Here is a 52,056-nt window from a genome sequence, read left to right as displayed (position 1 = left end):
CCTCCATTTTGATCATGCCTAAGAAACATGAATTTACATTAAAAAAAATTTAAAACCGTCAATTTTTTTCGTGTGTCCTTCATTTTTAAAAAATGTGCCGTACATTTGAAAATTTTGTGTCGCGGCGGAGAGAGACGCAGAGACAGGAATGGGGGTGCAAAGCTTAGCTGGCCAGGTCTTGGCCAGCCCCTTTTATTGACATCAAGGATACATTAGGTTTCACATTATCTCACTGTACATCAGAAGGCAATTAAAGGAATCAGGGACCAATGTGTACTTAAGAGAGTTCTAATTAGCAAGGGGGAGCAAGATGTGTACACTGTCTCAGCCGAATCAACATGGGCTTATCCAATCACGGATAAAGCATTGTCTACCAGAAGGCAAGTCATAAGCCTATGGTCTGCCAGTAGGGTTATCACATTTCAATCTTGGTAAACATTGCTATCCTGGGAGGGGTCACATCCTCTGGGCTTCCCAGGGAATGCCACAGAGAGGGAGGTTTGCCATGGCTTCCCTCTGAGGCTGAGAGTGTGACTTGCCCATGGTCACCCAGGGAGTTTGCATGGCTGAGCGGAGATTTAAACCCTGGTCTCCAGACTAGTTGCAACACTTAACACGCTAATTTTACCAACACATTAAAAATACGACTACTCACCTGATTTTTTAAAAAATTAAAAGTCTTCCTAATACAGTAAAATTTACAAATTATGACTACTCACCTGATTGAAGAAATATTACCCGATTAATTGATGAAATCTCAGCATGTGGGAAAAGAGTATGAAAAAAACCCTTGCAGTTTCTTGCGGTGGGGTGAGAGTCATGTCTCTTGCCAAAGGTTGTTGAACTAAAACTACTTCCAGCCCTACCAGCCAGGGACCCAGAACAGTTATTAATTTTGGAGGGCTCAGTATTGGCAGGCAAGGCATTCTTAACTTTGCCTACTTCCATGGGTGAGCAAATTACTTTCCCCATTTATTGTCTTTCAAACATCCTTAAATATGAAGACTTAAAAACACAATGGGAACTTAGAAATCACTTCCACACTGGCTGAATAAAACAGCTTCAAATCATTTTTGAAGCCTAGATGTTTAGACGACACACAAGGAGAAATCAGGAGTGAAATGTGGCCCCATACAGACAGGCCAAAATAAAGCTGCTTCGGGTCACTTTGGAGGTATGTTGTTTAAATGATGCATGCATCCTAAGAGGCCAGAAGCCACGCTAAAGCCATGCTCCAGTTCTAAGGACTCGAGCACAGCTTTGGCACAGCTTCCAGACTCTTAGGACACATGCATCATTTAAATAGCATACCTCCAAAGTCATCCGAAGCAGCTTTATTTTGGCCTGTCTGTATGGGGCCACTTTCTGGGGCTAAAAACCAGAGCAAAAAGAAGCTCTAATGTGGAAAATGCTCCACATTTAAAGAAACTTTTAAAGAGAGGTGGCAATGTTATCCTCTTGCACCCTGATCCCCAGTTGAATGGACCATCGTTTCTCAAAGCAGCTGCTGTCTTCTGAAATAGGTTGGAGGAGAGGAGTTGGGCCAGGAGATACTACTTAGTTACACATATGTAATATAGACTTGCAGCCTGTGTCCATGACCCAGCAATTTGGATGTTCTATGCTGTGATTATAGCAGTGGTCAGCCCAAATATGTGGATCTTCTTCTAATCTACATTTTGGACATTGTTCATCACCAAGTAGCACCTTTAACATGAAAGGCAGGCATGTGTTTGCTGATATTCTGAAATGTAAACATGACACCCAAGGCATCTAAGAAATTATGTCTTAATTACATGCCAGAATAATGCAAATGTGCATTGATTTCTTAGATCCTTTGCCAAGCAGATGTTTTATGTTGTACAGTGGTAGAATATTGAACGTTCAGACAGTTATTGGAAGAATCAAAGATCTAAAGTAATTGTATGCATTATTTATAATGATTTAGAGCTCTGCTGCCACTATAATCATAAAATTGACATTTGAGTGGCAGAGGCAGGACTGCTGACAGAGGCAGGATGCTGCTAGCCATTGGAAAGGTTGCAATGTTTTGTTTTCCTTTCAGTTGTACCAAATGGTTTTTGTCAGACAGAGAAACATTTCAAATACATCAGTGAGTTTAATCTCCAATAAAATGTCCATTAACACAAAGCAAGCAGTCACAGACTGGGCTAAAATCAAATGGAGAGACAGCATGGCATAGTGATTTGAGTACTGCACTATGATTCTGGAGACTAGGGTTCAATTCCCAGCTCAACCATGAAACCCAGTGAGTGATCTTGGGCAAATCACATGCTCTCAGCCTCAGATAAAGTCAATGGCAGACCTCCACTAAACAAATCTTGCCAGGAAAACCCTATGATAGCCTTGCCTCAGGGTTGCCATAAGTCAAAAATGACTTGAGGCACAGAACAAGAGCAAATTATAACATATACAATGTGAAAATAAGTATTTGCCATATGAGCCAGTGTGATGTGCTTTGAGTATTGGACTAGAACTCTGGAAGATCAGAGTTCATATTCCTACTCAGCCATGGAAACCCACTGGGTGACCTTGAGCAAGTCACAGTCTCTCAGCCTCAGAAGATGGCAATGGCAAACATCCTCAGAATAATCTTGCTAAGAAAACTCAGTGTCACCATATGGCAATATGAAGGCACATAACAATAATTTTGCCATCTTTTGGATGGGGTAAGAAAGGACAAAAAAGTTACAATGAGAAGTTCTATAGCATACAGACAATCAAGATCAAGCAGGATTCCCTACTTATTTTTTTCTTATGGCAGAATAGTGTCGGAACACCAGCATCTGAAGGAATGGAATCTCAAGGGAAAAGTGAAAAGGATTCAGTGAATCAAACTGCTTTCATATCTAATGTGCTATATCTCAGGCTGCTGTTTAGAGACACTATGGAGATTACCGCATTGACTAATAATCCGACTGCTCCCCAAAGGGATACAGTCAGGTTGTGGGTTGCTGTCAGGTATTATTGCTCAAAATTTGCCACCACTGCCGCTGGGCGGTTACAACCTACAGAGACCATTTTTCCGAGATGGAAGCTTGTCATTTTGGAAAATTGGCTTCCGAAGCGTGCCTGGGACCCAGGATGCAGCTGGGTTACAATTGCCCAACAGCGGTAATACCCACCAGCAGCCTGCAACCCAACTGTATCCCACTGGGGAGCTTTCCGATTATTAGTCAATGCAATAATCTCCTATATCAACATGAAGAGGTCATTGAAAGAAAGGAACAGACATATTATTCTTTCGCTGGCTCAGTCTCAGCAATGAATGCCAGTTTCTTTAAAATTACATCTGAGAAAGCAATGCTAAGTTTATAGGTATCAGAATGAGTGTGTTCAAGGTCCCCTTTTCCAACAGTTCTATGCTCTTTGCTAGGTTCAATAAAAACATTATGTAGATGGTGTCATTCTATGATTTTAGCACTAGATGGCCTTGGATTTACATCCACATGGTCTTAGTAATTTCCTCTCGTTATTTTGTTCTCAGTGGACAGAGGTAATAATATTTTTATTAGCTTTCTGGTCAGTATGTCCTGTGAAATAGGAAGACGGATCTATTTGGTTATTTGCAATAAATTATTAGAATTCCTGAAATATAGAAACTTGGATGTGGATTTATGTACGTAGTCAACATCTTAGTGAGGCTCATGGGCTTTGCTGAAGACTTTCCAAGACAACGGATTCCATCCCCTATGCCACCCATTTGCACCTGGCTATAGTTGGGGGACCCTGCGATGATTGTTCAAAAGCAAAACACAAATGCATCCTACAGGTTGTCTTCCTTTGTGAAAGGCTTTCCAAGACAAATGTCTACTTGCTATTCATAAACTCTTTTGTTTTCATAGGGCAGGAAATGTGCCCTCAGAAATAATCTTCTGCCTACTCTTCAGAAATAATAAAAAAAGAAACAGATAAGAAGCAAAGGACCTATCTATGCAAACTAGTTCATGATTTAGTCATCTAGTGTGCCAGCTGGACCCATACTTGGAGGTGTCAGATATGACCATGGCAACACACATCTGAATTATATCCCAGTTGGATTACCATCATACCTAGGGTTGCCTTTGAAAACTGTTCAGAAACCTCAGCAGGTAAAAATGGTGCATCAAGGCTGTTAACCAGAGTTGGTTATAGGGAGCACATAACTCACTTGTTGAACAGCTTCTAGGAACAATTCAAAGTGATAGTTATTGCCTATACAGCATAGATCCAGACTATGGGCCTTATCACATGGGAGGGAATCCTTGCAAAAATGAGATTTAAAGTTTTAAAAAACCCTGCAAAAGTGCATTTATTATCAGATGACATCTGGGTTACCCAACATTAACCTGGACAGAAAGTAGAAAAGATACGCAAATAGCAATTGATTTTCAGACGACATCGCTGTTAAGGTGCATTAACGTGACAAAACGCGATTCTTTTTACTTCTGGAAAAGAATAACATTTTGTCGACTTTGTAGCCAGTTTAGTCTTGCATTAACTTCAATGTGTCTGAAAATCAATTGTGCTTTTGCATGTCATCTTAGTTTTTTTTGGGGGGGGGGAGTTAAATCTCGTTTCTGCACAGGATGCCTCCTGTGTGATGAACTCCTATGTGAAAGCCTGTATCTCCATCTACAAACCTATCAGCTCTATGATCTCTGAGAAGAGCTTTTTCATCATCTCGCCCCTTCACAGGCTTGATTGGTGAGGACACATGTCAGAGCCTTCTATATTACTGCTCCTAGGCTATGGAACTCCCTCTCAATTAGCCCCCTCTTTGAGAGGCTAGTTTGTTTTTTACTGTGTACAGTAATATGTAAAATTACTATGTAATGATGTGTTTTAATTGTTTTAAATTAATGTTTTAATAGGATTGATTGTTGAATGTATTGTACTGTTTTAACTGTGAACCAGCATGGTGTAGTGGTTTGAAAATTGGACTATGACTCTGAAAACAGGATTCAAATCCCTGCTCGGCCATGAAAACCATTGGATGACCCTGGGCAAGTCACACACTCTCAGCTTCAGAGAATGGCATTGGCAAAGCCCCTCTGAAGAAACTTGCCAAAAAAGCCCCCCCAAACCCTGTGATAAGTTTGCCTTAAGAGTTGCCATAAGTCAGGAACAACCTGAAGGCATACAACAACAGCAAGAAGAAGAACAACAACAACTGTTTTAGTGCCAATATTTTGTCTTACCATATACTGAAAACCGCTTTGGTGCCCATGGTATGGGGAAAGGCAGGATATAAATAAATAAATAAATAATCTACTGTATTCTCTCACACAAGTGTTCACTATCAACATAATTTCTGGAAAAAATATTGTTGCTTTTTTCTTCTTCTCCTTGTCTTTTCCTTTCTTTTAAATTGGTTAGACTATTTTTACAGACATATTGTTATTTTGTTGATAATGAAGCTGCATTTATCTTGACTAACACTGATAAAGTATCATCAGAATTCATATTTTGTTAAAATCCATTGGGATGAACAGAAAAAAGTACTTTTGGTTGCACATCCACTAGTAATCCTGCTGGGATGGTTACTGGAGAAACTGGGTTGTGTTTTGTGCCATCCTCATGGGATGCTGGTGTGTCAAATTGTGGGATTTTCCACTATGCTTCCACTATGGTACCAAATGTGAGGTTTTCCATTAATCCTGTCAGAATCCACCTTCAGTTAAGTGTTCAGGGTGTCCTCTGCCAGATAGATAGATGGATAGATAGATGGTAAATAGATGGATAGATAGATGGATAGTCGCCAGGCAGATAGATGGCCAGATAGAGAGTTACAGGGATAGATAAATGAAGAGATAGATAGATAGAGGGATAGATAGATCGACAGTCAGACAGATAGATAGATAGATAGATAGATAGATAGATAGATAGATAGATAGAGGGATAACTAGATAGATGGATAGATAGATAGATGGACAGACAGCTAGAGGAATAAATAGATAGATAGAGAGATGAATAGATAAACCGGCAGACAGTCAGACAAGCAGACAGACAGATAGAGGGATAGAAGAATAGACAGATGAATAGATAGATAGATAGATAGATAGATAGATAGATAGATAGATACATAACCAAACAGGCAGCAACTTTGGAACGAATGGGGAAGGGTTCCATGGGGAACGAGCCGGATGGTCACGTAGGACATGGCAGCAGGTAAATTATGAGGGGCAATTGGGAATCTGAGCCCAATCCGGTATACAGCCTTAGATCTCTGCGCCACAGGAAAAGCTAGGAACCAAATGGTCAAAACCCCCCTCCTTCCTTTTACAAATCAAAGAAAGGGTTCCTACATCAAAGGGAAAGGTGCTGGGAAATAACTCAATGGGAGGGGTTGGAGGGAATCTTAAGGGTCTGATTTCATTCTGGGTCTTCAGTTTTGGCAAAGACGTGGCAAGGATACTTTGTTCCAGTGCTATCAATAAATTTTCTGCTTCATCTGAAGTTTGTTGTGGATTTTTGGCCAGAGTATTCCCAAAGTCTCACAAATCCCACCACCACCACTATGTGAGGGCTTCACTAATCCAACCTCTGCCTCCAAATGGCAGAATCTCCTCCTGTGTCACCGCTGTGGCCACCAACTGTGGAGACCTCCTAGGTATTCTCATGGTTCCTTTGTGAACCTTTATGCCTCTTAAATCCCCAACCAATACTACAACACTTGATTAACTACTACAAGCACTGACATCATGCGTCTGAACTTAAGCTTTCCAATATACCTTCTGTAGTGTTCTCTAAAGCAAAAGCATATAATAAAAAATATATTAAGCAGAAATTGAACAGAAAATACGTCATGGATTACTTAATTGGTACTTATAAATCACATGTCTCACTCATCTCCTAGCTAACTTTAACCCTGACTAACTGATCTCTGGAGTTTATCACACAAGGGAAATTGGAAGTATAATCCAATGGCAATCCAAACGCAGGCATGGGGTTTAGCATTTTCTTGTTCACATTGTTTGACAAATTGAGAATGTGAGAATAAAAATGAGTAAAATGTTGCCCCTGATGCACATTTAAATATAATGCAAGCATTCATTATTTATAACCTATTATAGAGAATCCCAGATTTTTTCTTTCCTTTTTTTTTATTTTTTTTTTGATAAATTAAGTTTCTAGCTTCTCAGAATGGCAGAAGCAAATATGAAATTGTGAAGATCAAGAAAAAATGCTTTAAAATCTGAAACGAGGTGAGATGAAGTGGACAGGAATTATCATTTCTAAGTCTGCCTTACTATACTGCCTCCTCTCCCTTTATTTTTTCAAAAGAAATTATTAGTCACATCATTCAAAGTTTAATTTCCAGGGGGTGGGGGTGGAATTGTTGAGGCACAGGGATGACATATCCAACACATACACTACAGCATCCTGCTGTGCTAATTTAATGCTACTGAGATGCAAAGCATGCTACTACATTAACGTTATTGAAATGCATCTGCAGATGGAACTTTGCAATGGCCATGCAGCTAGTGGTTCATAGATGATATGATTCTTCTGAATTTGTGTACTTTTGAATGTTTGGTTTAAGTTACCCTTCAGTACAGTAAGAAGAATCCTTTGATTCCCACTGAAACCAGTGAGACTTAAATTGTGATTTTGTCCCACTGATTATGCAGAAATCTAAGTTCCAGAAACTTTATCTAGATAAGATCTTGGGAAAGTTGGCATTTTAGATTGCAGATAGTTCCCAGAATCTCCAGACAACACAACCATTAGTCATACTGGCTGAGGGTTCCTGGGAGTTATAATCCAAAACATAATTCTTCCAAGCTGTAGTCAGGATTCATCTTCTAATATTTAGTTATCCAAACCAGGTTTTCAATAAAATAATTTAATTTATTTTCCTTCCAGTTTCAGAAATGACCCAGAAAGAGTGTCCATGTGAAAACAAAACTGAACAGGACGTACTGTTGTAGCAGGGACTGTCATTTATTGGTTCATATTTTCCTTGTATCCTGTTGTTCTAAATATTAACTAGCATTTGCCATTTCTTCCACTCATGAACAGTCATAAATAGATCTCCAGGCATGAAGCCCTCTCCAACTGGTAAATTTATAGATAAGGGAAGATATCATTTGAAGCAGCTCACTGCAACACCAGGCTTTTCAGAAATCAAGTATAATGTCTAAGCTTTAGATCCTAAGGGAAAATGAATTATTTTACCATAACCAGGAATAAAAACTGAAACTGCATTCTCTATTCTATCATCTTCTCTATTCTACCATCTTCCACAGCATCCATCATCCACAGCTGGTTATTTGCCATGTTAGCCAAAGAAAGGTGGAGACGACTGGGGGGGTCCCCACAAACCATGTCAGCTTCTCTTTAAATGCTTGGTGAATTTGGCTATAAGAAGCTAGGTAACTTTAGGATCATTTGCCAGAATTCACTAAGGAGGGCTACACATTTGGGTGAATTAAGAAAGTTTTTATTCAAAAGTATGCAAGAGTGCAATCAAATACATGATAGCAATTCAGATGGAGCTAACTGAAATGGAGCTGTGAAAATTGGATAGCGGAGTTTGAGAGGTGCAAAGGGGGCGATATTTACCTGAAGTGTGGATCACAGAAGCAGAAAGTGGATCTGAGAGCAATGCAGTTCATACATGGAGCACAGAGGGCCAAGTCTATGTGTACTGTGTGTGCAAGGAGGCTAGATTATGGGAACAATGTTTATATCTGCAATCCTAGTCTCCAGGGCTAACAAAGACTGATGGTCTTCCCAGGAATTGACTTTAGAGTATTAAAAACAGAGATTAGATTAGGACAAACCCAGAGTGGAAGGATAGGGAAGTTGGCTGGGAACATGCCAAAGGGTAGGTAGGAAGCAAGCACTGGTTTACTGCCTTCGGTGCAATGAGAGTTCCTTTGTCTCTTGGTGCAAGAGGATATACAGAAGGCCTTGAGCAGGAAGGAGTAATCAGCACACTCATTTTTAATTTCAATTGCAGCATTGCCTAGGTCTCACCCATGTCCTTGGGTCTGTGCTACTTTCTTATGGAAAATCCACTTGCTGTTCCAAAGGTCATTGTGAGCTCTTAAGAACATGTCGGCTCCAGATATGAAAATATGTAGACTCCAATTATTATTATTATTATTATTATTATTATTATTATTATTATTATTTGTATACCGCCCTCTGGCAAACCAATCCGGGCAGTTAACAACAGTAAAATATAAAATATGACAATTAAAAACAGGGGCATGCAGAGTGTACTAACAGCCATGCTGGCTGGGGGCAAAGGGCAACATAGTTCAGGGAGGGCAGCTAGATGGCAGTTGAACTGGTATTGTTATGAAGAAGACTGTTTTCAGATTATCATGAAAATATAGGGTAAATGTGCCCTTAGAACTAATGGCATACCTACCAATTCCTCATTTAATTTTGAAATAATCCCCCAAACTGCAGATTAAAAGGAGCTTTCACAGCATCAAATATTATTGATGAGGCCAGTTTTACTACTAATGAATCTCCTCCCAACCCTGCCATGGTAATGTGACATTTGAAAGTGTGTTTTCCTTCTTGCATGATCACATTAATTTTTCAAGAAGGTCCTGAATCTTTGAGACAGTTTGTAGATGACAGGTTACAAAATGGCACAGAGATAAATCAGGAGTTTAGAATGACTGAATTACATTAAAGTTATTCAAACATCTAACTAAATCAAGAATCTGAACATTCACATGCTTTCTGAGAAGTTGTGCTGCCGATTCCCTCCTATCAGTAAAGCTTGGAAAAGTTAGCAGTTAGGCTATCTAGGGAATACAGCCAACCCTCCATATTTACAGATTTTTTTTTATCCACAGATTTAACCTTCCACAATTTGAAAATGTTTAAAAATTATATAGATTCCAAAAAGCAGACCTTGATTTTGCATTTTATATAAGGGACACCATTTTACTATGCCACTGTATTTAATAGGATGAGCCTTCACGTATTTTGGTATCCACGGGGATCCTGAAAAATAATCCCAGGAGATACCAAGAGCCCTTACATTTTCTTTTTCTATTTTAAAAGCAATTAGTTTATTCATAACACTGGAATTCTATCTTTCTCCTGAGCTGAAAGCTGCTTAAACAGCTCTTCTTCTCCTAGTCCTTGCAACTGTATCCATGCAATACGTGCTGGGATTTCCCCAAATGTGCTGCTAAACCCTTTCCTGTGCATAGACTGTACCATTCTGGATTATGTAACAGTCCACTTGTCAAAAGTGAGCTCACTGTTGATCTATAGGATATTAGAGGAGGAATGCTGAGTTCCAAGTGGCAGGGCTAAACACAATTAATTGAGAGTAAAACCTTTTAACATCAACAATAACTTCTCCCAATGCATCATGGATCAGATTGGGCTATAGAATCCTAAAACACTAGGGGTGCATCTACACTGTAGAAATAATGCAGTTTGACACCACTTTAAATGCTGTAATCTCACCTCCCTGCAGGCACCATTTTAACTATGAGTAAACCAGCAACTGGCCAGGAAGGGAGCTGCTTTGGGCACCCTTCCTCCCCACCAGGCACCATTTTAATCATTTGTAAACCAGAGCCTAGCAGGGAGAGGGAGAGCTTTGGGCACCCCCCCCCCCCATTTGCTGGGTGCCATTCTACTCTGCCCTCCCTTGCCAGTTGCCGGTTTACTTATGAGTAAGCTGGCACTCAGCAGCAAGGGGAGGGGACATGCCCTTTTGGCTTTGCCCTCTAGAAGCCCCACCACTCTGCACCAGGTGACACCCTGGTCAATAACACCACTGCATTACTTTGTAATTGCAAAATTACAAATCTGTGTTCTCATTTACATCAGTGAAATGTAATTGCAGTCCAGCAATCTCTTGAGACTGAATAGTCCTCCCCCCCTTTCACCTGTCTATGAGACTGCTTGAGGTCTAAGAAGTTTTGATTTCTCCACCATGAACTTCCCAAACTCCTAGCCTCTACATTGTCCTGTGAGATTTTTTACTGGGAAACTCACATTTGCAGAGATTCAGAGCAGTCTTGTACAGTCCATTAAACTGAAAAGGACTTCAGTATGTATAGGGAGTTTATCACACGGGGGGGGGGGGGATGTGGAGTTTAAACAGTGATTAACCTGTGAAAATCGCGCAATTGACATTACGTAAAACATTAATTAAATCCCATGAATGATTTTGCTGTTGTTTCTTGCCTGGTTATTCACTGGATAATGGCACTTTAATCACGTTTCATCTCGACGTTGTGTGAAAACCATTAGCACAATTGCAGGATTATCACAGGTTAATCACTGTTTATACTTCCAACTGTCTCCCATGTGATAAATTCCTAGGAGAACAGCTACTTGAGCAATCGTAGAGGGAATTTCATCAAGGGCAGTGGGTTTTTGTCCCCACCTCTGCAGAACAAGTTACACCCAAAAAAATTTGTTCAAAAATCACTTTTATGCAGTTTGAAAGCCTAGTGTTTTCTTGCATGTGGTTATCCTAAAAAAGAGACTTTGAGATTCAAACATTCCCAAATGGCTATTGTTTTAAGGCACAGAGAAATGTATGATCACTTTCCCTTTCATTTATTATCATTGTTACCAAACAAATCATGCTGGAAATGCTACCCATGACTCCAAAGGACTTTCACTCTGTCATGCATCTGTTCGAAGGCCAAATTTAGGACTTTATAAATAGCTCAAGATCACCCTGCTTGACACACTAGAATACTTGGCTGATTTCTCTGTATGTAAATCGAATCTACGCTAGGACATTTCCAGTTAAACGTATAAGAGGTATGGGCCTTACATTTAATCTTTAAAGCTGTAGTTCTGTAATTCCTGGCTGTTAGCAAACACACATTTTGTACATCATAAATGATACTAACAGTTTGTTTTGGGGAGGGGTATTACTCCTGTGAAATATCAGTGGCATTTTAAAAGTGCTATCATTGTACTAGAAATTATTTTTTTCAAAATATTAACCTGAGACAATTTAAGAATTATTATACTTTAGTCCATAATTTTATGTATGTATAATACATAGAGAATGTCACATTTCTAATAAAAATCTCTTAATTTACTAGACTTATTAAAACTAAATCAGATAATTCTTCTACATTTTGGAACATCTATGAACTGTTTGCTAGTAAGCAGAGTTGCTATATGGCATAATTGTTGTCTTAAATATTTTTGATGAATGAAAGTATTTGACTGAAGCAAATTAATCTGACTATAGAAATATTGTGGGATATTATTATTATTATAACTTCATGTGAACTAATGATCATGTCTAAAAGGCTTTCTTGCTTATTTGTTTATGTAGCCTCCCTTTTTTGTGATGCGTTTAAATTTTAGACCAGCATTTTATAGCCTTTAGATAGTCTTGAACCATAGAGGGGTCTACAATCTGCTCCCTCTCCATTAATCTTCCTATAGCATAGTGGTTGGCCTACAACTTTGGTGACCAGGGTTCAATTCCCAGCTCAGCCATTAAACCCACTGGATGATCCTGGGCAAAGTCACATGCTCTCAGCCTCAGGGGAAGGCAATGGTAAACCTCGTCTGAAGAAATCTTGCCAAGAAAGCCCCATGATAGGAGCTCCATATGTCCAAAACAACTTAAAGGCACACAACATAAAGAACAACAAACAGGCCTGGGCAACTGACCTCACTTGACCCCACTTGCCTTGTAGAAGAGGTTTTTAACTAAGGATGTGCAGCCTTGTTCTTTTGCTGTTCTTTTAAATTCTGTCCTAAAATGCTCTTGCTCCCCCAAGTATTTGTACTATTTTATGACAAGATGGCTTGTGTCCCATTAGTGAGAGAAAAACAGCATATAAATAAAATGAAAAGATGGATCAAATAATAGCAGATGCACGTCAGCTGGTACCATAGCCACAGGAATACTGCACTGTGTATACTTTGTTTATTCAGCAAGATGTTTCATGTTCTTCAGGGCATTTCAGTTAGCACACTAATTATTTATTAATTCTTCATTCTGTCCAGTGGTTTCACAGTGGCTTTCAGAAATTCATCAGTACCTGCCAATATTCCCAAAGGACTCAGAATCTAAATACACAGTATTACAAGTTTGGGCAGGCTTGCTTAGATTTTTGGTGGGAGTTGTAATCCCAAAGATTTGGGAGGAAACAGTTTGGGTAAAGCTAAATTACAATGTATGTTTATGTGCCTTCAAAACGGCTGTCAATTTATGCTTATCCCCTGAACTTCATAGGGGTTTCCTCAGCAAGGAATAGTCAGAGTTGGTTTTACTAGTTCTTTCCTCTGAAATATATTTGTTGGCAGTACCCTCTCTATCAATCTGACCTTGTTATGCTTGCAAGGAAAGACAGGATCTGGTGTCTTTATTTAGGCATTTTAATTACAATATTGAATTCTAAGTTGACATCTATACATATTAATCATCATCTTATTTATTTATTTATTTATTGGGAAATTTGTTTCCTTTTCTGACTTTTTGGGGTGGTGTATTTCCTCTTTTTTTATCAATGTTTAACTGGCAACACTCGTAATGACTAGGCCTACAATAGTATGGAGATTATCAGACGAAGGACATCTTGTCCCTGTCCTGTCATGTTCCCGTCATGTTCCCATCCTTCCTATGTAATTGCAGGAAGGACTTTCAGATGGGATTTGCGCTCATCCCATTTGGGAAACATGGATGGTGGCGATCACACAACAGGCTTTCAGATGAAGTTGCACAGATCCCATCATTATCCCACAATTAACCTGTCATTAATGCAACATTGGCCAGCATTTTGCATTAATGGAAGTTCGTGTTAATGCAATGCCGCTTTAATGGCAGGTTAATGGCTGGATCAGCGCTACGATTTGAAAGCCTTTTGTGCCATTGTGGTTATGGATAGGTTAAGGACGGGATAAGGGCAGGGGAGTGATCCTGTCCCTACCCCAACCCAACCCCATGGGAAGATCTCCTATGAGTTTTTGTCTAGAACAGGGTGACCAGACCAGACATCCTCCTTTTTGAGGACATGTCCTACATTTCAACCTTTGTCCAAGGGGAATTTCAAAATGTCCTCCATTTTGAGCATGACTAAGAAACATGAATTTAAATTTATACGAGTATTTTTACTTTTATATTGTAATGTCATACATTTTTCTTGAATGTCCTACATTTTGTGATATCTTGTCCTCCTTTGCAGTTAGGACATCTGGTCACCTGGTCCAGACACAGAAGTCAGAGCTACCATCACATATGTGTGTATAAGAAAAGCCTTTCTGCAGCTGCACCAAGAGACTGCAAAAACAATTTCTGTTTGTTCAAGGACATGTCACTATAGACAAGTCATCTGATATGTACTTACAGGCTAAATTTGGGCAAAACATACACTGAGGCTACAAATGTCAGTTTGTATTAATTGGATTATATGTATATTAAGATATCTTATATTTTTAATTATCTTATTTTTAGACATGTGTGCTCCATTTTTGAGTCTTTGAAAAACATGTGCTGCCTACAGCCATACAACCCAGGGAGTAAGATATAAGGAGCACAAAATGAGAGCTTTGACTTGGCAAATAAGAATTTTGCCTCCCCCATGAAATCTTCCTTCAGTTCCCAAATTTATAGCACTGGAGAGAGTGAAACACTGAAAATAATTCACAGTTAGAACTCTTACATTTGCTGTGTTGTCATTCTGTCGGTAACTTTGCTATCTCTTTTCTTTAGCTATCTAACTGTGCATCTAAAAGCTCAACTGAAGTTTTAAATTTCTGCAGTGCTAAAAATCTGAGGACCAAAGGAAAAGTTCACTGGGATGCCAGAACCCTTTCTCGGGGTAGTGCCCTTATTTTCTCCCACCCATCCATAGCTACACCTCTGACTCAGGTTATCATTTCTATGTCTACTATCCAAGTGTATGCATGTTTACTCAGAAGTAAAATTTTAGAGTTCACTGAGAGTTATTCCTAAGTAAACAGGTAAAGAAATTGCAGGCTCAATGTGTATCTGTGGAACTAATTTGCACATTTTTTGTATTACTCTCAAATGGTCGGTTCAAATGGCACAATGAGATCAATTTTGACTTGGCAATATGTGTTACAATGTTTGCATTTCCCCACATCAATAAGAGACTGAATTCCATCGCAGTCTGAAACTTCCATGTTTGTTTAGGGTTTGGTGTTTTTTTTTTTTTTTTGCTTTTTTATATATTTTTGCTAAAGAGTAAAAAAAGAGTATTAAAAGTACAGAAAAATTAAATGGACAAGTAACAGCCCAGGTTACAAAGAACAAATAAGGAATTAAAGAGTCCACTGGCAGGAAGTGGAAAATGACTAATAGAAGGGCTAACCAAGAATAGGCATACCTAGTTAAGAAATCTCTGACAAAAGAGCTTGTTTATTTATTTATTTATTTAGGTATTTATATCCCGCCCTTCAGTCCTAATGGCTCTCAGGGCGGCTTACAATTATTATTATTTTTAATCAGACAATTCCCTGCCCTCAGGCTTACAATCTAAAAGACATGAAACAAAAGGAGAAGGGAATGATGGAGGGAAAGGGGATGAGGTCCAGTGGTTCTTCACTCCCTCTGAGGCCTGGACCAAGGCAGATGGATTGGAGGGAGGGTTCTTGTTGTTGTTGTTGTGTACCTTCCAAGTCATTTCTGATTCATGGTAACCCTATCATGGGATTTTCTGAAACTGTGACTTGCCCAAGTCAATCAACTGGGTTTCCATGATCAAGTGGGAAATCAAATCCTGATCTCCAGAGCCATAGTCTAATGCTCAAACCATTGCACCACACTGGCTCAACTCCTTTTTACAAAGTTTTGTTATGCCTGCCCAATACGCATTTTCTTTCTTGTCCTCTGTCTAGCTAGAATTTGGATCTAGCAAGAAAATGAAGCCCTGGTGGCACAGTGGTTAAATACCTGTACTGCAGCCACTCACTCACACAAACCCAAGGAAGACTGAAGAAACACATACTTTTGATGTAGCAATGTATCTGTAGGAAGCAATTTAATCAGGTTCTAGCCAATTCGACTGCAGCTCTGTGTGCTGGCCTGTAACAGGCAAGGTATACAGCAGCTGCCTTCAAAATCTCTTCCTAAGCATGTGTAAACAGCAAGAGAAAAGGAGATAATCGTGACTCACCAACCACCCCCAGCATATTTTAGGAATGCATAGATATATATGTTTGACCATCAAAAATGCAAATCACATGAAAAGCAGAGGTTGGTGAAAAATCATCCCTGGATGAATTTTGGGAAAAGTATTCAGGCCACATAGCCCGAAAACCCCACAAAAAAACTATCTGTAGAAAACTCAAAATGTTTTTATTTACTTATGAAGGGCTTACCTGGCCCAGTTGTTTCACTTTACATGGAGATATTGTGAGTTCTGAATAAAAAAAGTTGCAGAAATAGGTTGAATTGCTGTTTTTTTTCTTTTTCCTTTCTTTTTTTGTGGTGTAGGAAACCATCATTATTCTTTCAGTGTTATTTCTGCCTATGGTACCAAATTTCCTGTTAAAGAAGTAACACCCAGGAACACATCTATTTTATTAACTGAGATATACCTATAATACCATGGATGGAAGTAGGTGCCAACTAATTAAAGAACAGATACTTGGGAGAAATAAGAGTCACTTCTGAATACAGGGAAGAAATGAAGAAATGTGTCTAGCCAATATTGATAGTTCTTTGTTCATATTCATTGGGTAGGACGACTCTATATTTAAAGTCACAAAAATTGCCACCTGCCCAGTCTTTAAAAAGAGGGAAGTGGACAAGGAGGTATTCAGAAGCGTGGCACCAACATCAGTTAGATTCTCAATGAAGCAGAATAAATTAACTATTTTAATTGTGAAGAAAATTGCTGTTATAGATGTCAAACTAGATTTCTAACTTCAAAAGACAAATATTGAAAATGTTAACATTTCATAGCTGTTAAGTAATCTGCTTCTCTTCTTCTCAGAATGTCAAACTTTGAGCAATTCGATATAGATTTTTACCAGTCAAACTACACCACAGATAACCAACAACAAGGTTATCCTGAATCTGGAGACACAGGACAAGTCTATGGAAGCAAAAAGTAAGTGTTCAAAATGGAAGAATGTTTTGATTTAGTTCCATCCATGTGTTTCTTTCATGCTGATATAACAGGAAAGACAGAGAAAAGCGGCAACTTCTTACTTTGGGGAAGTCCGAAAGTAAAAAGCTGCTGGTTTTCTTTGCTTTGTGTTTGGTTTAACTTCACATTATATTCAGTGATAAACTTCCTGCATTGGGTTTTTTTTTAAAAAATTCAAATCTAGTTTAAATCCCGTTTTCCAGGGGGATCTCCCTAGTGTGATAAACTTCATCATCACATCTGCTGCACAAGATCATGGGTCACTGAAAAACAGCATCGTACATTTTTGTCCAAGTACATTACATTGGCTGGGACAAAAAATGTACCCCAGCGGTAAAAAGGAGCCCTGGTGGTTCAGTGGTTAAATGCTGGTACTACACCCAAAATATGAGTTCATTCCTGCAGGGCTCAGCCTTCCATTCTTTTTTAGGTTGAGTACCTGGCTTGTTGGGGGAAATTAGATAACACATTGTAAGCCACTTAGGGAGTGCTCAGCATTATAAAGTAGTATTGAAATGTATGCAATTGCTATTGCTATTGCTAAAAAGTGACAGATCTGTTGGGACAATTTTTGTCCCAGAGATTTTTTTCTCTTAAAAAATAAAACAAAAGAAAGAAGAATTAATTGATGAATGGTTGAAAAATAGGGAGACTGTTTATAACTCTTTACACAAGTGTGTCCAATGTTGCAGAATGACTATATGTTAGATTTTGTATGAATTTTTCAAAAAAGAAAAAGAAGTAACTAAAATTTTAGTCCTGGTGCAGGAATATTGATAACCTTAATTTTGGAAAGACTGAACAAAACTTGCAGAGACTGACATAATTGCATATGTAAAATCTAATAAAACCTCACATATACACTGCAATTTCCAAGAATGTATAATTTAATTCCAGGGCAGTACTTTTTGTTCTGTTTTAATGTATTCTTGATTGTAGAGGTTGGACAGGTGCCTTGCCACAATCTGATGCCTTGGCTGCCCCAGAAATGCTTTCATCTCAACAGTACTCAGGGCAGATCTTTCAACCAGCATATGCTCCTGAGTTTTCATCTAATATTGCTTATTCTGATAACTTTGATGAAGAACCTCCTTTGCTAGAAGGTATGGAATAAAAACATTCAATTGAATTTTTGCATGTTCTGTCAGCAGGAAAATCTGTATTTTTATGTCTATTTGTATGTATCAAAACTTAGTAAAGAAGTCCTTTTTATTTTTTGAAGGGGGAGGAATGAACAGTTTTCATAGAGTTCTACATTATCAATTTAGCTATTTATCACCCCACCTCATCCTATAGATAACCTTCAGTTATAACGGGCATATTCCTATTATGTTCCATTGGAGGGGTACACCCTACCAGCATCATCACAACAGATTGCTTGGTGTGTACCTCCTGCCAAAGGCTACTTTTTCTATAGTCACCTATTTTTTTCAATGCCTGGGTTTCTGGAGTCCTTAGAGCCAAAACACTTAGAGCCTAGGCACTATACTTACTGGCAAGGGAGATATCATGATCATGAACGTGGTTTTTCCAGAGTTAGGCTCATCCATTGCAATCCAGATGTGCTGACTCCTGTGATTTCCCCAAACGCGGGAAACTCAACTGCATAATTTGTGGTGCATGTGTATTGCCTTTTAACTTCCATTATATTTTTAATGTAATTTTTTATATATTTTAAGATGATTTTAACTGTTTAAAATTTTATTGTAATGCTTTTTAAATCTGTGAGCCACCTTGGATCCCTTCGGGGAGAAAGGCAGTATAGAAATGAAATTAAGTAAATAAATAAAATATGGGAAGCATAGCTTGCGAATTCACCTCTAAGAGCCAGGTCCTGAAAAAACAGAGTACTCTACACATAGAGATGGTCTCTGGTGGAGTTGTTTCCCTTCCCCTCCATTTGTTTCTGGCCATTCATTACTGCCATCACAACAGCAGCATTCCGTTTGTGCCATTCATTCTGCATGAGTGGCAAAACTAACCAAGTGCTCATGGAATAGTCCACTCCGCAAGCAGTTTGGCACTATAAGAGCTTGGCCACAATGGGGTTTTTAATTCATCTAGCACCTCATAAAATGCATCTTATCCAGACAGGATTCTCTTCTTTTTCACTCTTTACCTTGAGACGCCAAACAATCTACATAGAATGTGCCCCTTTGTGAGAAGATGTCATTTTTCTATGCAAGATCTCACAATGTTCTTCCACAATTGCAGTGTTCTTCATAGGTCCCATTCTATGGGTTTTTACATCAGGGTTTTGGTCCATCGATATAAGTCAGTGAGGCAGATTCCTTTCTGTAAAAACTTAGTGGCAGATGATTACCAATTACAAAATATTTTTATGCATTAATATTAAAACTTGCTTTCTCATAAATGAACAAATATAAGGCAAACTAAAGGCCAGTTGAGCTTATATTCAGCTCAACGCCAATTTAAAATCCCTTATGCCAGAGTTTTAAATAGGTTGATGACTGCACAGACAAAATTCTAGATAAATCATTTTTTAAAAAGAAGGAATAGTCAATCCTAGATTGTCAAATCAAAAAGAAGGGTGGGAAACTAGTTAATTTGTTGTGTTGCATTTGTAATACAGACACATGTTTATATCTGAAAGGGCAGCAACACAATTTGCATGGAAAATAAAGGCAATAACTCATTTTTATGGTAGATACATCATATACTTTACTACCTCTAGATGACAGCATCACAATAAATTTTGTATTCAGACTTCATAGCATTGCCTTGTCCTACATATTCATACTGTATAATCAAATATAATGTTAAGGTACCTATAATTAATAAACTCTTGTTATAATCTTGCTTACATATCTTGTAATAAATTTCCTTTTTAAAAAATTAATTTGTTTTATTTTGAGGTGAACAAAAACACAAGTAGGTCCTATGAACCACCTTGGATCTACATTTCTATAACATAGTTGTATTATTTATTTTTTAAAGGAAGCTTACAAACCAACATGTGAAATCTCTAGTTGAGACAGAGGGCAATCGTATACCCACTTAGCAGGATCATTGAATTCAGTGGGACTAATTTCTAAGGGGCAGAACAGATGGGCAGGAAAAACCAACTCAATGCTGCTTTTTTCCAAACGCATGTCAAACTGCCACTGCCCGCTCCCAAGGTGGGCTGAAGCATGGGCCAACTGCACAATGTGGCATCAACCTGCACCACTGGGTAATTTTTTTGTTGCGTCCCCACCATGCATGCGCACCATCGCACAAACACACCACCTGTGACCTCCAAGCAGCAGTGTCACTAGGGGGCTGTAGGGTGTGTGGACCACACCAAGTGACACTCTAAGCAGGGAGTGACACCATTGCTTCTCAAGCATCTGCTTTTGGGCAGAAATGGGCAGTGGCATTTGCCTGTGTCCTATTAAAACACTGAAGAGATGGTGTTAGTGGGGTGAGTCTCAGCAGAAGAAGAAAGTAGAGTGTCAGTGTTTTTTTAAAATTTAATTTTTAAAAAAGTAAGAATTTTTAATTTTTTTAAAAAAAAAATCTTTAAAAACAACACCTTTACCAAATTTTTCACTTCGACCACATGAAACTATGTATATGTAAATACAGTCGGCCCTTGCCTTACGTGGGGGATCTGTTCCGGACCCCCCTCCCCACATATGGCGAATTCCGCTTATGCTCAAGCCCCATTAGAAACAATGGGGATCGTGCGTGGTGGTGTGGTGGCACGTGGGGCGCCACAGACGCGCGCACCCATTCATTTGAATGGGACGCGCCGCCCCTTGCGCCCCGCACGCTCCCTGCGGCTTGAGCACGTATGTTCAAGAACACGTAAAGCGCATCCACGTATAATGCGGGCGCACTGTACACTGAGGCCATACATATGTTATTGCAATTTAAAGGTAAATTTTTAATTTTGCTAATTGTTTATGTCACAACTATTCCCATGACATTCAGTGATATATGGGAATTATGATTAATTAGCAGAAAAAAACATGACTAAAGATTCTGTCTGATGTGGGATGGGAGGAGGTCAACAGAGAGGGTGTTACTATGACTTACCACCTAATGACACCACTGCCTCCAAACTCCTCCCATGTCCACCTGGATGCCATTACATTGCATGGCTGCTCCTTTGATTGGCCACACAATTGTATGTGTGATGCTCTGCTAGTACAGGGCATTGGTGTAACAGTGTGTGAGTGATACATTAGCAAAGCATAATCATATAGGCCCTGTATACATGCCCCTTTCACCCCATGCCCCTGTTAGACTCTCTGGGTTGTGAATATTATAATTACATCCATTTGAGTTGTCACATTTTCATTTCTTTGCTTTGCTGCATTCACATCGAGGCTTTTATATGCAGGCGCAAAGGTGTACATTTTCTGCTTTGAGCTGGACTATCCCGACTTCTTTTTGGTCCAATTTTTAGCCCTGGAGCATGGATTTGGTCCGGTATCCAGTCGCTTTTGAGGTGTGCACTGTCTAAGCACCCCACCTTCAAAGTGGCTGAAACCACTTTATTTTGCTCCTTTGTTTCACCCCTAAGTAAACATGAGGAAGATTGTACTACAGTCCCCCCTTCGCTTGCACAGGAGATCTGTCCCCCCCCCCCCCCCACATAAGCCAAATTCCACGCATGCTCAAGTCCCATTCAAGTGAATGGGGCTCGTGCATGCAATGGCATGGCGGCACACGCACACCACGAGCGCATGCCCCATTCGTCCAAAAGGGACACGCCGCCCCTTGCACCCCACATGCTCCCACACGGCTTTCAACATATGCTGAAAGCCGCGTATAGGCGGGCACACTGTATTTTAATTTAGTTTCGTTACATTATCTACACATCTTCACATTGAAGTCTGATCTTTCTACCTGACCTCAATCAAATGAGCACTGATGATAACATTTCTGCCCTAAGCAATCTGCAATCTGTGATAATTTCACTTTAGAGTTACTTAGGAAATGACCTGAAGTCACACACACAAAAAATGGCAATTTAACTTTTTTCCCCTTCTAAGACAAATGCAATTAAATTAAGAGTTTAAAATCTATTAACAATTAACTAAATATATTATCCCTGTCCAACTAACTTTTTCATCTCTGACCCTGAGATTGGATTTACCATGCTCAGTCAATAAGGTTGTTGAGGCAGAGTGTTGGAGAGAGTTGCTCTCAGTTTAGTGATCTCACTTCCAACAAAGCAGAAGATTAAAAGAATTTAACCTACCACCAACAGAAAGTCAGGTTGCCATCATCTTTGGCAAGTTGCCATCAGAAAACACATTTTCAAAGTCAAACCTCTTTAAATATAAGAGAGTTTTCTTGGATGAGGCAGAGCTGCCCACCTACACAGAAATGTGACTTAGTTAAAACTTGTTGGTGCATTATAGACCACCCAAAACTGGTGGTCTCGCACCGCTGCCAGTTGCTGCATCTGGGAACCTCAGCAGCCAAACCGCGCGGTTCCCAGGCGCAGCAAGAAAGAAGCACCAAAATGGTGCTTCTTCCTGCACCCCGGAAGAGGCGGCACAAGGTATGAGGCGTGCACTCGCGGCACCACTTCCGGTGGGCAATATCCGGATGCTGCGCGTTTGCGACGTCAAAATGGTGGCGCCCATCTGTATGCGGCACGCCATTTTGAAGTACTCGTTACACGCGAGGGACAAGGTGCGTCAGGAAGCGCTGCCCCTTGCGAGTAATGACGACGCCCCATAGGGCCCGTCCGGAATGCACTGTTAAGTCCAGATTGATGCTGAACCAGTAAGGAATTGGCAAGCTATCTATGGGTAATACTTGCCTAAGAAAACCCTATGAAATTCATGGGATCACTGGCAATTTGAAGGCCCACTGGATCTACATACACTGAGTGTGAAGCCAGGAGGTCTTTTTCTGCACAGCCATTTTATTGTATTTCAGTATTAGAGATCGGCTTATAAAGACAAAGCTGGATATTATGCAGTGGGATGCTAAAGCCTTCATCAGATAAAGACAACTTCTGTTCCATTAGCAGATGTGCACATAAAAAGCATGTTGATCAACATCTTCAGCAGAATAAGTGTTATGTCATCCACATTTTAGTACTAGGTTAAAAAAGAAACAAAGCATGCAGCTTTGATATCATCAGTGTTTTAAACATATTTCCCTAATTATTCAAAGTTTGTTTTAAAAATATGGAGGAGGAGGAGTTTCATTTACTTAGCCCATTGAGCAGATGACGCTTATAGAAAGCAGTAGAACAGAATTTACAATATACCATCTTGTCATAACACAGTAATAACATCAATATGGATCAGATCAATACAATTAATAGTTTATTAACTTTCTTCTTTTAGTCTGAAAATATATATATTTAACATCCCAACCCTCTGGGTGACTTCAGTATATTCAGTATATAATATTTCCAGTCTCTATGTATGATTGTGAAAGTGGGACAGTGAAGTAAGCTTACAGGGACAAAAAAAACCAACTCATTTTAATGTGGTGCTGAAGGGAGTTCTGACTTTGGAAGTCCTGATCTTGTGAGTTTTCAGGACCTGAGCAGGCCCCCCCCCCTTCCATTAGAAAAATGAATGGTGTGTGCTGCTGCGCCACCGCACCCAAGCCCCATTATAATGGTGGCACTTAGTCTGGATCCCTCCCCCCCCATCCTAAAATCCTAGCTACGTCCCTGCTGGGAAAGGCCAGGCTTGCAACTTGGGAGTAGTCTTCAATCCTGCATGCTTCTGGAAAGCCATATGGCTGCTGTGGCTAGGAGTGTCTCTGGCTAGCTTTGATTGTGTGCCAGCTGTGCTCCTTCCTAGGAAAAGTGGGTCTGGTTTCTACCTTAACTATATCCTAATTAGACTACTACAACAGAATCAGCATGGGTCTACCTTTAAAAAGAGTTCAGAATCTGGCACTCAGACTTTCATTTGGGGTGTGTGTTAGGGAACACATATTACTAATGTTCAGGGTTTTCAGTTGGAATAAGGGATAGTGCTGTTATCCCTTTAATGCTTGTCTAAAGGTAGGGATTTCAACAAGTACTGTTTGTGTGATAAGAAGCACCTGCTGAAATTTCCATTCTACACAACAATTAAAGGGACTAGGAGATCTTAAAGACTGTTTCTTCTCAAATGATCCCAGAATCTGAGATCCACAGCAGAAGCCTTGTTGCACATTCTACCCTCACTACCCTGCTAAAGAGGCAAATACACAAGCCAGGACTTTCTTAGTAATGGCTCCTTGTTTGTGGAACTCCCTCCCAAATGAAGTCCAGTTGAATTAGAGTTGCCAGACAGGAAACTGAGGAATATTCCTGCACCTTTAATAGTTGTGTAGAAGAATTAATTTCAGCGGGTATTGCTTGTCACCCGCCAGGTAATAAGCAACACCTGCTGAAATTCCTTCTTCTACACAACCATTAAAAGTGCAGAAACCATGTCCAGTCCTTACTTTATTAGCCATCCCTACAGTGTTTATACAGCGAGTATCCCAAACTGTGTTGTTTTGTATGACCTTCACTCCTTCAAACAAAGGTTGGTTTTTGGAACAATTTTAATTGTGCATCTGTCTCAAACTGGCTTTAAAAATGCTTTGATTTGTTTTAAATAATATTTTAACTCTTTCTATCTGTTATGCATCACCTTGGGCCCTGGTGCATTAAGAGGTAATAAGCCAATATTTTAACAGACAAATAAAATAAATAAATCTTCTATTTCATAACTGCTAAATCAATAATTCCCAATTTGGAGGGCAAATTAAGCCTCAGCTGAAATGTGTCTGTCATTTGAATAAGTTGTCTACAGCCAACTGGCTGCTTTATTACATGGGGACTGAAGATAGCAGATGAAGTGTTATGCCAAAGTTTTCTCTTAGGATAATAAACCATTTTGAAACTGTTTTCTGTTGCAGAGTTAGGGATCAACTTTGATCACATTTGGCAAAAAACATTAACTGTCCTAAACCCAATGAAGCCAGCAGATGGCAGCATTATGAATGAGACGGATTTAACAGGACCTATGGTTTTCTGCTTGGCCCTAGGAGGAACACTGCTACTGGTAAGGATCAGTAGAAATTGTAGGTGTTCTAATAATTATTATATTTGTCAGCCAGTGATTGTTGGGCTGGAAATAACATAGGCATCTTTTCTGAAGTTCATATGAACAATGATGAGTCTGACTGCAAAATGTCTTTGTAAGCTTTATGAGGGAATTCTTTTCTTCTTTGTCCATGTCTTTTATAGCTGAAATGATCTTTGAATCCTAACACCAATGTTCTTATCAGTAACAGCTAGCTTTCAGAGGGGAATTATTCAGATTTAAATGAAACTAGATGCAACAGATTGTGGATCAGAGTTGAGAATAGAATTAATGGAGATTTTCCTTGTAACAATCTGCTTTATCACACTAGTGAGCAAAGAGGATATAAACAAGAGTTAAACTAGAGAAAACGTTTCCTGGTTTTCTCTAGTTTAACTCTCGTTTAAATCCCATTTGCCCACTGGTGTGATAAAGCAGGGTGTCTACAAAAATGCTCTGGAGCCCCCAGTCATGTGCCAGTGTGGTATAGTGGTTTGAGTGTTAGATGCAGCCAGGTATGAAAATCGTCTATCACACTGCCATTTTCTGTCCTTCCCTCCCAACCCAGGTGTGGGCTTAAACTTCTTAAGCATGGATTTTATCACACATCTGTGTCCAGGCTGGAGGCATCATGTACCCGATCTGGACTTCTCTCATTCTTTGCAAAGAACAAGAGATTCCTGTTCTTTCAAAATGTGCCGGAGAAGTCCAGATTAGATACGGGTGCCACGACCAGGTACAGGATGCCTCCAGCCTGGGCATGGAGGCATGTGATAAAATCCATGTTTAAAAGGTTTCATCCCATTGTCCCATACCTGTGGTTGCTTATTCATCCCACAATGCCTCATTTTAATGAGGGTTAATTTTAGATTTATTTTAGTAATTTGATTGTATTTTATAATGTTTGTAGTTTTTAATTGGGGGTTAGGGATTATGTTAATTATTGTACTGTATTGTGATATTTTATGGTTGTTACCTGCTTCGATCCTTCGGGAAGAGGAGGGCTATAAATGCATTATTATTATTATTATTATTATTATTATTACTTCATTCTTTCCCCCCTAACTATGCCCAATCCCTTCTTTATTGCACCAGACCTTTCAGCTCTACCAGGCAGTATTTCAAAAAGAGTTTTCATTTAGCCTCTGTCTTACCTCCTTCTTCCCCAACAGCAATTTATTAATCGGAGATAAAGCTGCTAAGTGTGGCCATGTCAATTAATCAAATACCCTGGAACAAACAAGTTAAAATATTAGATGATTACTGATGGCATTGTGTTTATGTACGACATCTGTAGAAAATATTGAGGATCAAACCTCCCTGCCCAAATTGAAAATGCTAAACCTATTGAAAACCTTTAATGACTGTAGAAGTAGTTGATAGTAATTTGTTACACTAATGACATTATGCACCAGCAATATGTCAGCAGCAATTTTGGGAGTGCTGAAAATATGAGTGTTGATAAAGGCAGTTGCCCATTCATTTTATTTCAGACATAACCTCTAGCCTCATCATTTCATGGCAGGCTTGTTCTGGGGCCTGTTACAATGGACTTGAAACATTATTAACTCCACAATCCTAGCCATTGTCAGTATAAGCCAGTGTGGTCTAGTGGGTGGAGGAGTGTTGGGAGATCTAAATTCCAGACTTTACTGAGCTCAAGGATAACTTTGGACAAGTCATGCTTTCTCAGTCTGAAAAATCTTCCTTGTTGTTAAAATAGAGTGATTATGAGGAGAGCTTTATATGCTGTCTTGAGATCACCAGAGGAAAGAATAGATATACAAGCTAAGACTTGCTTATTTGGAATTCCAAAATACTTCAATATCCAGAATTATCCATGTGGGTGGCTGAGATAGTGACACTTTTGCTTTCTGATAGTTCAGTATATATTAATTTTATTTCAAGGACAAAATTATAACATTATTATATCAATGATTTTCATGTTTAGACATGGGTCCCATAGCCAAGATATCTCATTATCATAGTATCATAGAATCACAGCGGAGATTATTGCACTCCCAGTTCCTGCCAGGATAGACACAGGTTGTAACCATAACAGACGAATCTTATCAGACAGCCCTGTGGCTGTCCAGTAGGCAGCCTGTATCAAATCTAGGCTTCTCCCACAGTTTTTCAAGAATGGGAAAATCCCATTCTTGAAAAGCTGTGGGAGAAGCCTGAATTTGATACCAGCTGTGGGGCTTTCTAATAAGATCAATCTGTTACAGTTAAAGCCCATGTCTATCCCAGTGGGAATTGGCAATGTGATATTCTCCATTATTGGATGAGGTCACAAGGGCTTTCCAGTCTAATATTCCAAATTCTGAAGGAAAAAAACCTGAAATCCCAAATACTTTTGGTCTCAAACATTTTGGATAAGGGAAACTCAACCTGTAATTATAGCTAATAGATAAATAAATAAACGCTAATTGTCCCCTACTTGGCAGTAAGCCTCAGTGAGTTTAAAGGGATTTTTAGGCAAGCATCTACAGAACTGCAGACTAAAAACCCATACAAATAAATAGCAAATTGGTAAAGTCAAATATTTACAAGTGGCAATAATAATGTTAATTAAAAGGGTTCAGAATGTAAATTGGCCATGAAGCATTAATGTGTGGAGCAACCTATAAAAATACAGATATTTTTCTATCCCGAGTTGACAACTACTTGATGCAGTCTGTTGATCTCAGCCATGTTCCAAAGTTTATGACCAGAATCCTGCATGGGCACTATGCTTGCATAAAAATAGTTTATTATATGCATATACCATGTTAGCCAGTGGTTGGGTAGCTGGGTGGGTGTTTTGTTTTTGCTTGTTTTAGAAACAAACATATCAGATATCAATCAAAGGGAAGTTCTTTGTTTCATTATCTTTCAATCTTGTCAAGTACAAGTTCAATTTCCCTTATTCAAAATGCTTGGGACAAGATGTGAATTTTTTTTGGATTTTGGACCTGTGTTTGCATACAGTATATGCACATAATGAGATATTTTGTAGATGGGATCCAAGTCTTAACATAAATTTCATGTATGTTGCATATACACATAGTTTAAAGATAATTTTATATAATATTTTAATTTTTTTATTTTTAAACATTTTGTGCATGAAACAACGTCTGTATACACTAAACCATCAGAAAATAGAGGGTTCAGTAACCCATGAAAATAGTTTGGTTGTTTGAGTATTTTGGAATTCCAGGTAAAGGAGACTCAACCTGTTTATTATATCTTTCTAATTAACTGTCTTTCCTTTTTAGTTTTAAATACGACGTCTGAGTATGAAGCAACATTTCTATACATTCAGTATAAACTCAAAAATAATGTTAATAGTGTAGATAACATTTGAGCATACTATATTAAATGAGCTGTGCATTTACTTCCATCAATTCCTACTGTGTTCACACTTCTTTTGGCAATAATTTGCATTCTGTACAATCATACTGGCGTCATGATCACAGAGTAGTCTGACAACGCTGGATCTTTGGCTTAGTAATGGAGATAAGCACCATCCCCTATGGTCAGACATGACTTGACAACTTTGTGAACGGGGAATACCTTTACTTTTATGGTTCTGTCTAATGGGAAAAAACTCAATTTCTTTGCCAGCTCTTCCACCATGAATACAGTGACATTGTCATATCTTTGTTTATCTCCACAGGCAGGAAAAGTTCACTTCGGCTACGTTTATGGCATGAGTGCCATTGGGTGCATAGCAATCCATACTTTGCTGAACCTAATGAGCATAGCAAGTGTTTCCTATGGGTGTGTAGCAAGTGTACTAGGTTATTGCCTGCTACCCATGGTGATCCTATCCAGCTATGCAGTCTTTTTCTCTCTACAGTAAGTACCGTCACCTGGAAAGCTAACTGATAAGAAAGGCGGTATTAATGTGAGATGTGTTCAGACAGATAAGGGCAGAAATAACAGGGAAACTGAAACTGGAGAGCTAAACATACAAAACTGAACATACAAAAACTGAAGATCTGTTTACTTCTATATTTTGTTTCCCACACAGATACGAAGATTTTGGTAAATAACCACATGCTGATGATGGTTGTCCCTTGTTAAATCCTTGTCCCCAGTACATAATTGCTTAGAGATAGACTGTCACTGTAAAGGAAGGCTCTATTTAATTTAACATTGATAAGAATGGGGACTGCAGCCAAGAAATCAAGAAGAAGATTAAGAATGGGGAGGGCAGCTATGAAAGAACTAGAAAAAGTGCTAAAATCAAAAATATGCAACCGAACACAAAAATTAGAATCATACAAGCCGTTGTATTCCCTATTGCCATGTATGGATATGAGAGCTGGACAGTCAAGAAAGTGGATAGGAGGAAAATCAATTTATTTGAGATGTGGTGCAAGAGAAGAGTGCTGATGATACTGTGGATAACCAAAGAGATGAACAAATAGGTACTAGAGCAGATCAAGCCAGAAATCTCCCTGGAAGCCAAAATTACAAAACTGAGGCTGCTGTACTTTGGTCACATCATGAGAAGTCACAGCTCATTGGAAAAAACAATGCTAGGAAAGGTGGAGGGAAGTAGAAAGAGAGGAAGCCTGCATGTTAGATGGATGGGCTCTATTAAGGAAGTCATGAGTATGAGTTGCAAGAACTAAGCAAAGCAGTGGAGGCCAGGGAGTCTTGGAGATGTATCATCCATATTTGATAAAAATGCCTTCCCTTTGGGTGATTGTTTGCCTTCATACCTATGGGTTTTTCTGGGTCTGGTAGCCCTTCTGATGTCAGAGCTGGAGTAACCATTAGCCAGTAGAGCCCAGTCTAGATGCTTTAATCCATCTTCCAGGAAGTGGGGTTCACAGATCCTTTTTGCTTGGTCTACCATTTTTTTATTGTGCTTCTTTTTTGTCCTGGGTGATGGTTGGAGTTCTTGTGTAGGCATCCAACTGTGTGTGTAGGTTTTCTATATACTGTCTGGCCCAAAAGTTGGTTTGGTTTGTGGATGACCAGGACATCCAAGAATGGCAATATTCCTTCCTTTTTCTTTTTCCATGCTGAATTGGATATCCGGGTGGATGTTGTTCAGATGCCAGCCACCGATGCTGGCAGAAAGTCGGGAATAAACTTTTCCAGAACACAGACAAATAACCCCAAACCCCCACAAAAAATATAAATAGTGCTTTGCATCCTTGGTCCTAGCTCGCATGTGAGAAGGAGCAGAAGAAAAGCAAGAAGACAAGTTGGCATCCTTACTGTGTCTATCTCTTGAAGTGGTGGGAGTGAGATGGTCCTTCAAACTAAAATTTTATAACCTAATATGGCTTTTTGACAAAAGTATGCTTAGTCTTCTGTGTGTGTGTGTGTGGTGTGGGGACTGTCTGGGAACGTATTTGAAAGATGAGTTTAAAACATGCATAGCCCCTTTAAAGTTCAGCCTAAAACCTAGAGCACATTTATCATTCATCTGACATTGAACTCACAAGTCACCAGTTTGTAGCTGGGGGCCTGACAGTCAGGAAATACTAAGAGGGAATTCATGGCCAACCCAGACTCACATGGCTTTACTATAAGTACAAATACGGTTTGGATGAAGCCGCATCAGTCAAACTGTAATAAAACCAACATCAATGTTTTTGGTAGGCAAGACATGCCATAATTCTAGTTTGTCTCGTGCAAATATTGCATCATGAATAAATTTGCTTTTATCTGCTGTAGGCTTCTGCTTCACTGTGGAATGAGAACGCTAAAGTTGTTTGTCATACAGTTCTAACAAATGAGATAGCAGCTTGCTAATTTACTACTTGCTTCTTAATCTTTTAAAGCTGCAAATTACGAAGCTGTTTTTCATCCCAAATGAAAAATGTTCTTCCAGCTCCTGTCCTCCTTTCTTTGTTTGGCTTGATCTTGTGGCATATTTGGTGCTAGCCCTTAGCTATCTGTGATTAGTAAGAATCTTGAGATGTTTTCGTTCTACTTGGATTAATCAGTGACTTTTGCTGTTGATGATGTTCTTGCAGGGGAACTCTAGGAACATTGCTAGCCCTGATCATTATTGGATGGTGCAGCCTCTCGGCCTCCAAAATATTCACTTCTGCTTTGGCAATGGAAGGTCAGCAGTTTCTGGTAGCCTACCCTTGTGCTTTACTGTATGGCCTTTTTGCTCTTATGGCTGTTTTCTGAGCATTAGCATTCAGCCTTTCTATGAAGCCTGCCAGCCTGTACAGTATATTTAACTGCAGAGTCAAAGCAATCATCAGATCTTTCAAGAGATGTTCCCACAGTTTGTGATTACTTGGCTTGGAATTCATACTTGTTTGGTATGTAATTATAAATGTGTTGTAGATTTATTGGAAATTTTATGAAATGCATTTTAATTTTAAATGCTTTCTGTATTGTAAATGAAGCATCATTTTTCTCCAGAGGTTTGTAACCAGCTCAGAAGGTACTCTGCACATGGGCAATCAGTCACATGTCCAATTTAGATGACTCAACAAGTAAGAAAAGCAAGCGAACCCTGGCAAGTTCTGCAGCAAAACAAACCATTAAGCTTTTCACTTTGGTTTGTTTTTCTTGTCATCCCAAAGTGAAACACTTTGCCCATCTCTGATTATTTTAATGGATTGCTTTAATTGTAATGTTTTTAATTAATGTTTACAAGGGAGGGAGGGAATAATTGCGATATTGGATATTGTATAGATTCTTTTTAAATTGTAAGCTGCCTCAACGGTCTTTCTCACAGAGAGGTGGGGTAAAAATAAAGCTTTTCTTTTTATTTTATTTAAACAAGCATTCAAGAAAAATAAACCAAAAATGAGCCTAGATTCTTTTTCTGGATTGTTGGAAGAGAAATAAACTAGGGAAGAAAAAGTGGTCCTGTTCAGATGACATGAGAAGCAAATCAGAGAACAATGGTCAATTCTGTATTTAACTATTTCATTCATATAATGGTACAGTATTAAGTATAGAAAGCAGAAATGATATCAGTATCATCATCATCATCTTTATTAATACACATCCTTTCCCTCAGATAGAGACTATTCAAGGCAGATTACAAATTAATACAGGTACAAAATAGAAAGATAAAAATGGGATTAAACAATTAAAAAATCCATAAAACCAATTTAAAATGCTAAAAAGCAGTTTAAAGACAGTGCAATTAAAAACAGTACATATGATTAAAAGATCTTTTAAAAAAATTCAGTTCAACAGTTGGTTGCAATAAAAATGTCTTTGCCTGCCAAAGGAGGACAACAAGGACAGGGCCTCTCTACAAAAGGAGTTCTAGAGCCTAAAGGCTTCCCAGCTTGCTCATTGCAGGGACGTAGCCAAGGGGGGGTTCGTGGGCTCTGGACCCCCCCCCCTTCCATTAGAAAAACGAATTGCACTCGCTGCTGCACCACCGCACCCAAACCTCATTATAATGGTGGTACTTCATCTGGACCCCCCCTTCCTAAAATCCTGGCTACGTCCTTCTCACTGGGTGACCTTGGGCAAGTCATGCTCTCTCAGCCTCAGGTAAAGGCATTGGCACACCTCCGAACAAATCTTGACAAGAAAACCCCATGATAGGTTCACCCTGGGGTTGCCATAAATTGGAAATGACTTGAAGGCATACAACAACAACAAAGCCTAAGGGCACCTACTGAGGATAATAATGATTGTGCCTGTTTCCCCCACAAAATAAGGTATTGTATTGTTTATTAGAAAAGTGAGGGCGATTTTGTTCCCTGAAACCTCTGTGGCAAGTGATTCCACTTGATTTAAGTGATCCTTGCCTAGCCATTGGCTCAGCTGCTGGGATGTTATAGAATGTTTGTGAGCTTTCCAAATGCTCAGAAACCATTTAAAGCAAGGGACAGATGGAGTTGTGCCATTAGCAGAAGGTGTTGCAGCAGTAAAGGGAACAGAAAGATAGATCAATTTATTGAAATAGTCTACTGACCATTTCAAACAGTAAAGGGAGTAGGAATATTCACATCTACAGTTACATTACGTTCATATATACACAACTTTTACACATATTACATGATTGGAGTGCACTGCAAGCAGTATTTGTAGGGAGAATGAACATGGACAAGGTACTTGATGAACAAAAATAAAAAAAAGATATGGAATAATTTTTGCAGCTCATTTGTTCTCTCCACATCTTAATGTTTTCTCCTCTCCCTCTCGGTCCCTATATGCATTCAACCCCATGAAGAAAATTAGATTATATGATTTACATTTTATTTGTTTAATGGATGAACATGAAATAAAACTAGGAAGGGAATGTAAATAATTGCACAGCAAAAGCATTAAGCTGTAAATGTTTGCTTTTAAATGCATTTTGCTGAAATGATTGCTTAAAAAGAAAAAATCCACCTAGAGAGGGGAAAAAACCAGGGATAAAACTAGATGGGTTTTTAAAACATACTTTGTTAATTGGACAGCATTTATTTGGAAATACACAGCTGTATAATTCTAGGGGCCAGTTTATGTATCATGTAGCTTACCAAGCAAATGTCTTTTAAAGATATAGAAATAGCTGTACCATGAGGTAGGATGAACTGACCTGCTTCATATGGCTCCATGGTACACGCAAACACTATCTGGAATAGATGAAGACAGAAATGTATGTCTGAATGGTGCAGCAAGTCTTTTATAGACATTGGCCTGACTGGTTGTTGTGGGGCATTAAGTTTTCCTGTCACAGGCAGCAAAATCTCTGGAGCCTGTATTGGGCATCTTACATGGCCAGTGAGAGGTTTGTTGCCAAGTCATGCTCATGTGAAACTGTCCTCCGCGCATGTGCTATGTATTGTGATTTCTGTGTTGCTGGTCACTCCAAGAAGTACAATTGCCATTGCAGAAATTTGTGTCCACATATTTGTCACCATGTAGAAGCCACATCTTAGAACAACTGAGGGAAAACAACTCCTGGAACTCTGCAATTCCTCAGATGTAAATTTTACAAGCAATGACAGAAGCATGAGTTTATTCAACTGTCTTCATTCAGGAGCCTAGTGTAGCACTGCACATTCTCTAGAGGACTGTGATGGCTGAAGAAACCCTATGCAGGTAAGGAAAACAGAAGGCATTTTACCTGCCACATGATCTGTTGTCTATAGGTCAGTTTTAAAAATGGTTAAACAGCATGTATCCCTAAAACACATTCCCTTGGGATTATAACACTTTGATATCACGGGGCAGCAGCCTACAGAATAGGGATTTGTAGTGTGGTGGTTTACTTAGAATTTTCTGCTAGAAAGCTGTAATCTGCTCCCTTGAGTTACACTAAGAGCTCCCTTGGAGATCAAGCTAAGTACTTCCCCAAACTACAAATCCCAGGAATCCCATAAAATGGTGCCATGACAGTCAAAGTGGTATCAATCTGCTCTAACTGTATACTGTGAAAGAGACTGCTGATGGAAGTGGCAAAAAGATAAAGTCTGAGAGGGGAAGGAGGGTGGGAGGGAAGGCGGTTGCAACAGGTCCATTACACTAGCACTTCTGAATCCCTTCTCCATAATTAAAAGTATTCCACCAGCCATTCATGACAACAAACCAACAACTCAGCAAACCACCTAGTTTTGCTGCTGTCTTTCTAGGACTTCAAAAAGAGGCAGAGAGTCACATGAATAAGGTACATACTTATATTGATGAATACTCTGCAAGAAGCAATTTGACAGAACTGATAGATTACATACATCACACAATTTATTTGCTTGTTTATTCACAGATACTGACCAACTCAGTGGTCATCAGGAACAGAAATTAGGCTTACACTGGTTATATATATACGTAACTTTCTTCTATAAGGGAAGCCCTTGCAATCTTACAATATTCTGGAGTAAAACCAATGTTTTGCTAGTGCAACTGACTTCCTTACCCCTACCCCAAATCTCAGTGCCACCTGCAAACTGATTTGGGAAGGTTTCCTACCCCTGCTGAGCTGGTTTTGTGGATGCAAGGGGGCTGCAATGGAAAATGGAGAGCGCACACATACTGGATTCACTAATGCCACCATACCACCAGCAGAAGCCCAGCACTGGAACCTGTGGATTTGCAACATAATCATCTACAAACCTGCTGATTAGTGAGGAGAAAAAGTGTAAAAAGAAAGCATGCTAGAAGGAGATAGGGAGGTTGTTGTTACTGAATCATAGAACTATAAGGTTGGAAGGGATTGCAGTAGTCATCATGGCCTGTTACAGACTGCCAAAATAAAACTGCTTCGGGTCTCTTTGGAGGTATGCTGTTTAAATGATGCATGGGTCCTAAGAGTCCGGAGGTCGCGCCAAAGCCACACTCCATTCCTAAGCACTGGAGGGCAGCTTTGGTGCAGCTTCCGGATTCTTACCTCCAAAGAGACCCAAAGCAGCTTTATTTTGGCAGTCTGTAACAGACCCTAGTCTAACCTCTTGCCAGTACAGGAATCCACAGCTAAAAACAGCCCAGAGAGGTTACCATCCAATCTCTGTTTAAAAGCCTCAAATGAAAGAGTTTACCTGCCACCTTCCAAAAGACTACACACTGTATAATTTGAATCTCATTTCTGCCATTTCAGTACATTGGTTCAAGTCCTACCTTTAGAAAACAAGTTCACACACTTTCACATAATAGCCCTTCCAGTATTTAAAGACTGTTGTTGCACCTCGCAGTCTGATGTTTTCCAGGCTTAACTTACCCATGTTGTTGTTCTTTTTGTTATTATTACTACCATAAACTCGACTACCACCACTATTAGCATATGTGTCATTTTACCAGAATAGCATAAGCTTAAAAAGGTAATTCCCTGCCCCAGGGAGTTTACAGTCTAAATTGTACAAGAACATAGACCATGGAAAAGTAAACAAAACCAAACAGCTATGGAATGGAAAAGCAAAACTAACTGGGGGTGCATGGGAACGAAGTTCCCACATTTATTGAATGTCACATATTGATTAGAATTGATTCACCCAGTCTTCCTCTGCAGTCAACTGGTATTCAGTAATTCAAGCATAAGTTTGGCTTGGCACTTCACAAGAACAGTTTATTCAAGTATGAAAAATGAAATTACTCTAACGCTGAAGAATTATTGTAATGTGACAGGGCAGCAAGAATGTATTATTACAGTGCAACACGAGCAACCTATGAATTTCAACCCATCGGGTTGCTATTTCTTTCTTTAAACAAAAATGGTTTGGTGAAGCTCCATTGTACTGTACATAATGTACAGCAATGTTTGATTCTAAAATTGCCACTAAACTACTGCCTGCTGTCACAGCAGAAACAGCCTTTACAGAGCCAAGGTAATTCCTAAATATGTCTCCTGCAAGCCAGAATTGAATCCGAGCGTGTAATGTACAAAGCTCAGCCACTCGGTGGGGAGGGATCTGACAATATATTCAAAGAAACAATGCAAACAATGCATTCATGGGGGGAAAAACTTGCAAAATATAAAATATAATATTGGGAAACCAGCATAGCAAAAGGTCAAAGAATGTAGAGTGGATTTAACATTATGGAATTGGAGCTATCAATCTTTGTCACAGTGCCCTTCTCCATCCATTCAGGAAAATCACCAGTGCTAAATACCCGAAAGGTACCAGATCCTGTCTGGTGTTGAAAGCTAAGCAGGGTCAGCCCAGAGTAATACTTGGATGGGAGACTGCTAAAGTGCTGCTACCTATATTTCAGAGGAAAGAACTGGCAAAACCACCTCTGAGCATTCTTTGGCTAAGAAAATCTATGAAAACCATGGGGTTGCCTCAATTAACAGGCAATGTGTTATAAATAGGTGAATTAATTTATTGTTGAGCAAGATTGACATTAATTTGTTTTGTTATCATGAATTGATGTGCTAATTAATTTGTAAAGTAGCCATGAGATTTGCATAGAATTGCATGTTGGGCATCACCATTGCCCTTCAGCTGGCAGCTTCAATAATGGGGTTGTGGGATGTGTGTGTGTTTGACATGGGGTGTCTTTTTTTTTTAGCTTGCTTTTCCTGATATAGCACTTTCCAGAAGCATTAATCAGCCTATATGATTTGTAGTGTAATGTAAGGGGATTTATATTTTTAAACAGCCAGGATGGGGAAAACTATCTAAAGCTATAGGATCTAACAATCTAATCAATGAAGTTCCTGTAGGTGAACTGCATTGTTCTTATTTCCACCCCATTAACATATATGCTATTCACTTACCCTTTAGACACTGTGAATTGTTTCTCTGGAGTGGAAAATGTGAATAAGGAAAGTTATGTTCATTCCATTTAGAGAGGACACCGATCCAGTGCAATCGTGAAGGACAGAAATAAGTGGCTGTAAGGATATATTTCAAACATATGCAAAAGGTTTTTCTGGTTTCACACTACAGAGTTGTACTGTTTTATTCCACTTTAATTGCCATGGTAACATCCAGTGGAATCATTGGGTATGCACTTTGGTGACGGATTAGAGCTTCCTGGTTGAGAAGTCTAAATATTCATCCTTGAACTCCAGACTGAACCATGGCAAGTTACAGTAGAATTATAGTGCTATAATTGCATGGTGTGAATGAGCCCCTGAACTGTTGAACATCTACGTCCTTTAGTACCTCTCTTAGAAACAAGAAACATTATCTGGAAAGATCCGAGTTAAGAGTGCATGTTCTTCATGCAGCACTGGAGATCCTAAATTACATCCCAGCTGTATACGTTATGTATTGTGGTGTGTGTGTGTGGTAGCTTAGTGGTTCAGACACCAATTCTGATGATTGGAAGGTTGGCAGTTCCAGGTCCGAATGCTGCATGATGGGGTGAACTCCCATCATTAATCCCAGATTCTGCTAACCTACCAGTTCAAAAGCATGCAAATACAAGTAGATAAATAGGTAGCACTTCTCAATGGGAAGGTAACAGCATTTAGTGCAGTGCACTCGTGCTGGCCACATGACTACTGGAATAGTCTTCGAACAACGCTGGCTCTTCGGCTTAGTAACGGAGATGAGCGCCGTCCCTACAGTTATTTCCGACTAGACATTCATGTCAAAAGAAAATCTTTATTTTTACTATATATTGTGAAGGCTCTATGGATATTTCCTGGATGAAATGTGTTGGGCTAATTCTAGAATAAAGCCTTAAAATGGCAGCATGCTGAAAGGCAGTGGTAATTGTAGTTCTCCATAAGTCTTCAGAGTCACAGAACTCACTGATAATTCTGCCTCCCCTATTTTATTTCCCCTTTTCCTAGTGTTCCCCTGTGGCAGTTAATGTCTTCTCCATCAGTGAGTGGTTCAGTGAAGATACTCTGGCCTTTAGTATATATATTTCAAAGGAGCTATCTATGGTACTGAAAATAAAGTCGGCACCTTGTGTAGCTCCTTTAAAATTAAAACAAAAAAGTAAAATGGGTTTACTCTGCCATGGAAGTTACTAGCTATGACTGTTCCCCGCGCCATTTTTTTTTTGTACAGTACTTTCATAGCATGTTAAAAGAATAACTAAACTCCAAACTAATCTGTGCTGATTTTTCTGAACTATGAGAAGAGTTGTCCTTGAGAGATATGAAACAGCAACAGTACTGGCCCGAAAAATCCCCTTCTCCCACAAAGGCACATGGAATTATTAGCTGCTTCATAGGCAGCGACTAGAGTTGAGAACATCCAAAACACCCAGATGGCTATAATGTATCAGGGCAGCAAGCCAGATGCTCCAAATGCTTCCATGGACGCTTTGAGCACACTAGATGGGAAGGCCATTCTTCCAAAAAAACTGGTATTGGTGATCAAGATTTATTCATTTATCTATGGGCAGTTTGTCACCTCAACACAGTATCAACAATTTTAGTGCTATGATTCTACTCTTAACTGCCATGGCTGCATCCTATGGAATACTGGGGATTTGTAGTCAGAGGCAAATAGCCTCCCTAAATTGCAAATCCCAGGATTCCATAGGAAGTTGCCATGGTAGCTAAGGTGAAATCATAGCACCACAGTTATGTAGTGTGGAAGGACCCCAGGAGAAGTACAGTAATTCCCAGAGATTTCAGTTGGCTCCCTGAAATCTGACAACCCCACTTTCTGAGAATAACCCCTCTCTCAAAGATTTATATTTACCCCCTATTTTGATGGCCTTATTTTTTTTCAGAGTGGGAGGAACTCCAAAGAGTCCTCCAGGTGAGAAGAAAGAAGAGGAGAGAAGGGAAGGTGATGCCAGACTCAGATGAAGAAGGAGAGTGCCAAGGATTCACAAATGTATAATCCGAAGCAACCTACCAACTACTGTTATAAACAACCATAAAAATCACCATGAGAAAAACAATAGGTTGAACATGTGACCATTTACATTGTCCTAGTTGGTGAATGGCTCCATCTTAAATTCTATACATTTGCTTTGGCGATTTTTAGGCAATGAACAGTAGAAATATCAGGACTCATTTTGCTGTCCATGAAAGCTCTTCCTGGTGCTAGGGTGACCCAATACATATTGCTGACTGAGATAATGTGATATTCCATAGTTTGTATACAGAAAGTCCCTGGAGAACTGACTACTGAATCTCACTTCAATGCTAGCAGAGGGATAGTATGTTCCCCCACACCTGATGTAACAGAGTAGTTCAGAAAAGGTAGTATGACATCTACAGCTGTCCTCCAACAAGGGAAAGAGTTGAAGAGTTGACTAGGGACTGGCAGGAGCCTTTCCACTTTCTTCTGCATGTTGCTTCACTCTTTCTATGATTCTAGGATTGCCAGGGCCTGATATTTCAGGGTCAAACCTGAGTCCTAAGATTGATATCCTCCTGAGATGTCACAGGAGACAGACCTTGGTCATGTTACAAAGGGAAGCCCTTGGTGATCTCATAGTACCTTAAGCATCAGTTGCACAGAGTGTGCCATTCATATTAAAAAAACAAACCACCAAGTCTAATGAATGAGGAAAATATATATTCATATACCTTTCAAGGAAGTCTGTAACCCTCACATTCTTTTTGCTTGCCCTAAGGATTGGAAATGAGGGACCAGACCCTGTGATCTAACAATCCGACACTTAATGGAAAGGCCAGCCTTAATGTCTGCTTAACTGACTATAAATGGCTCTTTGATGCCTAAGCTTATCAGACTTTTGGGCTGGCCTCTCTGTCCCTGAAAATTATATTTAAAATCCAGGTTAGCCTCTGGATGCTTAGCTGAAAAATGTGGAACAGGAAAGTATGTGCTTAATTTTGATCTCCCTTTGGCCATTTGGCCATCATGCCACTCTACTGGAGATAAGATATGGATGCCTATATATATTTTTTTTACCCACAAGTGGAGAAGTCATGGGAGGGAGGAATTAACTCAGGGGAAAAGCCACTTCTTCCCACCTTCCCTCTACAGTTTCCTAATCTTTTTTTAAAAAGGAAAATATATGCACCAACACGCCACATCAAGTTTTAGGAACAAAATCTGCATCTTGCTTCTTGCTCCCACAGTCTGCTGACTGTTAACCTATTCTTCAGACTGGTTCCTCCTCAGATCTTTCTCTGCATCCAGAGGGCTTTTTCTTGTATTCCTGAGGGGAACTTCCAGGTGTATAGAACACAAATGTATGAATTTGCAGATCTACTCAGTGTGCCACTGGAGATTGCTCCTCTCCAGTACTTTGCCAATTTGCTTGCACTCTTTGTAATAGATTTGAAAGGCAAATAAATTTATGCAGCCCCATACTTGTATGTAGTTATTAGTCCCAGTTAGGATCGCCTTGTTATGGAAATCTGAGGCCAGAAGTGTGATGATGGAGTAGAGACCTGATTGCTAAAAATAGCTGAGAAAGGAAAATTAAAATGCTTTTCATTTCCATGGTCATGGTTACTTGTTAGTTTCCAATGAGTTTCAGCATCTTTTTTAAAAAATGTGTTGAATACATAGGCAGTTCCAACAGATTGCTGCTTTGTATGAGATGACAAGAGGATTGTCACAATAGTATATCTGCCAGTGACAAAAACTAAAGAAAGTTAGACCAAGAGGTTGCCAGTTCATTAAATTAAAAGAAAAATATTAAAGAAGGAAAAGTGAATGGCATTTGTTTCTTCACACAAGGGAGTTTATCATACGTGAGGAATTTCTCTTAATTTTGAATGAAAAGAAAGTGGGGCCAGAACGCATTCACGTGAATTCACTAGTTTAGCGAAATTACATGAATGCTCATTGCATTCGAACTGGCTCCCCATTGCCCAACTTATTGACAATAGTGGTGGCCTGGCTGTGGAATGCTCCCTTCAGAGACATTTATTGGTGGTTATGTCATTGTTCTTTTGGTGGCAAATGCATTTTTGAAAACCATTTTTCAAAATTATTTTAGGAAACCATTGCAATTCTAGCATTTTACCCTGTCTTTATGACACAGTGTTGTGGCATTGTCTTCTATATGTTTTGTATGTACATACATTTATATATGTTTTGGATATATGCACTGGAAATATGGCTGTCAATCCAAGAAAATGTATTCCTTTATTACAGGGAAGAAAAATGTACAAAGACAAGTTATCCAATGTGGTTATCTAGTATTTTGCCCAAAACACAAAAACATCACCCTCAGTATCTAGATAAGGTCGGTCTCTTGTCTTCTGACCACATGGTGATAACTTCTCCCTCTTTTCTACAGTGGCAGTTTGGTGGTTGTTGCTGAAGATACAGAGTTAGAAATCAATTTGTGAGAGCTATTCCGAATCTTTCCCTTCCAAAAAGACTATTGATCAGACAAGCAGTTGTCTTTCAAAAGTACAAGTCAGCAAAGGGAAAAAAAAAAAACCCAATGGCACATTAAAAAGCAATGTCCACTGCAATGAGAGTACTTAATATATTTTCTAAAATAAATGTTAGGTAAGGGCAAGGACTTAAATGTGTTTCAAAGCCACATACTTGACTTAGCATTATTCATTTATTTTTTAAAAAATATTGTCACAATCCAGTGTATACCTTAGGGCCAGATTAATCATGCCACTCTCATAAGTTACTAGGTTGTCCTGATGCTTAAGAAGCACGCTCTTCTGACCCTTCTTATTGGGAGTACAAGTCCCTTTGATGAACTTAGTTTTTCTAAGAGGAAGGCAGTGACTAACATCCTCTGAATAATGTATTAATATATGATGTATGCATCCCTTGTTTGTCTTGACTGTCCCTCTCATGGCTCCTTTTGCCACCCATTCACCCTAATTCAAATCTAGATAGCAAGCTTCTTGAGACAACATTTACTTTGTTCAGTTCTGAGGCTATGCAGGTCTCCCACAATCTTCTGGAGTGAAGCAGATGGTCATCCAGGAGCAGTCAGAAACTTGTGATTGTCTCGGCCCGATCACCCTGGTGATGCTGCAAACACATGCCATAGCCACAAGGGTACCTCCTAGCAAATGGACCGTGGAAAACACATGGGAAAGATCAGCTCCTTATGGGGCCTTTTTGGGCTGCCTTAGATGGCCCCAGCATGACCTAGGACAGATTCTAGGCATTCTGGGGGCCTGCATCATCTAAATGGCATGTCCCTTGAGCAGTCAGAAGCCACTCCTATCTGCCTGTCTGCTTTGGGCCTGGATGAACCACATGTGGGCTTGTGATTTGTCTAGTATTGTGTGAATTGTAAGAACAAGTGCTTCCATTTCAAGGCATAGAAAGGAAGCCACCACAATGGCAGTTTTTTAGTATAAGAATCTTAGAAGGAATAGTACAAGGGCTTCATAGTTCCCAATTAAGTCAGTTGCCCTTAATTCCTACCAGAATCAACGAGAAATCACTTTAGCCAGACCTAAGGTCAACAAAGAAATGAAGCAATCATATTTGATGGCAGTGGAAGTTGTATGTGGCAATCACTTCCTAAGCCCTGTCACCTTGCTGTGTTCAGGCACAGGGAGATGGGGGCAGCTTTCCCCCAGTCCTTCAAATAATCATTTTTAAAATCTTTTCCCATTTACAACTACTATAGGGAAATTAATTATGCCAGCTTCAGTCCTGCATCATTAAGTGCCTGATTCAGAAACATTTCAGGGGACTCAGGGAGACAAAGATTCTCTGGACTAAAGCCCTCTTCCCTCCCCATGTCTCTGGATTACACTGTTGAAGCCCCTTATGCTGACAGTGGTGGCTGCAGGTTTGTATGTCACTGGAGCAGGGCAGTCCATTCTGGGTCCAACTTTAAGTTATCCACAGTGCTGGGCATTTAATAAGTTGTTCAAAATGCTAAATTCAGATAGTTTCTTTCAAGTACAAATGAAAACCTGGAGCAGATCCACTGTCCCATCATGGACAGCAGGTAGTGTTCCAATACCTGCAGAGCTTTCCATAGGCCTCCTGGCATCCTCCATGTGCTGCCTCAATAAGTGGGGCAACAAGTGTCCCATCCTAATCTCCAACAGGATTTAGGATCGCATTGTCAGTCTGGGTCCAGTAATAGGCATAGGTAATGTAGTTCAAAAGTATTTGCAAATACAGTCTGCCTACCCCAACCATGGGTTTGCCATCCCTGGATCTGTGCATCCGTGCATGGCCTTGCCCCACTTACCCCAATGGCGATGTACAGCACTCTCTCATTACAACCAACAGGACTTGAGGTCCTGTGGTTTTTGGTATCCATGCAAGGGGAGGAGAACCCCCATGGTTATGAAGGGCTGACTGTAATGCAAATCACACAGCTGTCCTTGTATTTATTTTGTGCAGCCAGTCATTGGAAGAGTCAGAAGAAAGGTCACAGAGCTAAGTGGAATGCAGGAGATTGCACTAGAGATGTTTAAGTGCCTCATGAAACTACAAATACCATAATTCTACAGGATAGAACCATGGCATTTAAAGCCATATCAAATTGCATATCAAAATCCAAAGGTTATGCCCCAGGTTACAAAGGGGAGAAAAGTCACCTGAACACAACTGAGTAGTAACAAACTGGGAGAGCATAAAAGATACAGTGATCCCTTGATATCTGCTGGGTTTGGTTGCAGGACAACCCCCCCCCCATGGATACCAAAATCAACAAGGTCAACAAGCCAAAAACATTTTGGCAGAGCTTAATTACTAGTATATTAATGATAATAAATATTTCAAATTGCTTGAATGACCAAATCATTTGTGGTTCACAGCTGAGAAAGAGAAGAACATATTACAGTGGGCCCTTGGTATTCACTGGGGTTTGATTCCAGGACCTCCCTGTGGATAGCAAAATCCATGAATGCTCAAGTCCATTAAATACAATGGCATAGTAAAATGGTATCCCTTACATAAAATGGCACAATAAAGGTTTGTTTTTTGGAGTGTGTGTGTGTAAAAACATGGGTGGCTGAATCCATAGACAAAGAATCCATGGGTGTAAATAATAATAATAATAATAATAATAATAAAATTTTTATTTATATGCCGCCCTTCCTACGATCAGGGCGGCTTACATCAGATTAAAACATAGTATACAGACAGATTAAAATACACAACAATAAAATCAAAACCAAAACAAACAAGCAAAAATGCCCCATAGCCCAGCCTCTTGGCCACGGAAGAGGAGGGAGGCCCACAGGATTTTTATTCGGGGAATGCCTGTTGGAATAGGAAGGTTTTAAGGTCCTTCCTAAATTGGGCCAGGGTAGTAGACGAGCGGAGCTCTATGGGCAGCGCGTTCCAAAGGGCTGGGGCAGCTATGGAGAATGTCCTCCGAGAAGTGGAGACTAATCTAGCCCCAGGCACCTTCAGTAGCTGCTGCCCAGACGTTCTGAGGGTGCGAGGCGGAATGTACGGGGAGAGGCGGTCCATTAGGTATCCTGGGCCCAAGCCATTTAGGGCTTTATAGGTAATTACCAACGCCTTATATTGAGCTCGGAAGCGGATGGGCAGCCAATGGAGATCTTTTAAAACCGGTGTTATATGGCTGGCCCTGGGAGCACCAGTGACCAGCCGGGCTGCCATATTCTGCACCATTTGCAGCTTCCGAGTTTGGTATAAGGGTTGCCCCATGTAGAGTACATTGCAGAAATCCAGTCTCGAAGTTACCAGAGCATGTACAACAGTTTCTAGGTCCCTCTGGGCCAGGTATGGGCGCAGCTGGCGAATCAGCCGAAGCTGACTGTATATAGTTGGGCCACTTGACTGATTGTACAAGTTTACACTCAGTAGCTCTGAGAAATATCTAGGACTGCCAGGTGGTTTGTGGCCTGGCTGTGAGTGTGTGAATTATTTCAAATATCTGAATTGTTTAAAATGGTATTTCATTACATAGTTATCAGCCTGTCCCTCATCATGCATGCCTGGGTCAAGGGGCTTTTTCACACTGAAATTCATCCATTATCTATTGCATAGCTTTAAAAGCTGTTGCATTAGAGCCTTTTCAATGTGACCCAGAAATCATTACCATATTTTTTCCATTTTAATATTGCTTCCATAACTAATCAGAGAATGTCTATACGAATGGCATATATTACTCTGCGCATGAATGCATTTGCTTGATAAAGTTTCCCCATGGATTTTTCCTTGTGGCTTCCTATAGACCATATTTCATGGTGCACCTTTATTGTTCCTTTCATACATGGTCAGCAAGAATTTGATACAAACATTCATCTACAATTTCTACTCAGATTCATTTTATCACTGGCTATTCATAAGCAGCTCTCTCGTTATTCCTCATCTGCCCTTCCCTTTTGGGCTGGTGAATGTGGAAATCAGCAGCTTTCATAATCTCTTGCCAAGCACTTGGAACCTTATTACAACAAGGGTGGAACCACATCACACCTAGAAGTGAGGCTAAATCACAAGCCAGGCAACTTCTTTGGCCAATTAATTTATTCTTGTTTAGTCCATCCTAGCTGTAATAATGGCATCCTGCCCCTATCTTGGACAACATAGCTGAAGGATGTGGATTCAGTAGACAAATGGTTAAGGCATTAGGGTTAGGTTACAAATATTGGTGTCAGCATTACATAGGATCTGCAAATAGACAATTATCCAGTTAGGATGACTTTCTTATGAAAAGCATGAAAACTTTCAGGTGCTTTGAAGATTAGAGGTTATAAAACACAACACCACAAGGCACAGGAGAGTCTTTGGGGACTAAGGGAGGGGTGGATGAGTTTCTGCCTACCTCACTTTCCATAAGTAAGGCTGGATGCAGGCTGGACAAAGAAGTCCAGCTTCCCCATGAGTACCTGAAGATCCAGAATATCAAATACATTTTCAGTAGAAAAGGATTGTGCAGTTAGTGTTTATCTCCTCTCTCCTGCAGATATTTTTTAGCCAGGTATCTTGCCAGAGGCTTGAGCCAAAGCACTCTTGCCTTGTGACTTTTAGCCTGGGGTTTTAGCCTGGCATGTTTTAGACACCTGCTTCACTTACTAAACCCAGATGAAGTGGACAGCAGAACAAAACAAGCTATTGTACATTGACCATAGGAAGCTTTTGCTAGAACTGAGATTAGTGTTGGTTAAGTATAGTAGGAGTTCTTTAAGTAGGACTGACTTTCTATGGTGGTGGTGATGTGTGTTGATCAGCTAAATATGTGTTCAGAAAACACATGGCATGCTGCTATTTCAGTTATAACAGTCAGTTGTATGGCAACAGGGGTAGAATAGGACAATAAAGGAGAAGAAAAGACATCTTGTGGCTGTTCTTCCTGGTTTACCATCCAATGAACATATTTCTGGCTGCTCTAGTGGAACACCATCAGGTCCAAAAGTGCGGCTAATCTGTGCCTGATTAGTGACTGGGGAGAACTGTATGATCCAAGACTGTATGATCATGCATAAGGAAGCTAACCTTGCATGTTTAATTGAAACCTGGTTGACTGATGTCAAGAGTCTTGGCTTGACCCACTTGTGTTTTCCAAGCTTTAGGTACAGCAGCAGTCAAGATCTAATAGGGGGACTGGATGAATTGAAGTGGTCTATCATATATCCACTCTGCCATAAACGTACACTGACAATCTCCTAGGCTTGAGTGTGTACACATAGTAATGGCAATGACTGGGAATCTATTGGTGATCCATCCACTCTGCTGCCCAACTTTATCCCTGCCCCAGTGGAGAGTAGATGGAGGAGGCATGGAGGAGCGCAGTGACAAGAACAGAGCTTGGCACTTCCTTCCTCTCACCCTCCTCTAGGGAGGCAATAGCTTCAGGTGAAAGTTTAGGTTTGGAAGGTATGTGAATGAAGCTTTGAATGAAGCTTTAAAGTATCTTATCCTGCTTCACAATGTGTTAAGAATTAAAGTTACAGGAGCCCCATCCCATATCGAACCTTAGCAACTTTAGTGTGTAGGGCTTCCATGTCCCATGAGAGAAAAGGGAAAGCCTCTGCAAAGCCAGAGTTAAAATCCAGGTATTGAGATACATCAACCAGTCCTAGACGGGGGTCACACTCCCCTTAAAGGACTGTGTCCGCAATCTGGGAGTGCTCCTGGACTCATTGCTCCAGATGTCAAATCAAGTAAATACTCCAGCTGTATTCTTTCCTGGAATCGGGGGACTTGGAAACTGTGGTACATGCACTGGTAACCTCTTGACTCGACTTCTGCAAGGCACTCTACATGGGTCTACCCTTGTGCCTAGTCCAAAAACTTCAGTTAGTTCAAAATATGGCAGCCAGGTTGATCACTGGAAAACCCAGAAATGACCACATAACACCTATCTTAAAATCGCTCCACTGGCTGCCTATTAGTTTCCGGGCGCAGTACAAGGTGTTGGTAATGACCTTTAAAGCCATACATGGCTTGGGTCCAACCTATCTATGGGATCACCTCCTTCCATATAATCCAATCAGGTCTTCTGGGAAGAAGCTACTGCAACCTATAAAGACCAGGTTGACTGCAACTACCCAGAAGACCTTTTCTTCAACCGCTCCCAGATTATGGAATGGCCTACTGGAGGAGATCCATCATATTACCAGCTTGGACAGCTTTAAAACGGCTGTCAAGACGTATGTCTTCTGGCAGGCCTTTCCTAAATAGCAAATCCGGCCACCAATTCATTCCACCATCTCACTGCATATTCAGTAGCGTCATTCAGCTGTCTCTGATTATTGTACTGTATTGTTTTAATAGTTAATGTGTTCAATTGATGTTTTAGGGGAGGGAGGAAATAATTGGGATATTGGGTACTGTATGCTTTCTTTTAATTGTAAGCCGCCTCAAATGTTTTCTGACAGAGAGGTGGGGTAAAAATAAAGCTTTTATTTATTATTATTTATTAACTCACCTAAAAAAATGCTGTTGTCAATGAATTCTGGAAAATATATTCCTGTTATATTCCAGTATTGACTTTTTTTTAAAAAAAACTTTTCTAACCACACTCTGCATTACACCTCCCAGAACTCACTAAGGAAAGCTAGTTTCAATTTGTACTATGGATATACGCATGATGTTTTTCCTATGTGGATTACTCCTGGATGCATTGCTACAGCTGGATAGTTAAGGCATCAGATGGCATCAAACATGTGATATTTTATTTCACACTCCACCTGGAGGCCATAATTCTTGCCTTCAGAACTTCAATGAATGAGAAAAAAATGTAAAGCAAATTGCTTGTTTCTATTTCATAGAAAGGGGAAGATTAAAAAAAACCCTGAAACTTCACATCTGCAAAATAAGGTCAGTATTGTGAATACAATCAGTCTGTCTAAAAATCTGATTGCTCAGTACAGTACAAGCAATTTTATCAGCAATTTAAATGGGAAAGCAAGAGCTTATGACTTGAGTGGTAGAATTCATTATACAATATGCAAATTTTTCATGTTTGATTGTCTATACAAGATGCAAGGCTTGGGCTGCAGCTGTATTTGTAGATTGAAAACACGAAGCCAAAGCCGATTGCTGAAAATAGATGCCTGAAAGTTTTTCCGAGGAAATTATCATGTATCTGGCCAAATAGCCCAGGGATATTTAAACATCCCTGTTCAAACGTGCAACCATAGAATCTGCAATTCAGGTCCTATGAAATCTATCTTCAACTCCCTTTTTATGGAGTCATATTAAATCCCCAAACATTCACTCATGCATGGAGAAATATGTTTGTTTGTAATCTGGAAATGGGAGTAATAACAAGGGCATAATAATAAAGCAAGTGGTATCATCTTCAACACATGTGCATGAGTCATGCCCTGCACATACATGTTCATGTGCCATGTGTGTTCATGAATGGCCTATAAAAGGGCTTGATTAAATAGAGAGGGCAAAGCACTATGCTTTAGGCTCCATGTGTAGAAAGGAAAGAGCCATTATCTTAGAAAGTTATTGTAGCTAATATATGTGAGACATATTGACCATTCAGGAAAACTTATTTATAATAGTTAAATATTATTCTATTTATCAGTGAGGCAGAAAAACATTAGTCAATAAAATAGTCTGATCAGTCAATGTGAGGTAGGAAGAAAAAGGCAAATATTTTGAACAATGGGGTATGGCCATCTGTGGAGGTGACTCTGGAAAATAAAGAGGTTACTTCTTATTTTAATGGGTCATGCAATAAAGCTGCTTTAGGAATTGAGGTATTACAGTATACAGTGAGCACATTTGTAACACTAGTATTTGTGTTGAATCTAAATGCAGCACATTTGAATCTAAAATGCACATTTGGGAGAAAAGGATCAGAACACATTTCACATATATATCTAAAATGCACATTTGGGAGGAAAGGATCAAAACACATTTCACATATATAATATCAAATTAGTGTACATGTCGCTAATTCTAGGCTCAAAGAAACCATTTTGAATGCAGAACTGCTCTGTCTTTCTGGTGGAAAATGAACCCCTGAAGCAACATATTTGGTGCCTAAAACTGATTTCTAGATGGAAGTTTAGAATGCACTAGTAATTTACCAAGGTAATGCCTCAGCCATATGGGCTAAAGTCAGGAATGGGAGAGAGATTTGTTCCATTTGCATTTTAATGTCAACCAGCCTTATTTGGATTTCCCTGCCCCAGGACTAGCCCAAGGCATTCTGCTGGCTGAAGCACAGCAACAAATAATGTCCTACTTCACCTAAATTAATGTGTATAGTAACTACCCAAAGCCAAGCAAATTAATTTTGAACATAAGGCAGAAAAGACCTCTTCCAATTCCTACATTAAAAAATACAATAATTACAAAGTAAGTAACTTTAAAAAAAAACAGGTTGGTGTTTATTGTGAGCCACTTTGGGCACAGTCTGCTATGGGAAAACAGAATGTAAATAAACTTTTTGATGGCTTTTTGTAACCTTCCTCACTCTGACTAATGGCATGCCTGGCCCTGTCCTGCCCAAACTAATAGTTTAACCCAAATGCAGTTGTCCACTGATGTTTGGACCTCTCCAATTTTTGTAATACAGACCTCCATTTTAAAACTATATGCAAAAATATTTTAAATGAAAAACTGTACATTAAAAAGTGTATGTGTACATTAGTGAAGCTGCCATAAAAATGTATTATGTAAGGGTAACCGTTTGCAGAAAATACATATGTTAATCAATACTGCATATAAAATGTGTATATTAGGAGAGATGTGCCTGAAAAGTTATACACATCTTCATGCAGATTTTAAAAGAAATTGCAGTACAAGACAGAAATGGGACAAAACACCCAAGCCTGGAAAAATGGGAGAAGATATGAAAGCAAAATAGATAAATCCGTCCATTTCCAGTTAAGGGCAATACAGCAAAAAGGATGAGGTGAAAAGTGAGAACTGTGTCCTATGATAGGGCCAGGACTTACCACTGTATCATATTTAAAACCTGAAGGTAAAAATCTATTTTCAGGTCCATGTTCTGGCCTGGACCGTGAGATACTTACAGAAAATTAAACTGTATTTTTTTCTTTTTAATGTTTGGCAGGAAAAAGGATAAAGCATGAAAGGAACACAGATGGTTGGGTTCTCACAGATGTTTCTTTTACAAATGAAAATGAATATGGCTTGGCACAAAAGAGTGCAATCACATGAAGAAAGCACAATGGTCATTTTTGCAACCATGACCACATCCAGCCTGAGAGATTATACCATCTGAGGCAGAGGAGCTAATGCTGGCTCTTGATCAAGATATATCGTACATAGAGCTGTGGCCCATTCCCACTACAGAATTATAGTGCTATTATTCCACTGTAACTGTCATGGTTCCATCCCATGGAATCCTGGAATTGGTATTTAGAATTCTCAGACAGCGTGCTCATGTGTTTCACCAGACAACTAGTCCCAGGATTTCATAGGATTGAACCATGGCAATTACAGTGGGGTAATAGCTCTACAATTCTGTAGTGTGAAGAAGCCCCAGGGTCAACATATTTTGGCATCTGAAATATGGAATGCTACAGATACCTCTCCAACTTTCACTGAAATGAAAAATAATGCACTAAATAACTGAACACTATTATTACTGCATTTTGATGATACCCAAAATCAACTGGCTGTCTCAGTCCACCTCAGCCCTGCTGGGTGGCTTCAACAGTTGCTCTGAAAGACAAAAGAGATCTTTATGTTTTAAGAATGTCCTCTTAACAAGAAATACAGCAGGTGAAGCCAGACTGGTCACCGGCTCTTCAAGGTTTGACACCAGTTCTCAAAGCTCTTCACTGGCTGCCGATTAGCTTCTGGGCGCAATACAAGGTGTTGGTTATTACCTTTAAAGCCCTACATGGCTTGGGCCCGAGTTACTTGTGGGAACACCTCTCCCTACATAATCCACCCCGCACTCTCAGAACATCTGGGAAGAATTTGCTAGAACTACGAACGACTATATTAGTCTCAACTTCCCAAAGAACTTTCACTGTATCTGCTCCGAAATTGTGGAACAGTCTCCCAGAAGAGATCCGTCTTATCACCTCCTTGGATGCTTTTAAGAGGGCAGTTAAGACAGATTTCTTCCGGTGAGCTTACCCACCTGACCTAGTATAAGAAATATTGTTCCATTCTTGACTAAGATTTGAATATCTCTATTCCTCTCTCGCTTTTTGATAGAACCTGTTTTAAAGGAACTATTTGTAAGCTGTTATTGGCGGGTTACAGACCACCATTTAGGACGCACTCTCCGCATCCTATGGTTAGGAAGGG

At 39.6% G+C, this 52,056-nt stretch overlaps 1 protein-coding gene and 1 non-coding gene across 4 annotated transcripts; both read left to right on the top strand.

Moving 5' to 3' along the window:
- Positions 1-11,698: 11,698 nt before the first annotated feature.
- YIPF7 (Yip1 domain family member 7) lies at positions 11,699-32,499 on the top strand. Of its 3 annotated transcripts, none has more exons than XR_006104254.1 (7): positions 11,699-11,766; positions 16,932-17,048; positions 18,027-18,190; positions 24,966-25,111; positions 28,794-28,975; positions 31,117-31,416; positions 31,520-32,499. XR_006104254.1 is itself a non-coding variant. In XM_042470324.1 (7 exons), exons 3-7 carry the CDS (start codon positions 16,933-16,935, stop codon positions 31,277-31,279), a joined length of 771 nt encoding a protein of 256 aa, XP_042326258.1. In that variant the 5' UTR covers positions 11,705-11,766; positions 14,684-14,842; position 16,932; the 3' UTR covers positions 31,280-32,499. The 3 variants fall into 3 exon arrangements, 2 of the variants coding, with proteins under 2 accessions (XP_042326257.1, XP_042326258.1); XM_042470324.1 differs by adding an exon at positions 14,684-14,842 and having other exon boundaries at positions 11,705-11,766; positions 31,117-32,499; XM_042470323.1 differs by having other exon boundaries at positions 31,117-32,499.
- Positions 18,573-18,735, top strand: LOC121932331. The gene has a single exon (XR_006104319.1). It is a non-coding gene; the product is annotated as a U1 spliceosomal RNA (small nuclear RNA).
- Positions 32,500-52,056: the final 19,557 nt, after the last annotated feature.

Source organism: Sceloporus undulatus, chromosome 5 (genome assembly GCF_019175285.1).
Source record: "Sceloporus undulatus isolate JIND9_A2432 ecotype Alabama chromosome 5, SceUnd_v1.1, whole genome shotgun sequence".
Taxonomy (NCBI): domain Eukaryota; kingdom Metazoa; phylum Chordata; class Lepidosauria; order Squamata; family Phrynosomatidae; genus Sceloporus; species Sceloporus undulatus.
This window is presented reverse-complemented; position numbering and strand designations above follow the sequence as displayed.

Bases quoted from the DNA above. Each gene is read 5' to 3' on its own strand.
- YIPF7 (XM_042470323.1), top strand. From the start codon at position 16,933: ATGTCAAACTTTGAGCAATTCGATATAGATTTTTACCAGTCAAACTAC. The intron at 18,191-24,965 runs GTATGGAATAAA...TTTCTGTTGCAG, and splicing joins AGAACCTCCTTTGCTAGAAG to AGTTAGGGATCAACTTTGAT. The intron at 25,112-28,793 runs GTAAGGATCAGT...TTATCTCCACAG, and splicing joins TAGGAGGAACACTGCTACTG to GCAGGAAAAGTTCACTTCGG.